The sequence below is a fragment of the Euphorbia lathyris genome, chromosome 8, assembly GCF_963576675.1.
Source record: "Euphorbia lathyris chromosome 8, ddEupLath1.1, whole genome shotgun sequence".
Taxonomy (NCBI): domain Eukaryota; kingdom Viridiplantae; phylum Streptophyta; class Magnoliopsida; order Malpighiales; family Euphorbiaceae; genus Euphorbia; species Euphorbia lathyris.
The window spans coordinates 84136975-84209063 of NC_088917.1; the positions used below are offsets into that span (position 1 = coordinate 84136975).

The 72089-nt window shown below is 39.0% G+C and overlaps 2 protein-coding genes and 1 long non-coding RNA gene across 10 annotated transcripts; all 3 read right to left on the reverse strand.

Annotated features, from left to right (window-relative positions):
- Positions 1-26584: 26584 nt before the first annotated feature.
- On the reverse strand, positions 26585-33245 carry LOC136202381 (mediator of RNA polymerase II transcription subunit 15a-like). 7 transcript variants are annotated; one of them, XM_065992955.1, is made up of 9 exons: positions 33060-33245; positions 32488-32608; positions 31363-31474; positions 31031-31154; positions 29883-30766; positions 29520-29792; positions 28997-29188; positions 28828-28916; positions 26585-27125 (listed from the first exon to the last, which is right to left on the reverse strand). In XM_065992955.1, the coding sequence occupies exons 2-9, from the start codon at positions 32583-32585 to the stop codon at positions 26918-26920; spliced, it is 1980 nt and encodes a 659-aa protein (XP_065849027.1). In that variant the 5' UTR covers positions 32586-32608; positions 33060-33245; the 3' UTR covers positions 26585-26917. The 7 variants fall into 7 exon arrangements, with proteins under 7 accessions (XP_065849027.1, XP_065849028.1, XP_065849026.1 ...); XM_065992956.1 differs by having other exon boundaries at positions 32488-32622; XM_065992954.1 differs by having other exon boundaries at positions 32488-32627.
- A 15532-nt stretch (positions 33246-48777) lies between these two features.
- On the reverse strand, positions 48778-50404 carry LOC136202383 (uncharacterized). 2 transcript variants are annotated; one of them, XM_065992966.1, is made up of 3 exons: positions 50285-50404; positions 49345-50166; positions 49143-49258 (listed from the first exon to the last, which is right to left on the reverse strand). In XM_065992966.1, exons 1-3 carry the CDS (start codon positions 50304-50306, stop codon positions 49236-49238), a joined length of 867 nt encoding a protein of 288 aa, XP_065849038.1. In that variant the 5' UTR covers positions 50307-50404; the 3' UTR covers positions 49143-49235. The 2 variants fall into 2 exon arrangements, with proteins under 2 accessions (XP_065849037.1, XP_065849038.1); XM_065992965.1 differs by having other exon boundaries at positions 48778-50166.
- A 169-nt stretch (positions 50405-50573) lies between these two features.
- On the reverse strand, positions 50574-52633 carry LOC136202385 (uncharacterized). Its single transcript, XR_010674428.1, has 4 exons — positions 52497-52633; positions 51787-51908; positions 50907-51018; positions 50574-50694 (listed from the first exon to the last, which is right to left on the reverse strand). It is a non-coding gene; the product is annotated as an uncharacterized lncRNA (long non-coding RNA).
- Positions 52634-72089: the final 19456 nt, after the last annotated feature.

A 72089-nucleotide genomic window follows, 5' to 3' on the forward strand; every position in this document is an offset into this window, starting at 1 on the left:
CACTGAACTTCAATTTCTCTCAATAACATCAACTAACTTTAGTTTTTATTTCAATAAAATCACTCCAGTGACTTCAAACGAAAAGGACTACCGAAATCGTAACGTGGCGTCCACGTTAGAAATATACCAACTAGATTAAAGCTTATAATATCAAAACAAATAATATAATTACACAAAATTTACCTGTGATGGAATTTCAGGGACACCAAAACCTTGTGTATTGCATCCATGATCAACATAAGTTTGCTGACTGGAATAAATTGTGAATGAAATTTGCAAAACAAACACAACGGTTAGCACCAAAACAAACATAGTAGTGAAATCTGAACACAAATAATCACACACATTAAAATACAATTACTCTAAGAGCGATTTCAGTAGTTCTTTTCGTCTGAGGTCACAAGAGTGTCTTTATTGAATATAAAAACCAAAGTTGGAAGACTTTACTGATACAAAATGAAGTTCAGTGACAATTTTGAGACAAACCTCGAAAATTCAGTAACCAACGGTGCATTTAACCCGTGTGAAAAACCAATAGAGATTGTAGTTTGAGAAAACTCAATAGTATATTATTAGAACAATAGGTAGTTATATACAAAGTGGTATAGATGCTAATAGGTCCCTGAACTAATATGCTAATAGCTCCCTAAACTAATATCTATATACAATTACATACATTACACTCCCCCTCAAGCTGGAGCATAGATATTTGACATGCCCAGCTTGTTAGGGATTAAAGCCAGTTAATCAACTGTAGCGCAGCGGAATTGCGGTTTAAAATTTATTTCTAATCCCTTTTAGTTTGATCTTTGTCCGTTAACCATTGATTGAATAAAACCTTTTGGATCCGTTTAGGGATAAAAACTTACCCGGACTGTCTCTTCTAGAGACGGCTGAAGAATCCACAAAGTAGTAAGATCTCCATAGTCAGGTGCACGAACAGCTATTGAGCTAGAACCGGTGCTAGCCGAAGAACGAAAGAAAAACTGAAGATATTTTGTAATTCGCCAAAAGCTTCCTCCACTTTTCTAAGTGGTGGCTGCGGAAATTTTAATTGTTTGCCTAAGCAAACATAGGTTGGCCGAATATTGTTGGTTAAATTAGGGTTTTAGTGTTTTAATTTATATATATAGTGTATTCCTAAACCTAATTGGTTTAGAGTTAATTGGTTAATTACAAAACTAATCCAATTCTAATCCAATTACATAAATAAATACCAATAATATTTATTCTATGCAATTAATTATGATTAGATTAAATTTAATTACCCAAATTAAACAAACGACACTAATTAATAAATTAACGTATTAGTTTAATTAATTATTCACTGAATGCAATTTCATTAATTTACAAATTAATTAATTACATCCCGTAAACTAATTAATCAATTAAACGCTCAACACTTAAGACCATTAATCAATTATCTTGATACAAAGTATCAATTAATTAACTACCAATTAATTACCTTGATATTTTACTATCAATCAATTAATTAATTTCATCTCTCCAATGTACCGTTCTATAAGTTCTAACTCAGATGTTCGATGTGCACGATCCTATGGGACTGTCCTTAGCTAGCAGTGGGCTCACGGCCCACAGACAGTAAGTGGGTTCTAGCAAACCATCACTGCCCCTAACCAAGACAGAGTTTCAGCAGTCTAAAGATGCAGAGACCCTGTAGTTATCTCTTAACTTCTTTCACCATTTGATATCGATATTATAAACTAGAGGCATGGCGGCTGTCATCCTCTCTGATGTTTATGATATTTCTTGATCTTAAGTAGATTGATGAAACAGATAAGTAAACTACTTATCAGGATGTGGCCACACACTTATCAATCTCACTTATCAAGTGGCCTGTGATATCATCTCACTATTACATGAGTGGTAATTCCATCACTTCAATATCAATACCAACGTGTTCACCTGTTCACCCAATCATACCCGTATTTAGCATCCTGTTACAGACCTGTTAGGTGTATGTCAAAGTGAACCGGATCCCATATTGATATTATAATGAAATCTGGTCTGAAGATAGTTAGAGACCTACTTAAGAAAACTAATGACACAACCACCATGTAGTTTTCTCGGGCGGATCGATCCAGTCACATGTATACAACATGTACCCATATTCACAACTGACTTATCAAGTGCTATGGCTAGTATCAATTACTACCATACAGTCATCGAATATACAAGTCTGTGGTCCTAATCATTCCCATGATAGAATAGACTTGGGATATGGTTTTACGATTATCAATCAATGGATTCTCTATTCATATTATAGCACAAGATATAAATGAACTAGATTAATGCCTTTATTAATGTGACACAAATACATTTTATAAGAACCAATGCATATGAACTAGGGCACACCAACAGTCTCCCACTTGAACTAGTTCCAAGCAGGTATTGCCCTAAACACTATAGATCTAGTACTACCAAGTTCCTTAGTAAACTGATCAGCAACATTGTTCTCAGTGTCAACCCTCCATAATGTAATATCACCGGGTAAGGTGTTACTATCTAAGTATGCATTTGGATCTCTTGTGTGACATGGGCTCCGGTGCTTGTGCTATGGCCCTATTATCGTCACAGGAAAACATCAACTGATCTTAGGAGAGGTTGACCTACTCCTAAATCAGTTATGAACTTCTTGATCCAAACTGCTTCCTCTGCAGTATCACATGCAACAATGTACTTAGCTTCCATCATAGAATCGGCAATGGTTGGCTACTTTAAGGATCTCTAACTAATGGCATCGCCATTCAGGAGAAATCCATAACCAGTATGTGACTGGTTATCATCCTTAAAACCTTGGTTAGTGTAACCTGATACTGCCATTACTCTTGCCCACCAAAAACTAAAAAGAAATCCTTGGTACGCTTAAGGTACTTTAGGATAGCCTTAACTGCCTTTCAGTGCTCCTCGCCGTGATCTGACTGGTACCGGCTAGTCATGCTAAGTGCAAATGCAACATCTGGCCTTGTACATAACATAGAGTACATGATAGATCCTATAGCTGACACATATGAGACCTTTTCCATGTTCTCTCTGTCCTGCTTTGTCTGAGGATAATCTTTCTTACCAAGTTTCAACCCATGACGCATAGGCATGAATCTTTTCTTAGCCTGGTCCATGCTGAATCTTCTAAGAACTTTGTCTATGTACGTTGCCTGACTCAAGCCTAGAAGTCTGTTGGATCTATCTCTGTAGATCCTGATCCCTAAGATCGTCTCAGCTTCTCCTAAATCTTTCATTGCGAAGCATTTACTCAACCACTGCTTCACTCCTTACAGTGTTGGTATATCACCTCCAATGAGCAGTATGTCATCGACATACAATATCAGGAAAGTGGATATGCTCCCACTGAATTTCATATACACACAAGGTTCATCAGGATTCTGCACGAAACCATATTCAGTTATGGCTTCATTGAATCTCTGATTCCAAGACCTAGATGCTTGCTTCAATCCATAAATGGATCTTTAAAGCTTACATACTCGGTTAGGATACTTCGGATCGATAAAACCCTCCGGTTGTGTCATTTAGACATCCTCTAGTAACTTCCCATTCAGGAAAGCGGTTTTAACATCCATCTTCCATATCTCATAGTTATACCATGCAGCTATGGCCAGTACTATCCTAATGGATTTGAACATAGCAACTGGTGAAAAGGTTTCATCATAGTCAATTCCTTGGATTTGTCTATAACCTTTTGCCACCAGTCGCCCCTTGAAGGTGTTATCGGCTTTTAATTTGAAACACCACTTGCAGCCAATTGTTTTAACACCCGGAGGTGGATCCACCAAGTTCCACACCTGGTTATCACGCATAGACTGCATTTCAGCCTCCATAGCTTTACGCCATTGATCTGATTGTGGGCTTTCAATAGCCTCTTGATAAGTCTTGGGCTCATCTTGGTCATCGACCATTATGTCCCCATCATCAGTCACGACAAAACCGTACTTTTCGGGTTGATGACGTGTCCTATCAGACCTTCTAGGTTCCTGTGTAACTGGTTCAGCCTCCTCAATTTCTTGAGGACCTAAATCAGTTACCTGAGCATCCTCAACATCTGCTGTAGGAGTCGGTGAGTCTTGAATCTCAGCGAGATCAATATTGCTCCCACTGTCTACTTTGGAAAGGAATTCCTTTTCCAAAAAAACTGCAAACCTGGCCACGAATGTTTTATTCTCGGCTGGGTTGTAGAAGTAATAACCCTTAGTTTCCTTAGGGTAACCCACGAACTGGCATTTGACAGATTTGGACTCTAGTTTGCCACTCATCAATTTCTTGACATGTGCATCACAACCCCAAATCTTCATGAAGGAAACATTGGGCTTTCGGCCTGTCCATAATTCATATGGTGTTCCTTCAACTGCCTTGCTCGGTGTATTGTTAATTATATGAGCAGCAGTTTCCAAAGCAAATCCCCAAAAGGAGATAGGGAGAGAAGCTTGACTCATCATTGAGCAGACCATGTCGAGCAGGGTCCTATTCCTCCTTTCTGACACTCCATTCCATTGGGGTGTACCAGGAGGAGTGAGTTGGGATACAATCCCACACTCTCTCAAGAATGAGACAAACTCTTGGCTCAAGTATTCGCCCCCTCTATCAGACCGGAGCGCTTTTACTTTCTTGCCAAGTTGATTTTCTACTTCATTTTTAAAATCTTTGAATCTCAGAAGAGTTTCAGATTTATGTTTCATCAGATACACATACCCATACCGGCTATAGTCATCTGTGAAGGTAACAAAGTACAGAAAACCAGATCTAGCACTAGTGCTCATTGGACCGCATACATCTGAGTGTATCAGTTCCAATAGCTCCGTGGCCCTTACACCAGTTTTGGTGAAAGGCGCCTTTGTCATCTTCCCTCTTAAACAAGATTCACACGTGTCATAAGATTGCATGTCGAATGACCCTAGCGCTCCACTAGAGTAAAGCCTAGTTATGCGTTTCTCATTTATGTGGCCAAGACGGCAGTGCCAGATATATGTAGGATTTAGTTCATTAGTCTTAATCCCTTTAGCATTTATGTTATAGATTGATTCACTACGTTTTAGATCAAGGATATATAAACCATTTTCTAGAAATGCGGTTCCATAAACAATATTGCCACGATGTATAGAAATCCTACCACGTCCAATATTAAAATTAAAACCGGAAATATCCAACATAGAAACTGAGATAATATTCCTGCGCATTGCAGGTACAAAACAACAATCTCTAAGTTCTAAAACTAAACCAGTAGGCATCTCTAAAGTGTAATCTTCGATCTCCAAGGCCTCTACACGAGCACCATTGCCGACTCGAAGATCCACTTCACCAGATCCTAACAACCTCCTATTTCTCAGTCCCTGCACATTTGAACAAATGTGAGTACCACATCCAGTGTTTAAAACCCAAGATGTAGAAATAGCCAGATTTATCTCAACAACATAAATGCCAGAACCAGAAGCTTTAGCCTTCTGTTTCTCCCTTAGCTTTGGACACGTGTTCTTCCAGTGTCCCTTCTCATTACACTCGTGACAGATATCATTTGCCAAGGCCAACCTACCTTTAGGAGCTGCCGCCTTCCTTGTCTTTGACTTGGCCTTTTGGGCGTTCGCCTTGGACTTGGACTTGGCCTTTCCCTTAGGTGTGTTCCCTTTGTTGGCTGGTAAGGTAGCAATCAGTACAGATTCCTTCCACTCGTGTCTACAAACCTTTTGTGAGTTTACAGGACAGTCAAGGAAATCAATCCCTGAAAGTCTTTCCTTTTCCAGGAGTGGTCTGAGTGAGTTGTTGCTTGTTGCATTCATTATTTCTTTTATGTAACTTGGTGATTTTTATCTATGTGGAAAAATTACATTAGAGTTAGAATAAAGGGCTTAAGCCAAAGATCAAATTAATAATCCATTTTAATTTGTTATTGGTGATATTTATTTGGCTGTCTTGACCAAGATCCACAATCCATCAACAATAGACCGAGCTAGGGCTCCGTCGTTGACCATTGACGATTTGGTAGGATAAACTATCCAATCCTCCACAAGGACTCTTGGTTTGATGGGCTTTATGACACTTAGCCCATCTGAGCTAATGCTACCCACGTTGAGTCCAACCACCATACACACGTTAGCCATACCGAAGTATCCTAACCCTCAACGGCCCACTAATTACTACAGCATACCTGCTAGGGCACGTCATACACTGTAGCACTACCTGGGAGAAAGAGGTGTGAATCTGGAAAGCACTTTTAAACGACTCAATATTTCATTATCCGGATTAATTAAGTGATACGGCTTTAACATATAATTATCACGGGTGATGATCTGGTGATCGTTGCTACTTATATTTCATGTTATACTAAGCAATTGTATCATCAAAATAAACGTAGAGACTCTATGGGCCTTATAATACATCCTAGTGAAACTAGATATACTATCTAATCTCCACGGGCTTGCTTCAAGTCTCCTTGGGCACCCACCATGGGCTTGGACCATCTGGGCTTCTTCACGACCAATTACAATTTTATGAATAGAACATATTCTAAAATTACATTAATGAAAAAATGGCACGCAGGCCATATTTCTCAAAATAAATTAAATTACAAACCGACTTTAATTTAGGGCCCATAGAACTCTATAACACATTGCTGCACGGTAAGACATATGAATATAATGCATGATCATGGCATTCCAAAATCATCTAATAAAGTTAAGCCGAGTTACTTAGGGTGAAATCGCCAATTTTACCATATGTGACTAAGACCCATAAAGGCCCAAACGGTTAACATCCATTTAAATACAAAATTACAATTTTGCTCCCACTAAATTTTTAGGGTCGTCACATATCTAAAATTTAGCTCTCCCAATTTAAACCGGTGTCACGGTCTATTGGGCCAATTTCACAAATTAACCATATTCAATTTTATACAAATTATCAATTCGATCAAAAATTAAATATGCATGCCAATCAAAAACGTTTTAATACCAATTAATTTTTATTCAAAACACGTTTAATAAATTAAACGGTATTAGGGCCCTGATTTTATTAAAATTACCCGTGAAAAATTTAAAGATTAAAATCAGCCCCGTTAAATCCAAAATTAGACTAATTCGGAATTTTTAACGGACCCGGGACAGTGACGGGGCTGCTGTCCGTGGACAGCAGCCCCGTGGCTGCTGTCTAGTGGACAGCAGTAGTGCTGCTGTCCGCCCAACAGCAGCCGCGGGGCTGCTGTTCGCGGACAGCAGTCCCGTGACTGTTGTTCCGTGTCCGAAACTTTTTTTTTCTTTTATTGTTTAAAAATGGCTGCTGTATTTTTTTTTAATCTTCAATTATTTTAAAATAATTTCAGAACCAAATAATACAAAATACAGACAGAAATAATAAATAGACAACTTCCTAGAACAATTTCTAGGAATTCTCAAAACTGATTTGGAAAAATAATAAAAACCAAATCTTATTAATTTTCAATCATTCAAAACGGACTAAACCATGGCTCTGATACCACTGTTAGGGATTAAAGCCAGTTAATCAACTGTAGCGCAGCGGAATTGCGGTTTAAAATTTATTTCTAATCCCTTTTAGTTTGATCTTTGTCCGTTAACCATTGATTGAATAAAACCTTTTGGATCCGTTTAGGGATAAAAACTTACCCGGACTGTCTCTTCTAGAGACGGCTGAAGAATCCACAAAGTAGTAAGATCTCCGTAGTCAGGTGCACGAACAGCTATTGAGCTAGAACCGGTGCTAGCCGAAGAACGAAAGAAGAACTGAAGATATTTTGTAATTCGCCAAAAGCTTCCTCCACTTTTCTAAGTGGTGGCTGCGGAAATTTTAATTGTTTGCCTAAGCAAACATAGGTTGGCCGAATATTGTTGGTTAAATTAGGGTTTGATAACCCGCAAAGCCCAAAACGGGTTATATTCATTTCGCAAGCCCAGCCCATATTAAAGCCCCATGGGCTAAGATTGGACGGGACCCGAATGAAGGAAGCGAAGGGGGAGGCATGTGATAACCCGCGAAGCCCAAAACGGGTTATATTCATTTCGCAAGCCCAGCCCATATTAAAGCCCCATGGGCTAAGATTGGACGGGACCCGAATGAAGGAAGCGGGCGCAGCGAGTAAACCGCCCCGAATTCCTAAACGGAGCGTCAAGACTCCCACTCAAAACCACGTTCGTTGCCATGAAAGCCACGAAAGGGACATGGCCTAAAAAGGGGTAACCGCCCTCAGAACGTGGCCCACTAAGGAGTAACCGCCCTCGGCGGTTACCCAAAAAACACCTATAAAAGGCCTTAAGAATAAGGGGGAGGTACGTTCACATTTTTCCCACAAAGCTATTGCTAAATCATAGACTCATTTTTACAAAAACTGACTTGATCGTCGGAGAGTTTTCCCGGAGATCCTGTCTCCGGTTTTGTTTTGCAGGTAACTCCGGCAAAGAATATCAAAGCGGATCCAGCAAGTTATCATTGGTGCGGTGAACGTGGACCTTTTTTACCAACATTTGGTTAAAGGTACACGAAGAACATGTTAGAACCATCACGAACGACCGGCGTTACCACTAGGTCAACCAGTATGAACTCCAGGGGACCACGGATTGTGAATTCGCAACCTGCAAGTACACAGCCTGTGGTGCCTAGCTCATCGGGTCCTTCGGGACAATTGAGTCCCTTATTGGAGGTCCAAGTGCAAACTGAGATGGAAATGTCCAATAGTGATTTCGTGCAGATGGCTGGACAAGTCTTGGCTTCGAACATGAGCCAGGCGGCTGGAGATCGAATGGTTAATTTACTAACGGCCCTCGCCGAACACAATACCGCCGTGGCGGCTGCTCCTCAAGAACCTGTGGTTATCTCAACACAATCACTGACTATCCCTGTCATATCGGCCCTCCCGCAGCCATCTCAGGCGCCAAATAACGTGGGCCAGAGTAGTCACACAAACCCACACAGCCACCCGAGCAACTACTCGCACCCAGATCTCATTACGACAATACATCCGACCTGGCAGCCATCCCAACCGTTGCCAGGAGTGCAAGGCACTCTTCCGCTACAGCAAGTGGAACCTTTTCCTCACAGACATTCGGAGTTGATGACTCCTGGGCGGGAGCATATATGGAACTTTGATCCTATAACGGGACAGCGGTTAGTCCCCCAACAGGCACACGTCTCAACACTGATGGGCGGGTGGATGCCACTCAGAATTCACCAGCAGCGGATGGAAGAAGTCCGGCGAATACCCGATATTGACTTAGAAGATCAATTACGAAGCATGATGGAGCGAATGGGGTACTCGCCTAGGCCGAGAGCAGAGGTCCAGAGCGATTCACCTTTTGCCCCTTCGTTGCGGGAATTCATTCCAGATCACAGAATCAAAGCACCTGCCATACCAAAATACTATGGGGATCCAAATTCTGACCCTGAGGCTCATGTCAGGAACTACAGAGAGTTAATGGATGTTGTAGGGGCAAGCGAAAGCATAATTTGCAGGTTATTCTCGACAACTTTGGGCGGTGCGGCATCTGATTGGTTTCGATCTTTACTGGCAGAATCTATTCACAATTGGCAACAATATAGTCGGGATTTCTGTGCGAAGTTCGTGGGCTGTAAAGCGGCAGATGTGACAGATAGGCAGCTGAAGGAGATCAAACAGAGAAACTATAATTCCCTAAGGGAATTTGTTGTCGCCTTTAACGATATCCTGGTGCGATTGCAGAACCCGGATATCGTGAGTATTCGCAACATCATGGCGGATGGAACCACAGATTGGAGCATGCGGGAAGAAATCATCCGTAACAAACCACGCACTGTAGCCGAGCTCATGAAGATAGCAAAGGAATTCATGGAAGTGGATGATGTCAACAGGGAACATAGGGCCCAAACTCGGCGAGAAAGAGATGCCGCTAGAACCACTTCGGACAGTCGGCGTCAGACCCAGTCCAAAAGTAATTTTGTTCGAAGAGGCGATCGTCCCTTTCAAGGTGGAGGACATCACACACCACTAAACACGACTCGCCAAGAGGTGTTAATTTGGATCGAAAAGAGCCCCTTGAAGAAGGATGTGCGGTTCCCCGAGGTGAAAGGCCGAACCAGTTTAGGGCGCTATCCCAGTAAGTATTGCAGGTTCCACAGGTTGAATGGCCATGACACAGATGATTGCTACGAACTGAAGAAGGAAATAGAAAAACTGATCGAGAGAGGCAAGCTGAGTCAATTTGTAAGAAAAAAAACAGCTGATGAGAAAACAACGCTCCCGCATGAGGGAGAAACACGGCCAGAAAAGAAGCAGAAGAAAGGGGTGATAAACGTGATAGCAGGCAGAATCTACGAGCCTCCAACAAAAAGAACTCATCGTGAACGGCGAAAGAGCAACACACATAGGGGGGATGCCCTCAATTACTCATTTGCGAGAATCACGGAGCCACATACGGATGCCCTGGTGATCACGATGGCCGTTGAAGGATGGGACGTCAAGCGGGTCCTTATCGACACGGGCAGTTCTTGCAACGTCATTACCCGGACAGCATTCAACAAGTTGGGAATCAACGACGAGCGGGTGGAACACACCTTCATGGATGTAACTGGTTTTGGGGGTCAATCCTCCCAAACAAGTGGGCAGGTGGTGTTGGAGGCAGAAATGGGCGATAAGAATCTAAAATGGCGAGGTGATTTAGAATTCGCAATTGTTGATCTCCCACTGGCCTACAACATAAATCTGGGATGGCCATTCCTGTCGGAGACGGAGTCGCTCATCTCAATGAAGCATTTAACGTTACATTTGCCAACGAGCCAAGGGCGAGTCATAGTTGAAGGTGATCAACTTGTATCTCAACAGGCCTATACATTATCACTTGAACCAAAACCGGAAGAGGAGGATAAAGTCGAAGAGAAGCTACCGGCGGAAGCATTGGGAGAAACGGAACTATTCGCCATCTCGAATGACAAGAACGTGCGAATAGCGGCTGGACTCTCAGAAGAAACAAAGAAAGCCATTACCGAGGTATTGATCCAATGTGAGTCGGCATTTGCCGCCCCAAATGAAGTGCTAAAAGGAATAAGCCCAGACATAGCAACCCATCGGTTGAATGTAGACAAAGGGGCAACCCCAGTGCGGCAAAAGAAGAGGGGACATGCTCCTGAGCGGCAAAAGGCGATTGAAAAAGCAGTGGCGGACTTGCTAAGGTCGGATGCGATTCGAGAAGTCACCTATCCGGAATGGCTAGCCAATGTGGTGCTAGTCAAAAAGCCGAATGGAACGTACAGAATGTGCGTCGACTTCAAAGATTTGAACAAGGCATGTCCGAAAGATATGTATCCACTTCCTAACATTGATATATTAGTAGATGGAACTGCAGGATATGAAGCTTTATCATTCACCGACGTGAAATCCAGTTACCATCAGATACCCATGGAGAAGGCGGATGAAATCAAAACATCATTCATAACTCACCAGGCGACTTATTGCTTCAAGGTGATGCCCTTTGGATTGAAAACCGCGGGAGCAACATACCAGAGGATGATGAACAAGATATTTTCAGACAAATCCGGCGAGAACTTCTCGATCTATGTTGATGACATGATCATCAAAAGCAAGAAAATGCAAGATCACCCGCGGGATATCAAAGAAATCCTAGAAGTGTTGATCAAATATGGCCTCAAATTGAACCTAGAGAAATGCACATTCGGAGTAAGAGCGGGAAAGTTCCTGGGTTTCATTGTTAGCGGCAAAGGGGTTGAGGCGAATCCTGAGAAGGTTAAAGCAGTAATGGAGATGAAGACGCCAAGGAACATAAGGGAAGTACAGAGATTGAACGGGCGGTTGGTGGCATTAGGGCGATTCATATCATGCTCAGCTAGGCGATGTCTACCTTTCTACAATGCCATCAAAAAATCCAAGTCCTTTGAATGGACGCCGGATTGTCAAGAAGCATTTGAGGGGATAAAACGATTACTATGTTATCCGCCCTTAATGAGCAGGCCGGAAGACGGAGAAGATTTTTTCCTTTATGTATCCGTCACCAGCATGGCAATATGCACTGTGATGGTGCGAGAAGAAGAAGGGCAACAATATCCAGTGTACTACGTGAGCAAAGTCCTGAAGGATGCAGAACTCCGATATTCGAAGTTGGACAAAATGGCCCTCGCAGTGATAACCACGGCGGCTAGATTGAAACCATACTTTCAGGCGCATACTATCATTGTGAGAACTGGCATCCCAATGCGAAAGGTACTGCAGAAACCTGACGCATCCGGCCGGTTGATGGAATGGTCAATTCGCCTGGGCGAATTCGATATCCGCTATGAAGGAAGACCAGCGCTAAAGAGCCAAGTGCTCGCCAACTTCGTGAACGAATTCACCTGGGATGATGATGAATGTCCAAAGGCACAAAAAGAAGAGTGGAGCATGTACATAGATGGGGCCTTATCTGCAGACGGAGCTAGGCTAGGAGTCGTCATCAAAGGTCCGGAGGTTATCCGCCTGTACTATGCAGCAAAATTAACTTTCAAAACTACCAATAATGCCGCGGAATACGAGGCTATGATATGTGGATTGAGGTTGCTCAATGAACTCACCCCAGAAAGAGTGGTAATCTACAGCGATTCCAAACTCATGATAAACCAGATCACAAAAAATTATCTGGTGAAATAGGAGGAGCTAGTAAAATACCATCAGGTGGTCAGCCGATTGACACAAGAGTTAACGCACAAGGGAGTCGTTTGGGAGATGGTGCATGTTCCACGAGGCCAAAATGCAAAAGCTGACGAATTGGCAAAAGCAGCGGCAAGTAGAGAACCATGGAGTCAAAAAGCATGCAGCTTGGAAATAAAATCGGCACCAGCATTCGAGGTTGATCAGATTATGATCATCGAGGAACTGGAAGACGATGAAGATTGTCGGATGCCAATCCGTCAATATCTGGAGCAGGGAGATTTGCCGGTTGATAAGAGCTTAGCCAGAAAAATAATTGGGCAGTCGGCACGATACTCAATGCAGGATGGAACTTTGTATCGGAAATCGTACACATGTCCATGGTTGAAATGCGTTAGTCGCAATGAAGGAGACTATGTGCTGCGAGAACTACACGAAGGAATTTGTGGCGCACACGAAGCTTCGGCGGCATTGGCAAGAAAGGTCAAACTGGTGGGATACTACTGGCCCAAGGTGGTGGAAGATTCCCAGAAGATGGTTGCGGAATGTCACAACTGTCAAATCCATGCGAATGAAAAGCATGTTCCCGGAGCTGAACAAATCACTATAATGACGGCGTGGCCATTCGCAACATGGGGAATTGATATAGTGGGTCCATTCCCAGAAACAACAAAGAAAAGGAAGTATTTGATAGTCGCAGTGGACCACTTCAGCAAATGGGTAGAAGCGGAGGCAGTAACCGCACAAACACCTGAGCGAATGATCGAGTTCTTACGAGAGAACATTATCATGCGATTTGGGATCCCGCAGAAGCTTATAACCGACAATGGCACCCAGTTCAACTGTGCCAAGTTCAAAACATACTGCGAAAGCATGGGAATCAAGAATCATTTTTCTTCTGTAAACCATCCCCAATCAAATGGTATGACGGAGGTTACCAACATGGCCATGGTTCAAGGCATCAAGAAGCGGCTAGGAGACAAAAAAAACAGGTTGGGCGGATGAGATACCCCATATGCTGTGGGCATACAGAACCTCTGTAAAGGCAGCAACAGGCGAAACACCTTTCTCGCTAGTTTATGGAGCCGAAGCAGTCCTACCTGTTGAAATCAAGTCGCCCACAGATCGGACAATTTATTATTGCGACACACAAAATCCTATCAACATCAGAGATGCTTTGGATTCTGAGGAGGAACGAAGAGAAAAAGCTTACATGCGAATGGCAATGTACCGCAACAAAATCAAGAAATACCATGACAGAAGAGTGCGAAAAGTAATGATCAACGAAAACGACTTGGTCTTGAAAAAAGCAGATAAAATACAGTCTAGAGATGGCAAAGGCAAGCTAGGCGTCAACTGGATCGGGCCATACAAAGTATCCAAGAAGATGGGACCGGCCACTTTCGAAATAGAAGAAATGAGTGGAAAGAAGCTCCCGCGCACCTGGAATCTAGAGAATCTACGCCTATATAGAAAGGCCGAGTAGTTCGAGGAAATGATGAGTACTCTTTTTCTTTTTATGAGTTTTTCCCACTGGGTTTTCTGATAAAAGGTTTTAATGAGGCTTCGATCCCGCACAATTGGTGTACATATGTAATAAACTTTTTCTCGTCATCAATAAAAGTTATTACATTCACTCAGTATGTTACAACAAAATGCGGATTCTTTCCAAAAACACACAAATGTGTTGCCTCTTAAAGAAAGGCGGATGCTTGATTACGCATCACTCGCAAAAAAAACCTTCGGGTTAAAATCAAAAACACATAAATGTGTTGCCTGTTAAAGAAAGGTGGATGCATGATTACGCATCACTCGCAAAAAACCTTAGGGTTAAAATCAAAAACACATAAATGTGTTGCCTGTTAAAGAAAGGAGGATGCATGATTACGCATCACTCGCAAAACCTTATGATCAAAACTTATGATTATTTTCGAAAGAAGAATTATAAGTTAAGGCATAAAATTAAGCGAATAAACGAGTACTCAAAATTGCAAAAAGGGTCTGGCCACCCTAGCTATGAAGAAACACAAATATGGAGTCAGCAAAAGGACAAAGGGCACATATAAAGGGCAAAAAAGTGACAATCACACACATATGAAAAGCAACAACTGAAAGAAAATATATATATCAGAGCGGTTTGTTACATGGTTTTTACATACAAAAGTCCAAATATAAGTTAAGCTATGCTACAGCTTCCTCTCCTTCGCCCCTAATGCCCTCCTGGACTTCGGCGACTCCCTCATCTCTTCCGGTAGGAGGATCTACTTCAAGCGAATCCTCAACCCTTGAATCGGTAACCGCTTCAGTAACCTCTTCGGCGAGAGGTACCTCTTGCACAGGTTGAGAAACGGCTTAGGGTGCCTCTCCTTCCGCGGGCTGAATAGGGATCTCGCAGCCAATCGGAGGATCCTGAAGACTCTTCCAATCTAAGAAGAGTGCCTCATCCATATCAGCATCCTCGACTTCCAGCTTATCCCACTCCCCAGTTAAATCCTTTTCAGGGATGGGAACTTTGGGGCGGTTAAGTACTAGACCCTGATGTCCATGCTCATAAGCGGCATGAATCCGCTCCCCATACCAGTAGATGCGGGCGCCATCTTCAGCCAAAATCTCCTCAACCCTCTTCTGTTGGGCCTCCTTGAAAGCAGCTAGGTCGTCGAGGGCTTTTTGCAGTTCATCGGACTTGGCCTGAAGGGATTTAAGGGCCTCCTCCTTCTCGCCCACGGCCTTCTGACAGGTGCCCTCTAGGACCTTCACCTTCCCTTGGACATCATCATAAAGCAACTTCTGAGTCGCCAATTCCGTACCAAGACTTTCCAACTCCTTGGCTCGCTCTGCATCCCTTCGGAGAATGCCCTCAGCGAAATTGATAATCTGCATATAACACGTCTCACAAATAAAAATGGGCGAATAGAAATATGCGGTTACAATGAACACAAGATATTTGAAAGCGAAGGACAAAACAATAATATACCTCTACAGAACGCTTCTCGATCCCTTCCACAGCAGTAGGGAGTGGTACATGCTCGCGCACACGGGAGGCGGAGGGAAGTCGCCCGAGGACATTGCATATGGAAGATACAATATCCTTGCAAGAGAAGTTCACGGCCAGGCCGAAAGTCCTAGTCCACCATCCGCTAATATCGGGGATTGGCTGCAAAAGCATAAAGAAAAATATCAAGGGAATGGCAGATAGCTCATGAGGAAAAAGTAGCAATACGAGAGGGAGTAGATCAAGATACCTCGTGAATGGGGGTACTGCTCTTTCCTTTAGACGAGGCGGATACAGGTGCGCCGCCAACAGTAAGGGACACCGAAGTGTTCTTCTTTTTAGAACGAGAAGACTCTGTATCCGCACTTATCTTCCGCTTCCTGGTTAAAGGAAGATCCTCGGAGGCAGAAGCGGGACCTTGTGAAGCAGAAGCCCTAACCGGGGAAGCCGCCCCAATAGAAGGAATCGTCCCGCCAGAAGGATCCGCCGCTACAACGGAAGCGGTCTCCGTCATCCGCTTCTTTCTTCTCGACAGGGCTTTAGCCTCCCGATCTGCAGCGATTTGAGATAAAGGATCACCCCTGCAAAGGGTTAAAAGAAACCATCAACTTGGAAATAAAAAGTACCTTGCACAAAAACGCGATAAGGAATATAGACAACGCGATCCCCCTCGCGGTACGCAATCGCTACTCGGCTCCTTAGCATATGAAAGGCCTGATCGTATGTCCATACAAAAGGAGGAGTGCTCTTCAAGAACTTGATAACGGCGGATTCTTCCTTGCTGGGATACCCGAAGTTCAAACTCTTTACGTTGGGTCGGCTCCAGCAACGAAGGAAGTTCAGGTTTTCCTCATTAAACTTGATAAAAAAGTAAGATCGATCCCACTCGCGGATCTTGTTCAGCTTCTCATCAAAACCATAGTATCCGCTCTGGCGGATGAAAGTGAAATACCTCGCCGAGCTTTCGAAATGGTGGAGCTTGGAGAAGATTTTGGGCGAAAAGGGAACCTCCAAACAATCCGCCAAGAATTTGTCCAGAGTCAAATCGGCCCAGCCGTTAGGATGCAATTGCCCGGGCGCGATTCCGTAACCGCCTAGGACGGAAGCAATCTCATCCGCCAGCGGATAAGTGAAGCCGCAGATAATCTGGGCCACGAAAATAGTGAAGTACCCCTTTGGGTAATCGCCCGGTCCCCTATCCTCCCCAGGAATGATAGTCTCGAGACCTCGGAGCCAGGGATAATGCTCCCGCAAATCATCGATTATCTCTTGACAAACCAGACTTCCCGACCTATCCTTCTTTGGTAACAAACGAGGGGTTGGGACAGGTGGCAGAATCAACTTTTTGGGGTCAAAACCTAAACCCTCGTCGGTTGTATTCGCCAGATGAAGGAAGTCGGCGGGATGAGAATTACACCCAGGAGAGCTGGTTGAAGCTTCCTCAACCATCTCTTCGACCTCGTTAGAGACCTCACGGACATAATCGTCGTCAAACGGCGCGAAGTCGAGGTCTGACATGATCGATAAAAGGAAAACAGAAGCAAAAAGCCGAACAAGGAACAAATGTGAAAAGAAAAACTTACATGAAAAAGACAACACAGTGAAGTGACGGGATTAAGAGGTCAACGCCGGAAAAGAAGTAACGGAATTAAAAGGTCGACGCCGGAGAAAACGAAAGAGGGGAAATGCACAAATTCAAAACTTTGAAATAATCGGACAAAGACGAAGCGTCCCCTATAAAAAGACCCTAAAAGGGCTCTTGCTAGACCAAGGGGGAGGCATGTGATAACCCGCGAAGCCCAAAAGGGGTTATATTCATTTCGCAAGCCCAGCCCATATTAAAGCCCCATGGGCTAAGATTGGATGGGACCCGAATGAAGGAAGCGGGCGCAGCGAGTAAACCGCCCCGAATTCCTAAACGGAGCGTCAAGACTCCCACTCAAAACCACGTTCGTTGCCATGAAAGCCACGAAAGGGACATGGCCTAAAAAGGGGTAACCGCCCTCAGAACGTGGCCCACTAAGGAGTAACCGCCCTCGGCGGTTACCAAAAAACACCTATAAAAGGCCTTAAGAATAAGGGGGAGGTACGTTCACATTTTTTCCCACAAAGCTATTGCTAAATCATAGACTCATTTTTACAAAAACTGACTTGATCGTCGGAGAGTTTTCCCGGAGATCCTGTCTCCGGTTTTGTTTTGCAGGTAACTCCGGCAAAGAATATCAAAGCGGATCCAGCAAGTTATCAGGGTTTTAGTGTTTTAATTTATATATATAGTGTATTCCTAAACCTAACTGGTTTAGGGTTAATTGATTAATTACAAAACTAATCCAATCCTAATCTAATTACATAAATAAATACCAATAATATTTATTCTATGCAATTAATTATGATTAGATTAAATTTAATTACCCAAATTAAATAAACGACACTAATTAATAAATTAACGTATTAGTTTAATTTTTTTTTTTTGATAAGAACGTATTAGTTTAATTAATTATTCACTGAATGCAATTTCATTAATTTACAAATTAATTAATTACATCCCGTAAACTAATTAATCAATTAAATACTCAACACTTAAGACCATTAATCAATTACCTTGATACAAAGTATCAATTAATCAATTAATTAACCACCAATTAATTACCTTGATATTTTACTATCAATCAATTAATTAATTTCATCTCTCCAATGTACCGTTCTATAAGTTCTAACTCAGATGTTCGATGTGCACGATCCTATGGGACTGTCCTTAGCTAGCAGTGGCCTCACGGCCCACAGACAGTAAGTGGGTTCTAGCAAACCATTACTGCCCCTAACCAAGACAGAGTTTCAGCAGTCTAAAGATGCAGAGACCCTATAGTTATCTCTTAACTTCTTTCACCATTTGATATCGATATTATAAACTAGAGGCATGGCGGCTGTCATCCTCTCTGATGTTTATGATATTTCTTGATCTTAAGTAGATTGATGAAACAGATAAGTAAACTACTTATCAGGGTGTGGCCACACACTTATCAATCTCACTTATCAAGTGGCCTGTGATATCATCTCACTATTACATGAGTGGTAATTCCATCACTTCAATATCAATACCAACGTGTTCACCTGTTCACCCAATCATACCCGTATTTAGCATCCTGTTACAGACCTGTTAGGTGTATGTCAAAGTGAACCGGATCCCATATTGATATTATAATGAAATCTGGTCTGAAGATAGTTAGAGACCTACTTAAGAAAACTAATGACACAACCACCATGTAGTTTTCTCGGGCGGATCGATCTAGTCACATGTATATAACATGTACCCATATTCACAACTGACTTATCAAGTGCTATGGCTAGTATCAATTACTACCATACAGTCGTCGAATATACAAGTCTGTGGTCCTAATCATTCCCATGATAGAATAGACTTGGGATATGGTTTTACGATTATCAATCAATGGATTCTCTATTCATATTATAGCACAAGATATAAATGAACTAGATTAATGCCTTTATTAATGTGACACAAATACATTTTATAAGAACCAATGCCTATGAACTAGGGCACACCAACAGTTCATTGGTGCCAATGTAGGCTGTAGCAATGATGTTTTCTTCTAGCTTTTCACAAACAAAGTGACAATCTATTTCAATGTGCTTAGTACGTTCATGGAACACTAGATTGGAAGCAATATGAAGAGCTGCTTGATTATCACACCATAATTTTGCCGGAGTGGTGACGTTGAACCCAAGTTCGGAGAGGAGATGACGAATCCACATAATCTCACACACTGATTGAGACATCGCTCGATATTCAGATTCTGCACTGGAGCGAGAAACAACATGTTGCTTCTTGCTCTTCCAAGAAATTAAATTACCTCCAACAAAAACACAATAACCGGTAGTGGATCTTCTATCATCTTTGTCTCCTGCCCAATCTGCATCAGAGAAACACTCAATCTGGGTATGACCATAATTCTTGTAAAGTAAGCCTCAGCCAGGAGTTCTCTTTAAGTAGCATAAGATCTGTTCCAGTGCAGTCCAGTGATCAACAGTGGGAGATGACATAAACTAGCTAACAACACTGACAGAATAGGTAATATTCGGTCTAGTCACTGTAAGATAGTTTAACTTTCCAACCAAACGCCTATATCTTCCAGGGTCTTCAAAGGGCTCTCTTTCTGATGTGAGATGCGCATTCGGTGTCATAGGTGCACTACATGGCTTAGCTCCAGATTTTCCAGTTTCGGACAACAAATCAAGAACATATTTTCTTTGAGACAGGAAAATTCCTTTCGTACTCCTTGACACCTCAATTCCTAAGAAGTACTTCAAAGCTCCTAGATCCTTGGTATGAAATTGACCATGGAGAAATGATTTCAAAGATGAGATTCCTGACATATCACTGCCTGTAATAACAATATCGTCTACATAGATGACCAAGAGAATGATAACTGAAGCAGAATGTTTATAAAAGATAGAGTGATCACACTTACACTTCTTCATCCCAAAAACCTCAATTGCTTGACTAAACTTTCCAAACCATGCTCGAGGACTTTGTTTCAACCCATATAGAGATTTGCGGAGACAAAAACTTTGCCATACTCCCCCTAAGCAACAAACCCTGGTGGTTGCTCCATGTAAACTTCTTCTTGAAGGTCCCCATGTAGGAAAGCATTTTTGATATCTAACTGATGCAAGGGCCAATTAGAGTGGGCAGCCAGGGAGATAAAGAGACGAATAGAGGCCATTTTAGCCACTGGGGATAAGGTGTCAGAATAATCAACCCCATAAGTCTGAGCAAAGACTTTTGCAACAAGACGAGCATTTAATCGAGCAACAGAACCATCAGAGTTAACTTTCACAGCGAATACCCAACGACATCCAACAGGTTTCTTACCAACAGGTAAATTTACCAAGTCCCAAGTACCATTAGCATCCAAAGCATTCATTTCATCAATCATGGCGTGGCGCCAGCCCGGATGGGATAATGCCTCAGATACAGATTTAGGAGTAATAGTGGAGTCAAGGGAAGCAACAAAAGACTGTGAATGAGAAGAAAAGCGCTCATAGGAAACAAAAGCAGAAATAGGATGGGAGCAAGATCTTTTACCTTTACGAAGGGTAATGGGAAGTTCATCAGTGGTTTGGATTGACTCAGGAGTAGGATCTGAAGGCGGAGCAGAAATTGGTACTGGATCAGAAGCAGGAGGTCTCTCAAGGGACAGCCATCCGAGACCTGGTGAACTTGATAGACCAGCTCATCTTCAACATCAGTATCACCTGTGAAGATATCAGACGACATGGAAAAGAATGGAAGATGTTCCATAAACGTGACATCAAAAGACACAAGATATTTATCAAGAGAAGGAGAAAAACAACCATACCCTTTTTGAAGACGAGAGTATCCAAGGAACACACATTTAAGGGCTTTGGGGTCAAGTTTAGTGACTTGTGGACGAACATCCCGAACAAAGCAAGTACACCCAAAAATACGAGGTGACATAGGAAACACAGGTTTATGAGGAAAGAGAGTACCATACGGAGTCTCACATTGTAACACGGAAGAAGGCATACGATTGATCAAAAAACATGCTGTAGAGACAGCATCAGCCCAAAAATGTTTAGGAACACGTGTTTGAAACAGAAAAGCTCTAGTAGTTTCAAGAAGATGACGATTCTTGCGTTCAGCAACACCATTTTGGAATGGTGTATCAACACAGGAAGATTGATGAAGAATACCATTCTAGATCATGAAAGACTGAAATTGTCCAGAAAAGTATTCTTTAGCATTGTCACTTCGGAGTATATGAACAGAAACATTAAATTATGTTTCAATCTCAGCACAAAAAGTAGTAAAATGAGTAAATAATTCAGAACGACTTTTCATTAAATATAACCAAGTAGTTCAAGAATAATCATTCACAAAAGTAACAAAATATCTGAAACCAGGTTTCGACACAACAGAACAAGGACCCCAAACATCAGAATGAACTAATTCAAATGGAAAACTTGACCTTTTATTGACTCGGGGAGAGGAAAACAAACGGTGATGTTTAGCAAACCGACACGACTCACAATCTAAACTAGACAAATCCTGAAACTGAGGACATAATTTCTTCAACACTGGTAGAGAAGGATGTCCCAACCGACAATGTTCATCAAAAGGTGTGGATACACTAGAGAGGGCAACCGATCTTCTAACAGTTGTATCCAAGATGTAGAGACCGTCAGATTCCCATCCACTACCAATAATCTTCTTCGTCATGAGATCCTGAAATAAGCAATGATCAGGAAAAAATGAGATAGAACAATTAAGTGAACGAGTAAGTTGACTCACAGAAATTAGATTGAATGTAAATCCAGGCACATTAAGAACAGAGGAGAGGGAAAGAGAAGAAGTTGGGTTAATAGTGCCAGAACCAATAACAGGGGAATGTGTACCATCAGCTATAGCAACATGTGAAGGAAAAGTTTTACTATGAGATGTGAACAATTCAGAATTACCTGTCACATGGTGTGTTGCACCAGAATCAATGACCCACTTTGAAGACGAAGAAATGAGGCACTTATTAGAATTACCTGAATCACTAATAGCAGTGATAGGTGAAGTAGAATGTTGAGGAGCTAATGATTCTTGATACTTAGCATATTCATCTGCAGTAAGGGTGTAGGTCGGACCAGAGGATGTAGCATCACTAGTGACAATGTGAGCAGACCGGTGCCTGTGCTGCCCCTTTGCCTTAAGTTTGGGACAAGTACGCGTGGTATGACCCGACTCATGACAGTAATAACACTCAAAGACTCTGTTCCCTTCAGTTGGATATCTGTTGTCTCGAAAGACTCTGTTCCCTTCAGTTGGATATCTGGTATCCCGAGTACCACCCTTAGTCGGACCCTTATAAGAGCGGTCAGATGAAGGCTTGTGGCTGACTAGAGCACTGGAAGCTGGAACAACAGGAGTGGGTGACATAACCAGCCCACTTCGCAAAACACGGCTAAGAGCTTCCTCAGCATCAGGAATGGTGGCACTAAAGAGAATCTGGGAAGTAACACCCTCAAAATCAGAACCAAGTCCACACAGATAGCGAAGAACAAACATTTGTTCCCGTTGAGCTTGCAACACTCTTATATCAGTACTCAAAGGCAGCAATTCATTCAACTGCTAAAAAAATTCCCTCAACTGCATATAGTAATCCTGAGCAGATTGACCCTGACGATCAGTAGTATAGAAAGACTTATACGTATCGTATAAGCGAGACAAATTATACTTCCCAGCATACATATTTTGCAAATAGTCCATAAGTTGTTTGACATACTCACAATGACGAACCAAACCAACAATAGACGCATCAATAGAGTTCTTGATACCCAAAAACAAACAGGCATCATCTGCCATCCAATCCTCATCATCTGTCTTAGGATCATCAGTTAAATGATGGGTCTTCCTGATGTTACGCAAATAAATCTTAATTGTTTTAGACCAATCTAAATAATTGGAACAAATCAATAATCTTAGGAGAAACTGTCATAATGCTACTAACCACATTTTTACTAGATTCAACCCTCTTATCCTTGTCCTGAGCCATTTTAGCAAAGAAGAAACACAACCCAACAAGTTTCAGCAAAAAAGAAACACAAACAGGGACCAACCTTCACAGGGTGCGAAAACAAAAGTCGCCGGAACACAAAATAAACTGGACAGGAAGGCCGATCCGAGGGAGACAGAGCCAACGGTGTTGGTCGGAGTCGAATCGACGGCCGGAGGTGGCCGTACGCGCCATCACGCACCGGCGCGTGGAGAGTGGTCGCCGGAATCAGGTGGCGCGTGCGGTGCACTTGCCGGTAATGTCACCGAACCGCCGCGAAAATGCCTATCTGAGGATGGGTAGACGGCTGGGCCGGGAGGTGAGACTAGGTGATGACCGGAAAAATGGAAATCGGAAGAAGGTGGAACCCTAAATCAGTTTGCACACTAGGGAAACACAAAAGAAAAACACTGCACACTAGGGCAGGCTCTGATACCATGTAGTTTGAGAAAACTCAATAGTGTATTATTGGAACAATAGGTATTTATATACAAAGTGGTATTGATGGTAATAGGTCCCTGAACTGATATGCTAATAGGTCCCTAAACTAATATCTATATACAATTACATACATTACAGAGATCAAACACGATTTCAAACAGTTCAAAAGTTCTCTGCAGGATAATGTTGAAAATTGCATTTCATCGAAGAACATTAGTACTGGAAAATATTCTATTACTATTACCAAAGTTCATATACAGTTAAACTAAAGTTCATAACTGTAATAGGTTTTTGCTTGTTTTGATTGGAGCAATTAGGCTTAAATTCAAGCCCTTGTTCTGTTTTTCTTGTATTTTGGTGTGTGTTTTTATCTAAGAAAGTGTCTGATTTTCATCAGAAATTATATGCACATACAAAAAAATTGATTATACAACACCTTGTGCTCCTTTAGAATGCTTGTCAATCTACAGAAAACTGCTTGGATAGGCCTCGTGCACATGCAGCACTTCAAAAGCTCACAACGAGACTCGCTAGAAACTCTTTAGCTTCAAAAAGAATCATGTTGCAGTCAAGAAGTTTTCCCAAGTCCGATATTTTGAGGTGAAGCTGCCTCCGCCACTCTGTTGCTCAGGGGGAGTCTGGGAAAGTTTGCAGGTTATGCAGGTCCTTGTATGGATTGAAGCGATCTCCTCGTGCCTGGTTTGCGCGATTCAGTGCTGCTGTATGTAAGTTCTCTATGTATTGTATTTCTCATATACTTTGTATTACATGGACATATATTTATATACACAACTAGCTGGTTATCCCAAAAGTCAAGCAAACATCTTTACCCTACAGCAGCCTTAGGCATGCTCTTATCGATATTGTCGTTTGGCACGGTTCAACATCGATTCAACTAGTACATGAGTTGGATTTAGAACGTTGCAGGATAGTTCAGTTCTTATCTACTACTGGGTTGGGCCAGTATAGTGTACCGCATGTTGCTAATAGCAGCACCAGGCAGCTAAGTTGGTATGGAAGAACTAATGCGCGGCGGGAATCCTTCTCTATACAAGTTCAAAGATGAGGTTTTTGAGCAGAACTTCAATAGGCGAGAGGTGTAAGCACCACAAAGTATGTTGAATAAAAGATGAACCATTGTGGACAATCAAAATATGAACGTAAATAAGGAAGATATCGATAACAGTAAAAGTGTGAAAAAGGGTTAAATGCACCCTTGGTCACTGAACTTCGGGTTTATCTCAAAATGGTCACTAAATTTCAATTACTCTTAATAAAGTCATCCAACTTTAGTTTTTGTTTCCATAAAGTCACTCCGATGACTTCAGACGAAAAGGACTACCGGAATCGTAACATTATGTCCAGATTAGAAATTTACCAACTAAACTAAAGCTTATAATATCAAAAGAAATAATATAATGGGTTAATTACAAAAAAGTATCATATGGTTTGGTCGATTTGCGATGTGGTCCCTGTGGTATTTTTTTTTTGCAAACACAACCCTATAGTTGCAAAATTTTACATGTTTTTTTTATTTTGCCAAATTTGGCCGATAACAACCTCAAAATGAAAATTTTCAAGAATTAAACTTGTTTGGTATCATATTTACTATGAAACCATATTCTTAATTTCTCAAAATCATCATTTTTGGAGTTTTCTCTCTCTAAACATTATCTTTCTCTCTCATAAAAAACAACACCTAAATGACCTCAAACCTAAAAAGTTGAAGAATTAAAGTTGTTTAAAATATCATTTAACTCCTGAAATTTTTTATTTCGAAGTCGTTATCGATTAAATTCTGACAAAGTGAACTTAAATGCAAAATTTTGCAAACCACAGAGTTGTGTTTACAAAAAAATATACCACAAGTACCACATCGCAAATCTGCCAAATGACATGGTACTTTTTTTTTTAATTAACCCTAATATAATTACACATAATTTACGTGTGATGGAATTTCAGAGACACCAAAACCTTCTTTGTCGCATCCATGATCAACATAATTTTGCTGATTGGAGTGAGTGAAATTTGCAAAACAAACAAAGTAGTTAATAGCAAAACTAACATAGTAGTAAAATCTGAACACAAATAATCACACACATTGAAATACAGTTAATCAGAGTTGGAATCAGAATGTTACGAAATCTGAATCTGAATGAGAATCTATTTCTTTTGTTTGGTTTAATCTGTAATCAAAATCCAATTAATTTTAAAGGTATTTGGTTCAATTTTTGAGCTATCGAATTATTAATGTAATTTTCCAGTAAAAAGCATTGAAAGAAGTCTCAAATAATAATAACAAAACTAAAGTTAACAAGCATTATAAATAATAATGTCGTAATGCCTTGAATCAGTATAACGGGGTCTGTCGTGGGGACTAGGTCATGGGTTCCAAGTCGGATTAGGTTAGATTGGGTAAATACTCCATTATGTAAACCTAATTTGCAATCTGTTTTTCGCCTCCTAATAATACTATTCTCCTTCTGCCCGTGGACTAGCCAACACAACGTTGGTGAACCACGTAAATCTGTGTTTTTCGATTCTTTATTTATTTATCTTTCGTTAATTCCGCACAACAAATAATAACAAAAATAAATTTAACAAGCATATTATACTATGAATGAGAATCAACCATTCTCATTCCCATTCCGTTTCCGGGTGAAAAATTTCCTTAACGAAACACCCCCTAAGAGCAATATCGTCTGAGGTCACCAGAGTGACTTTATTGAAATAAAAACCAAAGTTGGATGATTTTAGTGAGACAAAATGAAGTTCAATGACCACTTTGAGACAAACCTCAAAGTTCAATAACCAACAGTACCTTTAACCGTGTGAAAAACCAACAGAGATCAAACACAATTTCAAACAGTACAAAAGTTCTCTGCAGGATAATGTTGGAAATTGCATATCATTGAAGAAAAGTAATACTGGAACATATTCTATTACTAAAGTTCATATACAGTTAAACTAAAGGTCATCTACTGTAATAGGTTTTTGCTTGTTTTGATTGGAGCAATTAGGCTTAAATTCAAGCACTTGTTCTGTTTTTCTTGTATTTGATATGTGTGTTTACCTAATAAAGTGTCTGATTTTCATCAAAAATTATATATACATACAAAAAATTGATCATACAACACCTTGTGCTCCTTTAGAATGCTTGTCAATCTGCAGAAAACTTCATCGGCAGACCTCATGCACACCCAGAACTTCAAAATCTCACAACAAGACTCATTAGAAACTCTTTAGCTTCAAAAAGAATCATGTTGAAGTTAAGCAGTTTTCCCAAGTCCCATATTTTGAGCTGAAGCTGCCTCCGCCACTCTGTTGTGCAAGCTCCGAAATAACTGCACGAGCACAAACATCCCAGGTCCTTGCTATCTCCTCAAGTGACATGGGTTCGGAAAGGTTTCGGAGGGACCTGTCAAACCTTGACTTAGCCTTTACTGCAAGATCTTCACATTCCTTACTGTCCAAGTATGACCCAAGTTAGTTCACAGGAAAAATTTGCAGATATACAAAATGACAGATTTTTAATATCCTCATAGGCTCCTCAACTTGCTTAAAATGTCACAATAACCCGCTCAACTTGCTTAAAATTTAGTCTATTAAACCCTCGGTTACAAAGAAGTAAACTGCATCCGAAAGGTGTATTCACGCTTTGCAAAAGTCAAACAAATTGACAAGTAAGCGAGACGTTGGACTTAGACTGACACATAGAAATGGGGTTAATTAAAAAAAATTCCAGTTTGAAATCCAATATCTCCTGTTACTTGAGCAGAATTTTTGACAGTTCTTGCTCCGCCGGTAACAATTCTTTCTTCCGGTGTACGAGACTATTAAAACACCGCTAGAAGTGAACCATGTTATTACATAATTCACAAAGCTAGGCCTTTCATGATGAAAAAAATAATTAACCCCCTTTCTTTTGACCTAGATGTAACGTGTCAATTCTTTTCCAAAGAGCGTGCAGTACATCTTCCGCGTGCAGTTTATTTTTTTTGCAATCAAGGTGTTAATTGACTACAGTTAAGCAAGTGGAGGGGGCTACCGGGATATTTTAAACAAGTTGATGAGCTATTGAGACACTTTAAAAGTTCAGGCGTCAATCAAACTTTTTGGACAAGTTGAAGGAGCAGATGATGTATTAAGCCATTAATCAATTATGATTTTTTTTTCTTGAAAGATTTGGTATCAAGTCGAATGAAATGGTTTAAAATTCCCATATTCTTTGCTAATAATTTCATGTTATTAATTGTCCTTATCTTATAGCACAATTCTATACTCTACAACAACAACAACAACAAAGCCTTAGTCCCGAAATGATTCGGGGTCGGCTAACATGAATCATCATATGAAACCGTGCAATCAAGTCGTGTCAGCGACACAAATACTCTAACTTGGAAAAATAAAGACCGAAGGCTTATCAATACATACTCAATCCCCCCTCCAACTTGCACTCGAAAGATTTCATGTTATTAATTGTCCTTATCTTATAGCACAATTCTATACTCTAACTTGGAAAAATAAAGAACAAAGGCTTATCATACATACTCAATCCCCCCTCCAACTTGCACTCAAAAGCCTAATGACCTCCAAACTTTCAAAACGACCTTTTGTCACCTCAACTTGCTTGAAATGACTTTTTCGCCACCTCAACTTGCTCAAAACGACCTTTCGACCACCTTAACTTGCTTAAAGTGATCTTTTTGCCACCTCAAATTGCTTAAACTGTCAGTGGCTCATAGAGTGTGTGGTACCGCCACGTGGAAATAAGGGGTAAGCCATGACAGTTTAACTAAGATGAGGGAGCAAAAAGCTCATTTTAAAATTTCAGAGAATCATTATGCGGTTGAGTACAAAATAGAGGGACTGGATATGTATTGGCCAAAAAATCAAAAGATCATATGAGAAAAGCTCAAAAACCAGACACCCATTATTCCATTTGAATGTCTTAGCTTATGTACAATCTTTAAATGTTTTATCCTTACGAAACATCCACCAAAAAAAATCTTAACTTTTTTCAGAACATTTCTCTTCTCTCTCTCTAGCAAAAGAGACCCGAATGTTGCACGCCAAAAGAGAGAGAGAGAGCTCTTTGCTATATTAAAATACCAGCACATGAGAAAAAGAGCAGATACGAAAAGGGATTAAAAGCCTTGTTCCTTTACCTGGTTTCAACAGTCAACTTGTCTAATAGTACTGGAGAGCAACTAGGATAATTTGTGGGCACGAGTAACCTAAAGGGCTGAATTGGTGACTGCAAGGTAGCAAAGAACATATAAATACCAAATTAGGGTACATGTAGCATATCAATTCAAATTAGGTCTGAAAACCAACCATTTGAGCTGAAGCATTCTGTGATTTTAAGTCTGGACTTAGAGCTACGGCAATGAAAGAGCCCTTCACAATGATTCCATTGTCCTCTTCTTCAGCAGCAGTTGGACCAACATCTTCCTCACTAACCTCAACCGCTGTGTCTATGAGTCGAAGATTTATTTCACGTATCTCTTCCAATAGGGCATGATTAACCTGCAAAGAACCCATTCAAGTTAAAATGAAAAATCCAAGCAAATTTGAGTATAAATAATATGCCAATGGAACACAATGAAACCAGTTATATTTTCTCTTGTACCACATTTTTTTTGTTGTTTTTCTTTTCCTAGTAGAACATATTTTTTCTTAAATAATCCATCAAATGATGTAGCATCTTCCTCCAAAATTCAGTGATTTTAGGACATTTTTCGAACACCCAACATGTGGAAATAAAACTATAATATATATCATATGGAACTGAACCTCTTATCATGAGAATCCTAGATATTGAAAACAGTCCGGAGAATAAGAAGTACAAAATTTATACCTCAATTCGAGGCCTCTTGACACTTGATGTTGCTCTTGACTCCAAGGACATAGCACTTGTAGAGCGCTTCATTTTCCTTGTCCCAGTCATTCCATTTTGAGTAATAAAATTTCTAGCTTGAAGTCGACAATTTGTAATTGCTACCAAATCCTCACTTACTGCAGCTCTAGATCCATGACCTGGGGCTGATCCAGCAATTCTATCAATCATACTGAGAACAGAGCTGATATCACTGACAGAAGAAGTCAATGCTTCAAAGGACATAGACTTAACCTGGGAATCACAATCAGACTTATCAGCAAGAACAAATATGAAACTGGATTTCATGGTGAGTAACAAGAAGATGAAAGGGGAATGACTAACCGCTCTAATCAAGCGCTCAACAGGTTTCACTGTGACACTTGACTTGCCAGACTGCAATGGCGTTTCGGCTTTGATTAGAGAAGATTGTAGATTTTTTGGATCAACCTCTGGTGAAGAATGTTGAGACAAAAGCGGAGAGGCAGACTGAAGCAATTGAGATGAAGATATAGATGCTTCCGATTTCATCTGTTGATGGGTGTAAAGAGGGTGCTGACCTCTTGAGATATATTGCTGAAAGACATCTGGCTTAACCTCCATCCCTGGTCTGATCTTAGGCTCATCGACATCATCCCTCTGATGCACCTGTGGCATTTGATGTGCCTGCATCTGTGCAGGTAACTGCTGCTTTGCTTGCTGGTTGAACTGCTGTTTTTGTAACATCTGCTCCTTCATTAATTGTTGCTGCATCTGGTGCTGTTCTCGCTGTTGTTTCAGATGCTGGTGGCTGGAAGCTGGCTTAAGTAAATTCAACATGTTCTGCTGTGATGTCGAAAAACCAGAAAAAGAAAACAGATAAATATGCCGCATATTCGCCATATTGTTCTGAGCTATTAAATTCTGCTGATCCCGATGTTGCTGCACAAGGTTATTTTTCTGTCCCTCCGACCTCTGATGTTCTTGTTGCATTTCTCCGACATTGTTCTGTTGTCCAGATAACTGATTTTGCTGCATATTTGTAGCATTTGGTTGTTGGGCCATTAGCTGCTGCATCATTAGTGCTTTTTGTATACGAATGCTAGCAACCTGTTGCAGTTGTTGACGAACGAACTTCTGGTCTGAAAGTTGTTGATACAGATGTTGCAGAAAATTCTGTGCTTGTTGTTTCAGCTGTTGTAGAACAACCTGTTGCGTTCCTGGCATTTGTCTTCTAGTTCTATACCTTTCTGCTCAAGATTTAATCTTTCAAATTTCATCAGCGAGAGATAGCAAGACAGGAGATATGTAGTCATTTTAGATTCTCCAGTAACATAAAAGTTGCAGACTACAATTTTTTTTAATGTTTTGTAGTGGATTTTGACCATCAAGCTGAATTCAAAAAGCTGTACCAAACCAATACATAAATTTATCTCCCTAGCAGGGAAGAGAAGGAAAAATGAAGAAGTTAAAAGTTTGAATAGCATTTCATATAGTTTCAATCCAGGAATTACCTCGAGAATCAGGGGGCCTATTGTTGTTGCCAAATGGGTTGGTTGGCAAAGAATTAGGAAACGTATTTTTGGTCATAGAGTCCAAGATAATCATCATCAACATTATTTTCTCGGCATAATCAGACTGAAAGCATATAAAAAATAAAAATAAAAAGTTAGACGTCATAGTAATCTACTTCTGAATCTTAACAGCTTTTTCCTGTGTTTCTCTCCTAAAGTCCAATAGAACTTTTTTCTCTTGTTTTATTTTTATTTGTGAACTTAATCGCAGTCCAGGGAACATCTCCTATCCCTCTGAGTATCAGAGAATTAACAAAAATATTCGAACATACCCAGCTCATGGCAGCATTACGGATCTTTTCCTCATATTGCACAGCAATTTTCTTCAGCTCTTCTAGACCCTCTTGGCCAGAAAATGGAAAAAGTCTGTACAGACTCCTAATTCTATGCATGCAAAACGATTAACAATTAATAGCCTGCCACTGCAGAAAACCTCATTGGTAATATGCCAATAGCATAGTAAATGAAATCACCTTTAACAAAAATGAATCACCTTTAATTGCAACAAATTAAGACTTGAGAATATAATATTATCAATTAACTTGTACATAAGAGACTTGAGAATCATTCCATAATCTAATAAAAGGGCGGCCCGGTCGCATTACGCGTCGAGGGTCCGGGGAGGGGTCCCACCACAAGGGTGTATTGGGGGCAAGCCTTCCCTTGCCAATTTAATTGGCAAGAGGCCGCTCCTAAGACTCGAACCCGTGACCTCTGGTCACACGACAACAACGTTTTACCGTTGCGCCAAGGCTCGCCCTCTCATTCCATAATCTAATAAAAAAAAAAATTCTCCCAATTAAAAATTTATAATGCAGTCATCTCATACGAATTGAATCAAAAACCATAAGCTACTTTTCATCAAGACAAACCTCTACCAATCGTCATGTTAGGCAAAACATAAATTACAATTAGAATTGAAAAACTCAAATCCGTTTTGAATTGCAAATGTCATTTGCATGTATTTTTTGTTTCTTTCTCTTCTATTTTTCTCTGCTTCTTTCTCTTTCAGTAACTTAGCGACTTTGTCTCTTCCTCTTCCAATTCAAATGTGTATCTTCCTTTTTAATATTAATTTTTTTTGCTTATTTTGGACCCTTAGATGTGTCTAACCTAAGCTGAATGTTAAACCTACATTAAATACTTTAAAAAGGCCTAAAACTGTACACATGTCACATGGGCGCACCAGGTGAGTGCCAGGCTGACTGTGCCTGCAATTGAGTGTGTTAAGGCGCTAAGCACATCATCATAAATTCGTCAATAGAAATTAAAGATTCCAATGATGGAAACTTACTCATTTCTAATATAAACAAACTACATAAATTAGTTTAACAAGAATTGATGCAATAAAACAAGAATTGACAATTTGTTTATATTAAAGGAAATGAAATACTAACAAGTAAATGACAATTTCTCGGAGTGCTGGTAACTGAGTTCTCCAATCAGAAGGAACAACACTTTGGGCAGCAGTAGGTCTCCGATTATTGGTATCCATCAGAATTCCACAAAGCAAGACAACTGACTCAAAACAACTGTACTGAATCAATGCAAGGCACATCTCAAATTATCTTCACCAAAGCATAGAAAAAATTGATTTAATGTAGAAGAAAAACAATAAGCAAAACTATATACGACTTTAAACTTCTACATTGCACTAAATTATAATGAAATAAGGCGTCGATCTTGATTTTGATGAAATCGATTGCGATAATGGCAGATTTCTGAGTTTTCTCTCTATTCAGTTTCTACTCTTCCCCTCAATTAATTATCAGAGACTTTTTCTTCTTTTCCTCTATTTTGCTTCCTGCGTTCTCTTCTTCCCCTTTTCACTCTCGCTCTCTTTCCGAAAGATTTTCCAATCCATGGATATTCACATATTCAAAGACAGCAAAGGAATAGAAAAAAGAAATCCAAAATCCAAGAAATAGCCAATAGATTCATCTTGAGTATGCACAAAAAATCTCCATACCTGCATATATCTGATACCGCGATTGAATAAACTACGTTGCTTTCTTTCCGCTTATCAAAAGCAAATTGAATTGCAAAAGCCCAAATGTCTTCGCAAAAGTGAATATATTGCGAATAAGGTATATTGAAGAATTCGAATTCAACTGTTGAAGGAAACACAATCGCAGGCAATTTGCAAGGATTTCATATCATTTTTAAACAAAAACAAAAATATAAACGCAAAAATATTAAATAAGGGGATAATATACCTTTGGCTCCCTAAACTAAGTTTTCAAAATCAATTAGGACCTTAAACTATCAAAATCATTAATCAGGTTCCTAAACTAACAAAAAATCATCAATCAAGTCCTTATTCTAAACAAAAATCATCGATTGAGGTCTCATCGAAAATCATTCAATTGAGCAGTCTCAGACTCTCTTTCCCAAACTCATTTTGACCCAACGCAAAGATTATTACAACTATATCAAATATTCATCTTTCCTGATTTTAGGATAGGATGAAGACTCAATTGATTTTTACTTAGTTCAGGGACCTGATTGATGATTTTGATAACTTAAGGTCCTAATTGATTTTGAAATTTTAGTTCGGGACAAAATGAGTATAATGCCTTAAATAAGAAATATAACTTTTAGAGTAAATTACAAATAACATCCAGGGAGTAAATTAAGGACCTTATTTTGTATCATTACATAATATAGACATTCAGTTAGATATTCCGTCACTCAAAAGTCTACCCTAAAGTTTTTAATATAAGGTTATCACGTTCAATATTAGAAAAGGATGACATCAAGATATCAAGTTTCGTTTTTTGTAAAGAAACAGACAACGAAAACGAAATGAATTTGATTTACTTCTAATTAAGAGTCAATTTGGTTCTCGAAATTGACAAACTGGTTCAGTGTATTCTTGAAATTGACAAACAGGTTCAGTGTAACTCAAATTGAAAGTTAGAAATCAAAACATTCCTCAAGTTAGTAATGTTTGACAAATTAGTCCAAACAAAATTGTCAAATTGGATTTTATTCGTCAAATATTGTCACCTTGAGGGTTGAGTTGATACCTATCCTTCGTTATAACTAAACATGTATGCAATTATAAATTTAAGTTTCTATAAAAAAAATATGAAGTTTAAGTTTTTACAAAATAAATTGGTGTATATGAACAAAGGATCAGAGGCCAAATTGATCCTTAATTCTCAAAAAAAAAACAAAAAAAAAAGGGTTTTACAAATTAAACTCGGTGTATATGGACAAAGCATCAAAGAAGAGTTTGATGTATTAGCCTACACAATTTTGTCCATATCCTAAATTAAAAATCAATTAAATTTTTGGGAATAAGGTGTAATGTTGATAACCATCTCTCTAGTGTCATAATGGTAAAATTATACACATTCTTAATCTCGTTATCTCTGCTCTATTTGTGCGCCATATTAGCACTCATCAGTATCAAAGCTATGTGTATACACATGTGAAAAAAAATAAACTAAAACTATGTTTTTAATCTGGTTTAGCATTACAAAGTGGGAAAAACTCGTTTACAGGTTTCTCAGAATCTCCTGGCATGGGGGATGGAGGTAACGGAGTTGAAGGAGATGAGACAATGAAAGGAGAGTTGGCAGTTCCAGACTGCAATAGAGTTTCACCTTCGGTTAGAGATGATAGTAGATTTTGTTGATCAACCTCTTCAGAAGAGTGTTCAGACGAAGGATCTGAGACGATGAAAGGAGAGTTTGCAGTTCCAGACTGCAATGGAGTTCGGATTTGGTTGGAGACGATAGTAGATATTGTTGATAATCCTCTGGAGAAGAGTGCTGAGACGAATGTGGAGAGGCAGCCTGAAACAATTGAGGTGAAAATGTAGGAAAGTATGCTCCTGCTATCATCTGTTCACGGGTGTAAAAAGCGTGCTGAACTTTTGAGACATGTTGCTGAAACACATCTGGCTCATCGACGTCATCCCTCTGATGCAGCTGTGGGATTTGATGTGCCTGCATCTCTGCAGCTAACTTCTGTTGTTGCAACATCTGCTGCTTCATGAACTGTTGCTCTAACTCGTGCTGACTGAGCTGTTGAGAATGCACCATCTGTCGTTGCAACATCTGCTGCTTCATGAACTGTTGCTCCTTCTCGTGCTGACTGAGCTGTTGAGAATGCACCATCTCTTGTTGATGTTGTTGCAACATCTGCTGCTTCATGAACTGTTGCTCCTTCTCGTGCTGACTGAGCTGTTGAGAATGCACCATCTGTTGTTGCAACATCTGCTGCTTCATGAACTGTTGCTTTATCTCGTGCTGACTGAGCTGTTGAGAATGCACCATCTGTTGTTGCAACATCTGCTGCTTCATGAACTGTTGCTCCTTCTCGTGCTGACTGAGCTGTTGAGAATGCACCATCTCTTGTTGATGTTGTTGCAACATCTGCTGCTTCATGAACTGTTGCTCCTTCTCGTGCTGACTGAGCTGTTGAGAATGCACCATCTCTTGTTGCTGTTGTTGCAACATCTGCTGCTTCATGAACTGTTGCTTTATCTCGTGCTGACTGAGCTGTTGAGAATGCACCATCTGTTGTTGCTGTAGTTGCAACATCTGCTGCTTCATGAACTGTTGCTGCATCTCGTGCTCATTGAGCTGTTGAGAATGCACCATCTCTGCCTGCATCTGTGCCGGTAACTGCTGCTTTGCTTGCCGGTTGAACTGCTGTTGTTTCAACATCTCCTGCTGCATTAACTGTTGCTGCATCTGGTGCGGGTTGAGCTGTTGAGAATGCACCATGTGTTCTTGCTGTTGTTTCAGATGCTCGTGTTGTAGCATATTAGGATTTGACTGAAGAGGAGTATTTTGTTGCAACATATTCTCCCGACTCTGCGACAAGAAATTGGTTATGTTGGCTTGTAGAGGTCCTAGTGATGTTTGCTGCAAAGAAGATAGATAAGTATGTTGGTTCTGTTGCCCAGATACCTGATTTTGCCGCATATTTGTATCATTTTGTAATCGGGCCAATTGCTTCTGAATCACTAGTGCTTTCTTTTGAAGAAAGGCCGGTAGACGAAGCAAGCTCTTGTCTGGAAGTTGTTGATACAGATATAGCAGAAACCTTTGTGCTTCTTGTAGATTAACATGTTGTGTTCCTGGCATTTCTCTCTGAGGATTGTTTATATTGGAAGGCACCCCCCGTCCCATTGAATTCCCTTCTGAACTCTGTAGAACTTCAGAAATATTCTGCATACGATGAACCCCTGTGGAACCCATATTACTTGGGATATTCTCTGATAAAATTTGCTCACGTGCTTGAGACTGATTAGCTGACATTGGCATAGGATGAGGCTGCCCTTGATTGTGGACTTGAGGCTGCATATTATAAGATGCTGTTCAGGATAGACAAAAACAGTAACTATGTGAGAAAATTATAGACAGACAACGAATTCAAAAATCAAAAACTTTTGATCCCTCAAGAAGAAAAGAACTAAGTGTCTCTGTCTTCTAGTTATATTGTACCTTTCTGCTCAAGATTTAACATTCCAAATTCAGCGAGAGATAGCAAGATAGGAGATATGTAGTCACTTTAGATTCTCCAGCAACATAAAAGTTACAGACTACAATTGTTTTAATGTTTTGCAGTGGATTTTGACCATCAACCTGAATTCAAAAAACTGTACCAAACCAATACATAAATTTATCTCCCTAACAGAGGGATAGAACCATGCAGGGAAACGAATGAAAAATGAAGAAGTTAAAAGTTTGAATAGCATTTCATATAAATTTCATGCTCAATCCAGGAATTACCTCCAGAATCAGGGGGCCTATTGTTGCTGCCAGATGGGTTGGATGGCGAAGAATTGAGAAATGTATTTTCAAGCGTAGACTCCAAGAGAACCTCCATCAACAACATTTTCTCCATATAATCAAACTGAAAGCAGATGAAAAAAATAAAAATAAATAGTTAGACATAACAGTAATCTACTTCTAAATCTTCAGAGCTTGTTCCTGCGTTTCTCTCCTAAAGTCCAATCTTAACCTAGGAAGACGACGGTGCTAGAGAATCAGTTCCTGGGGGAATAATGATAGTCGAAGGGAGGTAGCGGTCTAAGCCTCTTAGGCTTGGCACAGGAACTCTTCTTTCACCCACAGGAAGCAAGTGAAGTGACCAGAGATAGGAAGAATAGATTAAAAAAACCTTCTGTTAAAGAATCCGCTGTTTGAAATCTTCAGTCAACACAGTCCTAGGCGAGCTAGAAGAAGGCTAAAAGGATAGCGATGGGGTATAGTGGTGGTTTTTGAGGTCGCATACCTTGATTTTATTATTATTTGTGAACCTACTCACAGTTGGGAACATCTCCTGTACCTCTGAGTACCAGAGAATTAACAAAATTATTCGACAATACCTTGCTCATTGCAGCAGTACATATCGTTCCCTCAAATTGCAGAGCCATTTTCTTCAGCTCTTCTAGACCCTCTTCGCCATAAAATGGAAAAAGGCTGTTCACATTCTTCATTCTATGCATGCAAAACGATCAACAATTAGGTTACAAGCATATAAAATTAGTTGCCTGCCAATAGCATAGGAATGGATTTACAGAGTCACATTCTGATATGACTCTTAAAATATCAGAATGTGACTCTGTAAATGAAATCACTTTTAACACTAACATAGTAAAATTCTTGCAGCCTTAATTGCAACAATGAAGATATTTGATTAAATATAATATTGAAGCAAAAGAGACTTGAGAATCAAAAGTGTCTTCCAATTTAGAACTTTATAATGCAGCCATCTTATACAAATTGAAGCAAAAACCATAAGCTACTTTTAATCAAAAGTGTCTTGGCGCACAATGGCATGCCTGGCAAGCGCCAGGGTGGCTGTGCCCGCAATTGAGTGCGTTAATGCACTAAGCATGAGGTACCTCATTAACAACTATGATAATTTATGAACTCTGTAGTTTTTCTTTCTCTATAAGTTACAGAATTTCAGCATGATATACCGGTAGTAACTGTATTATACATCATCATAGATTCATCATTAGAAACTAATGCTTAGGAAATGGAATTAAAGATTCCAACAACAGAAACTTAAACTCATTCAGGTAAATTGGAAAAATAAATTACTAAAGTTCAACAGAGTTACGACGTGGTAAAATAAGAATTGACAGTTTATTTATACTAACAAGTACATGACCATCATACGACGTGGTAACTGAGCTCTCCAATCATGATCAGCACTAGGTCTCCAATTTTTGGTATCCATCAAAGTAAGACTTAAAGCTGCTAAAGTGAAATTGTAATAAACCATTAGAATAACTCAAAACTACTGTACTGAATCAATGCAAGCCACATCTCAAATTATCTTTACCAAAGCATAGAAAAAAATGATTTAATGTAGAAGAAAAGACAAAGCAAAATTCATGACAATGATCTAATGAAATAAGGTGTCGATGTTGATTTTGATGAAATCGAATGCCATAATGGCACATCTCAAATGGATTTAATGTAGAAGAAAGACAATAAGCAAAATTCTATAGGACTTTAAACTTCAACATTGCACTAAATTATAATGACAGTGATGTAATGATGTAATGACAGTGATCTTGATTTTGATGAACTTCATATTCAACAGTTTATACGACTTTAAACTTCTACATTGCTTTCTTAACCATTAGATTGGTGCTAACGGAGTTTTGAGTTTTCTAATCCTCCCCTCAATCAATGCAAGGCACATCTCAAATTGATGTAATGTAGAAGAAAGACAATAAACAAAACTATATACGACTTTAAACTTCTACATTGCACTAAATTATAATGAAAATCGATTGCGATACTCTTCCCCTCAATTAATTATCTGAGACTTCTTCTTCTTTGCCTCTCTTTTCTTCCCCTTTCACTCTCCGCTCGCTCTCTTTCGGAAAGATATTTCCTTACCCAATCCATGGATATGCACATATTCAAAGAAAAATATCTTTTTCGTTTTTTCTTTTTAAGAAAAACAGCAAAAGAATAGAAGAAATAAATCCAAAATCCAAGAAATCAACCATTAGATTCAGGTTTGGTATGCACAAAAAAAATCTTCATACCTGCATCTATCTGATACCGCGATTGGATAAACTGCCTCGTTTTCTTTCCGCTTGACAAACTGAAATCAAAAGCAAATTGAATTTACGAAGTGAATCGTAATTTATTTAAGCATTCATATTCATCAGTTAAAAGGAAAGACAATTTGCAGATGATTTCATATCTCTCTCTTTTCTTTTTTGGAGGGAATTTTATATCATTTTTAAACAAAAATAAAAGGCATAATACCATTTGGCTCCCTAAACTATGACTTCAAAGTCAATTAATACCTTAAACTATTAAAATTATCAATTGAGTCCACATTCTAAACAAAAATCATCAATTGATTCCACATCCCTAAATTGATGTTTTGTGTAGTGCTATTTTGAATGTGGAGCCTAAATTGGTACTTCTCTAAAAACTTTGGACCTATTTTAGTACCTTATCCCTTAATTTAATGTGTTATGTTTGGTTAGAGTTAGTATTAATTGTATATTGATGATTTTCGAACTCATTTGAGATGAGTTTGCTTCGCAATTATCAAATTGTGAAGCAATAAATCCTAAATTCTCATCTAGAACTTCACATATAGGTAAATAAGAAGCCATTTACCTATTTGCGGAGCCTAATAATTTTTTAACACAAGGGCTTCACAAATAGGTAAATGTGAGTATTTCGGACAAATTATGAAGCTATTTTTCAACAAAGTGTTTCGCAAATAAATAAATGTGAATGCTTTTGACGAGTTGTGAGGCCATTGTTTAGTAAAAGGGCTTCACAAAATGGATATTGCGAATATTCAACTTGGACTGCGATTTGCAATTTTAAATCTGCTTTGCAATTGAATGTAAATGCGAATAGTTTTCTTCGCAAATAGGTAAATGTGAAGTCTTAAGGTTAACCGTGAAGTTGTTTTGTTTTATAAAACATAAATTGTTTTTAGTTAATACAAATTGTAAGTATGAAATGTATATTGTATTGTCTGAAATATATTACGTGAAATGCAAAATGTTTTCATTTTTATAGAGTCAAGTGGCAAACCTAAAAGCGGATAATGGTGTAAAATTCAAGAATATGTAGAGCTTGGGTTTAAAACACAAAATAATAGTAAGAGGTTGCTGGAATGGTTGAACTGTAAAAAAAAATTGAAGCCCTCATAAATATATGTTTAGAAAAGTAGATGTTTCGAACATCTTGTAGATTTGGATAATGTCTATTTCTCTGGTACCATTGTTCATACATTTTTAACTAGGGAGAGATGTGATTCTTTATTGGAGGAGTTGAAATGAGGTTTGGGGATTGGGAGTTCGGACTTCTCTTTAGCTTGTTGTTTGGTGGTTGGCTTGCGATTTGGTGGTATGGAGAAGATGACAAAGAGGATCAAAAAGCTAAATAAAAAGGAAATAATCAGCAAGTATTTCAAAGGGTTAGATCCTATAACTCACCATCACATACTTGAAGTGTTCGTAGATATTGATTGGAGAAAAAAGGATAACAGTGTCACACCCGACCCTAGACGGCCTCAATCGGCATCAGGCGTGAAATAGAAAGATCATAATCAATACCTATAAGTCTCAAAATTTATCCAAATACCATAATCATCACTTTTCTAGGCATTTCTCTTAAATATATATTCTAAATAAATTCATATCCTTACTACATTGTCATTCGAGAACCTCAACATATTTACCAACTCCATTATATTACAATTGAAATACTATAGTTCTAATGATAATTCTAACAATAAGCAATAACTTCCAATCTTCGCCTAATCGGTCCGTAATCTTCTCTATATCTTGTACTTTCTCACCTAAAAACATTAAAACATTTAAAAACGTGAGACTGAAATCTCAGTAAGTAATTATCAACTACATAAAGTACTTGTACTCAAAATAACTAAATCTATAGTTTAATTTCAAAAAATGCATCATATAAAATTCATATTCTTAAAAATGAACATTTTATGGATTAAACCATAATAAAATAGTCAAATGACACTTTTAACAAAATCTGCAACTTAAAATATCAAGCTTGCTATCATTTCTCAAAATATCAAGCATATTCAAAACATAAATCACTGTATTAAATTACTTAAGATAAAACTCATGTTCAAAATAGCTATATACATTTATTTGGTTAAAATCCCAACTATATAAAATAAATAGGTTTGCAATTAACAATTTACTCAAATCAACCGTAAATCAATAAACACTTCATAAACCGTATTTCGATAAATACTTCATAAATCTTATTTTGATAAATACTTCATAAATCGTATTTCGATAAATACTTCATAAACTGTATCTCGATAAATACTTCACAAACCGTATCCATCCGAAAGATAATCCCCGTATGTATCAATCCCCACAATATAATAAAATCGAGATATCTCATAATTTTGTCTAACCCGCATGGTCTTACTCAACACTTCTTTGCCATACCCGATAGGTCTTTCAACTGTGTACACATGCCATATTTCTCACTAAATACGTACTATAATAAAAACCACCTATCCGGATTATTACTCTTGATGGATACTAAAAATATTATAATTTCATAATATAATTTAAAATCAGAAATATATATATGTAAACATATATATATATATATATATATATATATAATTCATAAATCAACATCATAAAGTTTTTTCAATATATTTACTCAATCAATTTCCAAAATATTAAATCATACTTCATTCTTGAACTAAAATCACCAATAAATAATGCATGGATATACTTATCAATACTAATTTCAATTTTTTAAAACTAAAGACATAAATCATCACATATATATACTTTATTTCAATAAATCATAAATTCATCAAAATTTCTATTTTAATAATTTTTAATTAAAAGTAAAATTTACCTTGAGAAATAAATTTATAGAAAATCACTTAATATATATATACATATGTTGGTCCCGTGTAACGTGACAATATTAGTTCCAAGTGGGGGTTAGGAACTATTTAAAATTTTCACGTATGGCTGACTGTTAATTTCGAACTTAGACTTTCTCGAAGTCTTTTAGCACGGTGAGACTGAGTAAGTTTTAGATACAAACTTAGTCAACAAGTGATTAAGACTGAATCTATCCTTGAGTCAGGAGATAGCACTTGAGTCTATTCCTGAACTCAGCTTCTCAGTTCACTCAACTCAGCTTATGTTCTTTTTAGCGTTTAACTAGACAGTGTTATAGCAAGCAATAATTTAAGGAGATAAGGGTTAGAAAGATGTTACTCAGCAGATGTATCCTAGTTCGGCCTCTCCGCCTACGTCCAGTCCCCGGAATTCCTTCCGAGCTTTTTGGAATCCTCTACTGAGCTCTTTAAAGGTAGAGCACAAACCTTTTACAATAGAAGGTTGAGTATACAAGATTACCTTCCTCTATACCTCTACTCTCTCCTATTTCTACCGCTGAGTACTATAACCGAGTACTCAGCTTCTCCTTTCTATTCTTCTAGAAATGATAAGTGTTTGTTTGTCCTAAACAACAATTGCTAAGACACTTTAGATGATTTAGATCACTCTAGACTTTTACACAAAATTGGAATTGGTTTAAGATTTGCTTTGCTTTTCTCACAGAACTTCAAGTAACAATTTGGTCAGCGTTTCGACTTGATTGAAGATCTGCATCGAGTGAAGCGTTTGAGTGGCCTATTTATAGTGACACTTGATGCACTGGTTATTTCGAATTTCGAAATAACCGTTGGAGGGAAACGGCTTCCTATCACTTTCACTCAGTACGTGCTCAGCGTCTTCGGCTAATCAAAACCTTGTATCTTCTGTCTTCGGCAGTGCTCAGCAGCTTTTCGTCAGACAGAACAGAATGTTTTCACATTTATGGTAAAGTCTTCTAGATAGCTTTCTGCGTCTTCTGAACTTTACCCGAAGTAGAAATACTTTGTCTCCAAGTTTATTCAGGCCAGCTGCTGACCTGACTATCTTGTCGCTCAACTCAGCAGCTTCGTCTTGAAGCTTTTGGTCGAAGGTTTCTCGATCCTTCTCAATGCTGGGCTTGCGTTTTACTTAGTGCGACATGCGTTTTGATCTGCTTGGGCCGTGAGGCATTGACACGTTGACTTGGGCTTGACTTTCTCTTGTGGGCCTTTGGGCCATACAACTTGATGTCTTATAGATTTAAATAACTCAACATTGAACAAACACATTAGTACAAATAAATCAAATCATTTAAATTTAATGTGTTGGAATATTTTTATCATGGAGATTTAATTCTTGTTAAATAATTTTGTCAAATCAAAATCATGTGGAAAGGTGTTTCAACAATATATACATTTGTTCATAAACCAACTATCAATCAAGTTTCTCAATACACTTTTCTTTAAATTCTACTCTTCAAAATATCAAATCTTACATAAATATTAATCAAATATACTAAGTTCATCAAAACAAAACTCAAATCATGTATACATAAATATATATTATAGGTTGAAATTGACATGCAAATAAATATATAATTACTTGAACTTAACTTTAAGCTCATGTGGAGGGCCCTTGCGATCCATTTTGACTGCACTTTACCTCGTCATTCCCAATTCATCCACTTCTTCAGCACTCTTCGTAGCATTCATTTTGGCTCACAAGTGTCGATGATCTGGCGTATTGCCGCGGTATCTTGCATCTGGTTAATCTGGCATTGCAGGAATGAAGCAACCTTTAAGGAGGTTTTTCCTTCTATTCAACACTCAAAGATCACCCTATTTCGAATGATTCGAGAGTCATTTGCCTCTTCTAAAGGTTTTTTCTCTTCGAGGAAAGATGTTGATATCTTATCCCATCTTCTGGCTTCTCCAAGGCCGCCTCCGGCTCCCAACATTATTCCGGTCCATTGGCTTAAACCTCCTCCGGGTTAGGTTAAAGTCAATGTGGACGGCTCTGCTTTTGGTAATCCTGGTGAGGCGGGAGCGGGTGGTATCTTTCGTAACTATCGCGGCTTTCCCAAAGGTTGTTTTGCTTTTTCTACCCCTCCTTGTTTTGCTTATCTGGCTGAATTGAGAGACGCTAATTTCGCAATTGAACTTGCTTGGGAGAAAAATTGGCATCATCTTTGGGTTGAGTCAGACTCCATGTACGTAGTTAATCTGCTTCGACTTCATTCCATGGATGTTCCTTGGAGTATTCGACAAGAGTGGTTGCACTGTCTCGACATTTGCTCTAGGATGAACATTATTTTTACTCACATCTTTAGGAAAGGAAATCGCGTTGCTGATGCTTTGACAAAGTTTGGGGTCTCTTCCTCAGTGATCAATTGGTGGCCTTCAGCTCCTGCTTTTTGTCAGAGGTTTATCAATGTTGACATCTGTAATATTTTTCATTTGCGTTTTTCTTAACCTTTCCTATACTTTTCTCTTTTCCCCTTTTTCTTGTTTCTTCTCCTTCCTCTTCTCTTGTTCACACACTCACATTTTCTTTTATTAGTATATGGCGGGTTTGACAGTTCTTGAGCCATGGGTGCTCTCCCCGCTCAAGGTCTGTCTCGTCCCAATTTCTATAAAAAAAATGTTAAAAACTAAATTATAAAAACTCAAATTAATCAAATGCATGACAAAAATCACCACAAAAATTTAATTTTCTGGAAAATATAGAGTTATATATACATATATATACATAAAAACTAAAAAGGACAGTTGACAGTTACTTAAATTAGCAATAATTGAGAAAATAAACACTTTAAGCCTCAAATCTTCCCCTCTAATCTGCTTAGGACAGATCCATTCTAAAAATTTCCAAATAAAAATCACACCGCACACATTATGTATTAGGATGTCTAGAACCTACTGTAAAAAAATCGAATCAATCGGACCACGTAAACTCTGGATAACAAATGATCACTGAAGCTATGTAATTCTAAGATGAATGAAGAAGAAGAAGAGTGGGAATGGAGGAGTTGAAGCTTTGAGAACATCCAAACATTGGTAAATTCATTCATGTCTAGAATTGTGGAATTTATGTTCCCAATAATAGATAATACCCATTTTGGTCCTTTTAAAATCCAACTTCTTTTAAAACTTACTCCAAATTTTTAATTTTACACTTAAGGCATGAAATTAGCCTCCAAACTATATCCATAATACCCAATTAACTCTCTACTCAATAAATAAATATAAGGCAACCTAACATTAGAGTATAATAACTAAAATTAGGGACACAGATGTGACAAACAGTAAAGCGGTTAGTATTGAGATGTTGTATTTCATACTTCGTTGTTTGATCACCACTAAGAAAATTCGATTGGTGAATACTGATTGGCTAGTGTTTGCTGGTTATCCAACATTGTATGATGCGTTCCTATGGAGAGAGGTGCCTTGGTATGAGACTTACAAGACCATGATGAGAGCTATCTCTAAAATAGACTTACAAGAATGTGACGAGAGGTATCTCCAAAAGACGGAAAGCAATTGAGTGTAGAGAAAAAAACCTAAATATCAACTAGGAGGGTTAGCACACGTAGTCGAGGTATGAATTGTATATATAATGGTTATGCAGGAATTGTAAAAGATATAGTTTACTTACTTGTTTGTCTCCTTTGTACAGAACTTTTGAGCTTTGGAAGCCGACGAAGACATACTAGGTGAAGAAACCAAATTGTCTTCAGCCACACGTCCTTAGATGGAAAACAACTAAAGTCCCTACATTTCCTCAAGTGCACGATATGATTAAAGTGAGAAAATATACATTTAAATTGTCATAATTGATTTTGAAATCATATTACTTATTATTTATCCATTTGTGATTTGTAGGATGTTAGTCCTCCACAACCTAAACTTGTTGTGGAAGATGCCGAGACGAATTGGTATAAGTTGCTCCTTAACCATACCGAGGGTCGGGAGTTTAATTATGACAAGTTATTTGAAGGATTTGTTATTGTCCGAGATGATGAGGCTAAAGAGCATGCAAGTGGGGATCATGAGAGAAAGAAGCAAGATGGCGGGGATAATGTCCCCGATGATTATGATGATACTCCTCGGGCATCTCGAGCATCTTAGACATCTCTTGATGCAATTTCTGAGATCAGGTGTTTGTTACTTGATACAAGACCGGAAAGATGTGGCTCAGTATGAGACTTACAAGACTCACAAATAACACTCATGTAGGTAAATTTTTTATGGAATTTCTATTTATGATTTTTCGTTGCAAAATAAGGACTATATTTTGCATCATTACCTCATTACATAATATAGAATTTGGGTTTGATATCCCGTCACTCGAAACTCTACCCTAAAGTTTTTAATATAAATTTATCACGTTCGATATTAAAAAACAAATCACATCAAGATATCAAGTTTCATTTTTATAAAGAAACCGACAACGAAAACGAAATGAATTTGATTTACTCCTAATTAAGAGACAATTTGGTTCTCGAAATTGACAAACAAATTCAATGTAACCCAAATCGAAAGTTAGAAATCAACGTAGTCCTCAAGTTAGTAATGTTTGATAAATTAGCCCAAGAAAATTTGTCAAATTCGATTTTATTTGTCAAATATTGTCAATTTAAGAGCTAAGTTGATATCTATCATTCGAAGTAGGCTAAACTAAACATGTATGCAGTTTTAAAGGCCAAATTGACTCTTAATTCTAAAAAAAAAGATACGTTTTTACAAAAAAAAAAAAAAATTAAGTTTAAGTTTTTACAAAATAAACTTAGTGTATATTGACAAAGCATCCAAGGCCAAATTTACTCTTAATTCTAAACAAAAATGGTTTAATACATCATTTGCTCCCTAGATTTGTCCAAAAAAGCTTGATTGGTCCACTGAACTTTCAAAGTGTCCCAATAGCCCCTGAACTTGCGTAAAATGTAATCAATTAATCACTCGGTGGTAAAGAAGTAAGTTAAAATGTGAAAGATATGTTCTACGTGCCTTAGAATGTTATTACATAATTCACAAAATAAATTAAAACATATTAAAAAAGTTCTTACTTGTTCAACTATAAAAAATTTCTTCTCTAATATCAAAATCGAATACACTGACCTTGGTCAATTTACTTTTTTAAGATGCGTGCAACATATTTTCTGTATTTAACTTACTTTTTTCAACCGAATGATTAATTGATTACATTTTATGTAAATTCAAGGGACTAACTGAATATTTTATACAATTCAATGGGCTATCAGAATACTTTGAAAGTTCAAGGAGTCAGTCAAGTTTTTTGGACAAATTCAGAGGACACATTATGTATTTAAGCCAAAATAAATTTAAGTTTTACAAAATAAACTGGGTGCATATGGACAAAGCATTGATAGGGGTCAAAAACCCCTATCTTTGGGTACGGTTTTAGGACGGTTTTAATTTAAGCAATTCTCGCATTTATATGCATTTGTGTGTGTTAGTTAGAATTTGTATATGTTTTATTTACTTTTGTGGTTTAAACTCGTTTTCTGATCGTTTTTGGGAAAATGTGGCCAAACTAACATGCACGTTAACTTTCAATTATCTTTTATAGCTAATTGATCCACCAAAAGTCGCACCAAACGGAGTATTTACTCAAAACAAGCGATTGGTGTGTCAATTTAGTCTCAGAACTAATGTCGTTTGGAGTTTGCGTGCATGTGCAGGTCAAAACAGGAACGAGTTCGGATGGAAATCGCGTCGCGGGGATACCCGACAGTCACGCAGGGCATATGGGCATGTTTGCTCGTCGGAACTGGCTTTTTAGGCCAGCACGGCGAGCTGGGGGCCAGCTCGGGCGAGCTGACCTGCGGATTGATTCCCGGCCCCACGATGCCACGATCAAGTCCCACTTCTCCCACCTGCAAAAGGAAACGAATTAGGTAAGATACGGGGCCCGAACCACAACTATAAATAGGACTTTCAGCTTGTAAATTATATATCCTTTATTATTTGTAAAAACCCTAGCCTTCCTCTTGAAGAATTCTCTCCACCTCCTCCATCTCCTTCAACCTCCATTAAAGAACCTCTGAAACTCTGTTCACCAAGGATTGTTCAAGCTCCATCCTTAAGTCCTAGGGAGACGCCTGCATTGGTAGACAGGTTCCTGAAAGAGATTTTTCTTCTCTTTTATATTATGTTTGCCTCTGATACATGTTATGAATCCTAGGCTAATTGTATTTCCGTGACAATACTTTCCATCTTTAATATTATAGTTATGTTTTCTTCAATTGGTTTATTGCTTTTATGATTGACGACCCTATAGATGATTAAGCCCAAATTGTTGAGCCTTAGAGCTAGTTTCGACCTTACGAGAACTAGGAACCTCAGAAGCATAAGTAGGGTTAATCGCCTCGGACACAAGTGATTTAAATTAGGTTTTAAATCAGTTATCTAAACAAGCTATCTTCATTATTATCGTATCATTCCATGTCCCTTCGGGCAATTACATTAGTAAAGGATCACCTAGGAGTAGAATAACTTAGGTAGAATAACTTTTGCAGGAATAAATCATGTGGATTCGATACCTGGACTTGTCCAGATTTTATTACTTGATAACGACGGGATACACTTATCCCTTAGTGAGTCTCTCGGAGACGCATCAAGCAGCAAAGAAGAGTCTACACAATTGTATCCATATCCTAAATCAAAATTCCATTAAATTTTTTGGACTAAGGTGTAAAAACACTATATATCAACGTTGACAACCAAAATCAATTATATCTCTAACAATTACAAGATGAACCAATTTCACCCTCAACTTCAATATACTACACATTCTCAATTATATACTACACAGTCTTAATCTTGTTATCTCTATGCTCTATTTGTGTGCCATATTAGCACTCATCAGTATCAAAGCTATGTGTATACACATGTGAAAAAAAATAAACTAAAACTATGTTTTTAATCTGGTTTAGCATTACAAAATGGGAAAAACTCGTTTACAGGTTTCTCAGAATCTCCTGGCATGGGGGATGGAGGCAACGGAGTTGAAGGAGATGAGACAATGAAAGGAGAGTTGGCAGTTCCAGACTGCAACAGAGTTTCACCTTCGGTTAGAGACGGTAGTAGATTTTGTTGATCAACCCCTGGAGAAGAGTGTCCAGACGAAGGAGATGAGACAATGAAAGGACAGTGTGCAGTTCCAGACTGCAATGGAGTTTCGTCTTTGGTTGGAGGCGATAGTAGATATTGTAGATAATCCTCTGAAGAAGAGTGTTCAGACAAATGTGGAGAGGCAGCCTGAAGCAATTGAGGTGATTGAGGTGAAAATGTAGGAAAGTATGCTCCTGATATCATCTGTTCACGGGTGTAAAAAGTGTGCTGACCTCTTGAGATATGTTGCTGAAAGACATCTGGCTCATCGACATCATCCCTCTGATGCATCTGTGCAGGTAACCCCTGCTGTTGCTGGATCTCATGCTGATTGAGCTGTTGAGAATGCACCATATGTGCCTGCTGTTGTTGCAACATCTGCTGCTCCATGAACTGTTGCTGCATCTCGTGCTGATTGTGCAGTGCAGGTAACTGCTGCTTGGCTTGCTGGTTGAACTGCTGTTGTTGCAACATCTCCTGCTTCGTTAACTGTTGCAGCTTCTCGTCCTGATTGAGGTGTTGAGAATGCACCATCTGTTCTTGCAGTTGTTTCAGATTCTCGTGTTGAAGCATATTAGGATATGACTGGAGAGGAATATCTTGTTGCAACAAATTCTCCCAACTCTGCGACAAGAAGTTGGTTATGTTGGCTTGTAGAGGTCCTACTGATGTTTGCTGCAAAGATGACAGGTAAGTATGTTGGTTTTGTTGCCCAGATAACTGATTTTGCTGCATATTTGTAGCATTTGGTAATTGGGCCATTAGCTGCTGCATCATTAATGCTTTCTTTTGATGGATGGCCGGTTGAATGAAGTTCTGGTCTGAAAGTTGTTGATACAGATATGGCAGAAAATTTTGTGCTTGTTGTACAGAAGGCTGTGCAGATGTCAAACTGGAAGAACTTTGAACCCCTGTGAAACCCACATTACTTGGGATATTCTCTGATAAAATTTGCTCACATGCTTGAGACTCGCGTACTTGAGACTGATTAGGTGACATTGGCATAGGACGAGGCTGCCCTTGATTGTAAACTTGAGGCTGGATATTATAAGATGCTGTTCAGGATAGACAAAAACAGAAACTATGTGAGAAAATTATAGACAGACAACGAATTCAAAAATAAAAAACTTTAGATTCCAAATTCAGCGTCTCTCTCCTCTGTTTATATTGTACCTTTCTGCTCAAGATTTAACATTCCAAATTCAGCGAGAGATAGCAAGATAGGAGATATGTAGTCACTTTAGATTCTCCAGTAACATAGAAGTTACAAACTACAATTGTTTTAATGTTTTGTGGTGGGTTTTGACCATCAACCTGAATTCAAAAAGCTGTACCAATACATAAATTTATCTCCCTAACAGAGAGATAGAACCATGCAGGGAAAAGAAGGTAAAAATTGAAGTTGTTACAAGTTTTGTGGTGCGTTTCATATAATTCTTATGCTCAATCCAGGAATTACCTCCAGAATCAGGGGGCCTATTGTGGTTACTAGATGGGTTGGGTGGCAAAGAATTGGGAAATGTATTTTGAAGCGTAGACTCCATGATAATCTTCATCAACACTACTGTCTCCAGATAATCAAACTGAAAGGAGATGAAAAAAATTAAAAAGTTAGACATAACAGTAATCTACTTCTAAATCTTCACAGCTTTTTCCTGTGTTTCTCATTCTCTCTTAAAGTCCAATAGAACATTTTTCTCTTGTGTTTATTATTATTTGTGAAATTACTGGCAGTTCAGGGAACATCGCCTATCCCTCTGACTACCAGAGAATTAACAAAAATATTCGCACATACCGAGCTCGTGGCAACAGTACAAAGCTTTTCCTCAAATTGCATAGCGATTTTCTTCAGCTCTTCTTGACCCTCTTGGCCAGAAAATGGAAAGAGTCCGTTCATACACTTCATTCTATGCATGCAAAACGATTAACAATCAGGTTACAAGCATAGAAAATTAGTAGCATAGGAATGGATTTACAGAGTCACATTCTGATATGACTCTAACATATCAGAATGTGACTCTATAAATGAAATCACTTTTAACACTAACATAACAAAATTCCTGCAGCCTTAATTGCAACAATGATTAAATATAATATTATGAATTAACTCGTACTTAAGAGACTTCAGAACCATTCCATAATGTAAACAAAAAGATTGTCTTCCAATTAGAACTTTATAATGCAGCCATCTCATACAAATCGAACCAAAAACTATAAGCTGCTTTTAATCAAGACAAACCTCTTCTAATTCAAACGTGTATCTTCCTTTTTTGCTTATTTTGGACACTTAGATGTGTCTAATCCTACATTAAATACTTTAAAAAGGCCTAAAACTGTACATATGTCACAGAGGCACGCCATGAACACTGTTTCTTGGTGGACAATGGCGTGCCTGGCGAGCGCCAAGGTGACTGCGCGTGCAATTGAGGGCGCTAAGCATATAGCCTTGTGTGACATGCACCTTAGGCGCGTCATTAACAACTATAGTAATTTATGAACTTTGTAGTTTTCCTTTCTCTAAAAGTTAAAAATTTCAGCGCCATATTCCTGCAATTATATTTTATACATCATCATAAATTCATCATTAGAAACTAATGCTTAGGAAACTCAATTAAAGATTCCAATAACAGAAACTTAAACTCATCTATTTATAATAAAGGAAATGAAATACTAACAAGTAATTGACAATTCCTGGCCGTGAATGAGGTGGTAACTGAGTTCTCCAATCATCTCCTGTCTCCGAAGAAGGATCGACACTTTGGGTATCCATCATAATCCCACAAAGCAATACTTAAAGCTGCTAAAGAGAAATTGTAATGAATCGTTAGAATAACTCAAAACAACTCAATTATCTTTACTAAATCATAGAAAAAATTGATTTAATCTAGAAGAAAAAGACACTAAGAAAAATTCATGAGAATGATCTTGATTTTTATGAAAACCATTGCGATAATGGCAGATTTCTGTTTTCTTTCCCTCAATGAAAGGCACATCTCAAATTGATTTAATGTAGAATAAAGACAGTAATCAAAATTCTATACAACTTTAAACTTCTATACGATCTTGATTTTATTGCGATTATGAATTGATTTTGATGAAATTCATATTCAACAGTTTCTACTCTTCCCCTCAATTAATTATCTGAGACTTCTTCTTCTTTGCCTCTCTTTTGCTTCCCGCGTTCTCTTCTTCCCCTTTCACTCTCGCTCTCTTTCGGAGAGATATTTCCTTACCCAATCCATGGATATGCACATATTCAAAGAAAAATATCTTTTTCGTTTTTTCTTTTTATGAAAAAACAGCAAAATAATAGAAGAAATAAATCCAAAATCCAAGAAACCAACCATTAGATTCATGTTTGGTATGCACAAAAAAATGTTCATACCTGCATCTATCTGATACCGCGATTGGATAAACTGCCTCGTTTTCTTTCCGCTTGACAAACTGGAATCAAAAGCAAATTGAATTGCCCAAATGCCTTTAAGAAGTGAATCGTAATTTATTTAAGCACTTCAGTTAAAAGGAAAGACAATCCGAGGCAATTTGCAGATGATTTCATATATCTCTCTCTCTCTCTTTTTTGGAGGGAATTTTATATCATTTTTAAACAAAAATAAAAGGCATAATACCAATTTCGCTCCTTAAACTAAGGTTTCAAAATCAATTAGTACTTTAAACTATCAAAATCATCAATCAAATTCCTGAACTAACTAAAAATCATCAATTGAGTCCACATTATAAACAAAAATCATCAATTGAGCCCTCATCGAAAATAATTAGGTTGAACAGTTTCAGATCCCCCTTCCCGAACTCATTTTGAACCAACACATAAATTATTAGACCCTATAAATAGTCACAGTTTCTTATTTTAGAATAAGATAGGGACTCAATTGATGATTTTTGTTAGTTCAGGAACCTGATTGATGTTTTTGATAGTTTAGGATCCTAGTTAATTTTGAAGCTTTAGTTTAGAGACTAAATAAAAAACGAAATTTTCAGGTAAATTACAAATAAAAGTGCTATTTACAAAACTGCCTTATTAGGAAGACTTATTTACACGTATATAGACCTGTCTATGGGTCGCTAGGCTTGGGCCGAAACTAGCGCCGAGCCGAACTGAGCCGGGGTTGGGCGGGATTTATATAAAAATGCTCAGTCTAATCCTAGTCCAGTCCGCTATTAATTTAGCCGAGCTCGAGTTCAAAAATCAAATCACAAGCCCAACTCATATAAACCCACCTAAAAATATATAAATAATTTTTAATTATAAAAAATAAAATTTATATTTATAAGTAAATATTTAATATATAAATTTATTAAGGGTTAATACACATATTTGCCCCTGTGTTTTCGCGGAAAAACAGATTTACCCTTAAATCAAATAAACTCACAAAACTATCCCTGAATTTTCCATAAACCTGCAATTATACCATAATCTGACGGAGCTGCTAAACAGCGATGACATCAAACCTTCTTGTCTCCAAAAAAATTGGATGACGACAATCAAAATTCATTTGGTTTCTTTTTGTTTTCTATTGCTATTGCTTTTGGATTAATTAGGAGGTTTAGACGCCATTTTATTAGGTTGATTGAGCTTTTATGAAAATGAATTTTGACCAATCTGTTCTTCTAACTTGCTTTTAATCGAAATTGAATGTGCATATTTTTTCTGTTTGTGATTGGTTGTTCTTTTATGAAGTTTTTCTGCAGATAAGAAGGTTTGATGTCATCGCCGTTTAGAAGCTCCGTCAGATTAGGGTATAACTGCAGGTTTATGGAAAATTCAGGGATAGTTTTGTGGATTTATTTGATTTAAGGGCAAATCTGTTTTTCCGAGAAAATACAAGGGCAAATATGTGTATTAACCCATTTATTAATTAATATTAATAGGCGGACCGGACTAGACCAGTCCATCCTATTTTGATCAATCACAAGCCAACCAAAAAAATAGGTGGGTTTTAGCGGACCTTGACCAGGTTGGGTCTAAGATCAATTTTCATTGTCCAACCCGGCCAAAGGAACAGACCTGGGCGAGTACATGTGTCCATGAACAGATCTAGACATATGTTACCAAATTAGGCTATTCCAATGACTTTTTACCCCAAAACATCCCCCAAATGATGCTAATTCTCAAAACCCTTGTCGATTTGCAAGACAAAACTTAGATGGAATCATGGCGAAATGTGAAAAGGATGGGCAAAAGCTTGATAACACCAAATCAAATGTAAGTTTCCTCCATCTATTTTGGTTTTTCATTATATATATCAGATAGGTTTTAGGATTTTGATTTTGTTAAGATTGAGCATTAATTTAACGTGTTATGTTTGGTTAAGTTAGTATTAATGGTATAATGATGATTTTCAAACTCATTTACGAGGTATTTGTTTGATTTATTGGTTTGGAAGTTGAAATCACATTTTATGAGTTTGGTTCACAATTATCAAATTGTGAAGCAATAAACCCTAAATTCTCATCTAGAACTTTTTTTTAATGAGAAACTGGGACATGGATGTATGCTCGAGCGTGACATCCCAACTAGGTCGGCACCCCAGACCCCAACTACAGCCAACCCCTTATATTATTAAAAAAAAAGAATAAAGAATTACAGAGAGGTTAGGAGAAACGAATATGAAAAATGTCGCAACAATCATCAAAAATAAAAGAGGGGCAAAAGGGAGGTGCTGATGGCCACCATGTGATGCCGGTGGAGGAGGATCTGTAACAGGCTAAGCAGTCCGCCGCCTTGTTCCCTTCTCAAAAAGTGTGAGAGATCACAATGTTCATGTTCATGCAGTGCGATAGGCATATGAGCCAATCTTGGCGGACCGACCATGGCATAACAGTAGAGCGTAATCGCAATAAGTTAACCACAAACGTAGAATCATATTCAAGCCAGAGATTCTGCCACTCTTTACCTATTTGCGGAGGCTTCACAAATAGGTAAATGTAAGTATTTCTAACGAATTGTAAAACCATTTTTCAGCAAAGGGTTTCGCAAATAGATAAATATGTGAAGGCTTTTGATGAATTGCGAAGCCATTTTTTAGCAAAAGGGATTCACAAAATGGATATTGCGAATGTTCAACTTGCGATTCACAATTTTAAATCTGTTTTGAAATTGAATGAAAATGTGAATAGTTTTGCTTCGCAAATAGGTAAATGTGAAACCTTAAGGTGAATTGTGAAATTGTTCTGTTTTATAAAAAATAAATTGTTTTTAATTAAATGCAATTGTAAGTATGAAATGCATATTGTATTGTCTAAAATGCAAATATATTATCTGAAATGCAATGTCTAAAAGTCCGGTAAGTCTAAAAGTCGGTCAAACGTAATGAGTCGAATGTCAATTCTCCGACTGGAGGCTAGTTAGGAACATCGAATATACGAGATAAGTAGTATTCAATATTAGCGTTCCAACACAATTAACTAGTCTACATTCGGGTCTGTATAAAGCAAGTTGCGATCTTTGGAAGTTAGGGAAAATTTGAGCTTTTATTGATACGTTGATTAGTGTTAGAGTTAAATTTTACCTCAGAGTCATCGAATGTCTTGATATGAACCTAATAGTACTGGACCGGGCCTAAATCGGAGTTCCTGTTGAGATACGATATGTACAAGTTTGTTTATCTTAAAGGCATGTTCCAAGTTGCATGTGGCCCTCAAGAGCGCGTATATGCTCCCAATCGCCTATAAGATCGACTATGTAGAACGGATTGATTTAACCCCATAAGTGGGACCACCACCCTATAGCATGTTGCCGCCAAAAACAGAACCTTGCATTTCTTCTCGAAAATCTCCTAATTGCTCGAGAGCAACTAGAAAGAGATTCTTTAACCACAATGACCAATCGAGAACACTTATAGGCGGTCCCGTAGTCCCGACTTGAGAGATGATCGAGATCGGGTATGCATGGTCTCGTAAACTCAAGAGGACGAACCAATCGAGAGCATTTGTACACAGTCCAAGTCCATTGTGGTTTTGTGTTGATTTGGCTCTCTACTCAGAACGAACTTAGAGTTTTTGGTTTGATTACGTATTTAGGGTTATTTTTTACCTCATGTCACTTTTGACCTATTAAGTAAATAAATGGACTTGATCAAATGGGATTAGGGATGCTTTTGTTTTTAACCATTTTTTTTAAAGAAAAACAACAATTAGAGAGGTTTATTTATGTTTTCTTTTAGGTAAATAATTGATTACTCGTCACCTATTTACATAACACACTATCTCTTATTTTGAAAAACATAACTGTTAATATTTTGCTCATTCTGTTATTTTTTATTTATTTATTTTAGATTTTTAACTGTTATATTCAGCTTAAATAGTCATACAAAAAATAACAAAGTAACAGGTCATTTTCGCATTATAACTGTCTTGAAAGTTAAGATATGTTTGGTTAAAAATATAAAAAAAATACACAAAAGGACCAAATGGTTAATTAACCGTTATATTCAGTATAAACAGACAGACAGAAAATAACAAAGTAACAGGATCATTTTGTATCGCATTATAGCTGTCCTGAAAGCTAAGATATGTGTGGTTAAAAATCTAAATAAATGCACAAAATATGCCCAAAGGGTTAATAGTGACAAAATATAAAGACTTTATAATTTGTTTTTAATATAAATGGACTAAACAGTATATAATATAAAAAGGTGTGGACTAATAAATTATTTACCATTTTTAGTATTTCTATGAATTCTTAGTTTATGTTATTAGTCCTTGTTTAATTTTAGGATCAAATTAGGCTAAGTTAATCAATTTAGGTCCACTTAATTTGTTAATTACAAATCTGGTTCATTTTGAACATATTAAGCCTAGTTGTTCAATACCTTCCAAATCTAGAATCTTTCACTACATTTGGACAAAATATCCACATCTTCCTCACCTTCAACCTCATTCCTTTTTTTGCTTTTCATATTTGTGTAAGATGTGATAGGGGTATTTTACCCCTATCTTTCGGCGTGATTTACGGGATGATTTCGGGTAAAATAAATAAGTTTAGTTACAAAAATAGAGTGTTTTTGATAAAATAAAGAAATAAAAATAAATCTTGTACTTTTAGTTTATTTTCCTCGTTTTTGATTAGTTTAGGAAATGAAAACGTCAAGCTAACTCGGCTCTCAAGTTTTGTATTTCAGGTACGAGAAAGAAGCGAAAATCCACTCCATACGCAGGGCGTATAATCCCCTACGCGGGGCGTGAAACATGGTGCCAGAAATAATTTCCTTATCCGCAGGCACCATGTGGAACTGACTCAGCATACGCGAGGCGTATGACACACTACGCGGGGCGTATGACACACTACGCGGGGCGTATGACACATGTCGGCAATAATTGGCCTAATCCTGAAAGTCAGACTGCATTGTTTCCCAGAGTCAACTATACCTACGCAGGGCGTACCACTATATACGCGGGGCGTAAAAGGCAGTTCTTCAACATAAAAAGATCAGAGACTCTTTTACGCGGGGCGTACTTCAGCTACGCACGGCGTAAAGGCACCAATTCAGGCAATAAAACTCCAGAGACTCAAACACGCGGGGCGTATAATCCTCTACGCATGGAGTACTTGAGTCAACAAGACAACGAATTGGTCCACATGCAGAAGATTTCTGACGGAATGGGCATGTACGCGGGGCGTAAACCAATTTACGCGGGGCGTATCATGGGATTTCTGCACCAAATAATGTTGCTCCATACTTGTGCCTAGTGAAATTACAAACCTGCCCTTGCTTGATGTCTATAAATAAGAAGCTCTTGAACTTCATTTGATACCAATTACATACTAGAGAGCTAGACTATACTCTTTGCTTTCCTTGTAATTTAGATACAATTTTGTAAGTTGAACTCTCCCCCTCGAGAGCTTGTTCGTTGTTCCGGTGTTCCATTGACGTTCCGTTCCACCATTCGTCACCAAGCTCGAGAGTTCCACCTCCACGACCTAGGAGACGGCTTTGAGTCCGGTTAGCTAGTTCCAAGGGCGGATTCTCCCTTTTTACTCGCTAATTAGCTTGTACTCTTCCTATGTACTAGTCTTGGTTGTATTTCATCTAATCACTTTACATATTTATAATTTATGATTTATAATCTCTATTTCCCTTTACGTGTTAATGTTTATTGCTTGTTTTGACATTGATAATTGATTATTGTGTAGGAGAACGCGATTACCGCCGCCATTCGGGCTATCTTTAGGGAGTTATATAGGTGTTGCCTTACCGGAAGTGACAAACCGGAAACCGTAGGAATTGACAAGCCACGGAACTTATGGGCCCTAGTTTCTAATTCCCCCGCATTAGACACGCCTTGACTAGGAATCACGTAGTCTAAGTGCTTCACGGGTCGGTTCTACTACACTTGGTCGTCTTTGCAAGAATAAACTATTATCCGTATACATTTAGGGTCATTATTTATCATTGTTATAACTTATCACATTCACCCCACTTCATAGAGTTTTAGCTACATAAATCTGTGTCGCCAATAGTAAGGAATAGTGTGTAGTTGTGTCTTACTTAACCCCAGACTAATTACCACTTAAATAACATACGAAACCGAGTCGTCTAATACTTGTAATTGTAAATCCCGTGGATTCGATACCCGGTCTTAACCGGATTATTACTTGATACGACGGGGTACACTTGCCCCTAAGTAGTCGTAGCGTCTAAGTAGAGTCAAGAGCAATTTATAGAGACCACATCCATAGGCATAGCACATTCACCGCAATACACATTTCAATCGTCATTAGAAAGCTCTACCACTAGGCGCCGCGCCCATCAAGTTTTTGGCGCCGTTGCCGGAGATTTATAATTTCTTACAATATTAGACAAAAACGTTTCATTGTTAGTTTAAGCATTCTTTGTTGGTCCCTTGTAGGGTTGCAAGTATAGTTCCAAGGGGGGGTTAGGAACTATTTAAACTTTTTTGCAATTAGGGCAGACTTCTTTTTCTAAGGAAAAAGGTTTTAACAGCGGCGCTGAGTAAACAGCAAGATACTGGCTTAGTCAACTGGTGACTAGGTCAGTTTCTTAGCTTGAGTCAGGAGATAGCACTTAGAGTCTATTCCTGAGCTCAGACGTTTAACGCGCACAACTCAACTTGACCTCTTTACTTGGTCAGTTTTTGGTTATTTTAAGCAAGCAATATATATAAGGAGTTAAAGGTAAGAAATACTTTACTCAGCAGATTTATCCAGGTTCGGCTTCTTCTAAGCCTACGTCCTGTCCTCGGAACACGTTCCGAGATTTCGAATCCTCTACTAAGCTCTTTAAAGGTAGAGCCTCAAACCTTTTACAATCTTAGCAACTGAGTATAACAAGAGTACCTTCCTCTATACCTCTACTCAATCCTAATCTCTTGCTGAGTACTATAACCGAGTACTCAGCCTCTCCTTTCTATCTTCTAGAAATGATAAGTGTTTTGTCCTATACAATGATTTGCTAAGACACTTTAGACGATTGAAAGAATCACTCTAGACTTTTACGCAAATGTATGAATTGTAGTGTAAGATTTGCTTTGCTTCTTTTCTTGCAGAACTTGTGTAGAAATTTGGTCAGCGTAATGGCTTGATCAAGTTCTGTGTTGAGTGAAGCTTCTGATGGCCCTATTTATAGAGACGTCTGGGCATCGGTCATTTCGAATTTCGAAATAACCGTTGGAGGGAAACGGCTTCCTGTCGTTGTCATCCTGACTTGCTCAGAGCTCTCGGCCAATCAGATTTGTGTATCTTCTATCCTCGGTCAGCTCAGCAGACTGTCTCTCCTTTTATGGTAAAGTCAACTGGACAGCATACTGTGTCGTCTGAACTTTACCCAAAGTAGAAATACTTTGTTTGGAAGTTTTCATTTGCCAGCTGATGTCTTGTACGCTTTGTCGAGACTACTCAGCAGCTTCATCTTGAAGTTGTTCCCGAAGGTCTTCTAGATCCTTCTCTTGCTGAGTTGCGTTTTGTCCAAAGCGACAACGTTTTAACAAAACGCGGGCTGAGTTGTACTGAGTTGTTTGACTTGGTCTTTAACACTTGTATTGGGCTTGGGCCTTTTAATTCTTGTGTCTTATAAACAGTTTTAACTCAACATTGAACAAACACATTAGTAGAATAAATCAAAGCATTTAAACTTAGTGTGTTTAGAATATTTTACTTAAACAATTTTGTCAAATCAAAATTATGTGGAAAGGTGTTTCAACAAACTCCCCCATTTTGATGTTGGCAAAACTATTCAGCGAAGAACTCAGTATTGAGCTCCCCCATGATAGTTGACCTATTTCAACTTAGCAAACTCCCCCGTAAGAGTTGAGCTACTGACTTAGTTTTACTCTAAACATTTAAAGGTTTAATTCGAGTAAGTCTAAGGTCAGTTTTCAGATATAGGTCAGCTTATTAAACATATTCTATTTACTCAGTATTAAGTGGAAGGTTTAATCATATAGAGTGCGCTGAGTAATTTATTGTTCAATGGGTTCTCAACAGACAATGTTTTATAAGCACATAAGTCAATGTCAAACATGTTATCAGCATTTGATTTAGTCAATAAGTTTTATAAGTATTAACCATAGCTGATTTAATTGAAGATACATAATGACTCAGTACGCAGTAACATATATCATAACTCAGGAATAGAATTAAAGATGCAGATATGATATATTGATAGTAGTCAGTGTTTACACAACAAAACTTATAGATAAGGCATATAGATTACGTCTGACTTAGTCTATACTGAGCTAGCCTATCTATTTATTTTTCTTGTGTTGAGACTGACTTCGCTCATGCTGAGCTCTAGCTGCTTGTTCTTTCTCCCCCGTTTTGTCAACATCATGAGGAGGAAGTCTGAAAGCATCAGTTAAGACAGCTCGAGTCAGTTCTTTAGACAGCTCCTTAAGTTTCTCAGCGCTTTCGTTGACGCCGTCAAAAATTGCAACTCCATCAGCTGATACCTCTTTGGGTACGTTGAGTTCAGCAGCACTGAGCATGTTTACGCTAAACGCTTGAGCTTTGCCTTGCCAGATGAGAGCTTCAGTAGGACCAGCAAAGATTTGGTGAAAGGTCTTTAAAAGGGCTATGTCATAATACTGACGTTGAATATTGTTATGACGAATGTGGTTGAAGTTTTGTTGTATGATAGACTGCATCTCATTCTGTTTCATTGCGTCAGTATCCATCTCTTGCTTATTCAGATTCAGCAAGCGAATGGCCTCACCAATTTGCTCTACTGAGCACTGATTGTAAGAAACCATTTGCTCGTTGGTCTTGAGTTGCTCAGTGTGAAGCTGAGCAAAGAGCATCTTGATTTCAGATGACGTGGCATAGTTGGTGTTCACAGCTGACAATTTCTGAACTTATTGGTGTAAAGAGTTCAAGTGTTGCACAGTTGTCAGCTGGATCTCAGCCAGCTTGGCGATTGAATCCTGCTTTGCTTGCTGTGCTTGAAAGGTAATAATTACATTCAGCAAGTCCTTGAGTCCCTTAACTTCGTTGAGAAGTTGAGTGACCTGGGAAAGCTGAGTATTTTCAAAAGTTGAAGACCCAGCAGCAGGAGGAGTGGACTGTTGAAGGTCTCTGATCAACGCTTGCACTGAGTCAATAATCTTTTTGCCGGACTCAGTGGCATTCAGATAGCTTTGTGAGCCTTCAGGGACATCAGTGTGACCGGAAGGAAGAGGAGTGAAAGGAGTGACCTGGTCAGTGACTGGAATAGTATTTTCAATCTGCACTTGAGTTTTAGGTATAGTTGATGGATCGGCAGAGAGTTGAGTTGGAGAAGTGGTAATCCGAATACTGTCTGTGCTGACGGCAGAAGTGTGTGGAGTCAGCACCATGCTTGAAGAAATAGCATTCACAGTAATCGGCTCAACTTGACTGGTTGAGGTGGCGGAAGCATTTTGGTCGGCATGTTCCTATTGAGAAGAAACAGAGGCTTGCTTTTCTAATGACGCCGATGCAGTAGAGGTTGGTTGGCGTTTGAAAAATTTGAGCTTTACTGAGGAGGGGTCCTTGGTTGTTTTTGAAATGACAAAGTCAGGAAGAGTTAGTGGTGGCACAAAATCTTCACTGACAGGCTTCTCACTGGCCTTAACCAACTTTCTTCTTCTACGAGGTGGAGTGACAGTTTGACTAGGATCTCCTGAGTGAGAGGGGGAATATTCGTGTTGCTCATCATGAGGCTGGTCAGCTTGTTCTTAGACTGGATCAACATTGTGTTGATCAAGTACTTGCTCATCTCCAGCAACAAACCCAGCATTGGCCTGCTCAGTCTCATGTTCACTGGTAGTCTCCTCAGAGTCCTCAGCGTCATCCTGACCGCTGGCCTCTTCTTCTTCTTCTGTACTGTCACCATCGAGCTCTTCCTCTATTTGAGAGATGAAATGATCATCCAGTTGTACCTTATGTTCTTCGGACTCAGCTATTGTACCTTGACACTGGGTGAAGTGAGAGTCACCCGGTACAACAAATTCTATAGGCATGGCGTTGAGGGGAGTCAGTGTAGAAGGCTTTTGCTTTTTCTGAGGTTGCTCAGCAGTTTCCTCAGTTCCAGGCTCACCTTGCCTGCTTCATTTCTCAGCTGACTTACCAGCTGACTTCTGTCTTTTTGTTGGAGACTCAACATTTTTAGAAGGAGTCTCAGCAGTTTTTCTTTTGCGGGAAGCTGGGGCCTTAGTCCTTCTCCCTTTCTTTGGCTCAACAGTTCCCTCAGCTTGTCCAGCAGCAGCAACAGCTTTACCTTTATTCAAAGGCTGTCCAAATTTTAATGCTCTCAGCGAGGCAGCTGTTATCTCAGATCCTCGAGTCTTCTCCTCACCTTCGAGATCAATTTTATGGTCAATGAGGATTCTGGTGATGATCGATCCTAGCCTCAGCGTACCAGAGCTGCATAGGAAGCCAGCGACAAGAAAGACTGGCATATTGATTGGTGTGTATGTCAGCATATGCCATATAAAGCATTGCTCGAAGTTTGTTGCTGATGTAGTGTAGTTGATCTTCGGGTAGATGAAGTAGGTCAGCAAGTAATGAGCCATCTTCTGGTGCTGACCCATAGATGAAGCTGAGACTTCTCCTGAGTGACCCTCAGGTTTACAGAAGTTGGTTGCATACCCAGTTCCATCCTGATCTCCAGATCTCCTCAGCCTTGCTCCCTCAGTTTTTAATTTGAGCAGATTTCCTAAGTAGAGAGGGTTGATGAAGATGGTTTTCTGTTTCACCACTGTACACAGATAGTCAGTGTTGTCATTTGCAACTCGGAGGTTGTGGTAAAACTCCCTTACCAGGTCAGGGTAGGTGTCATCCCTAACCGAAAACAGCTCCGTCCAGCCATTTTGTGAAATCCACTCGCAGAAGGGTTGTTCGTTTTGTACGAAGTTTTCTGATACCCATCTTGAGGTCTCAACTTTCCATTCGCGGACGTTCTCAAAGACCTTGGAGTAGGTCCTGACTTTTATAGGCTTTCCCTGACCAGAGGTTTGGCCAGCTTTTCCTTTGCTCGGCGAGGTGACTTTGGTAGGTTCCGGCACAGAGGTTTGCCTGGAAGTGTCATCGGAGCTGGGCTTAGAGTGGCCAGCACGGAGATGTTGTAGGAAACCTTAGTCATTGTTGAGGATGGGAAAGCTTAGAGGGATTTTTAGAGAGAAAGAATTTCTTAGCCAGAGTATTCGATAAGCGTAAAGAATAAAAATGGGGAATTACCCATTATTTATAGAGGTGAGAAATGGATCTTATCGAATCCATGTGTCAGTTTTGCCTCGGGATTGTGAACCGACAATAATCCTGGCATTTATGACACATTCGGCGCGTACGTCATCTTAGGTGGCTATACGCGTGCTTTTGCAATGATTCTAACGGATATAACACTCAGCGTTTTAGAATAATAATCGTTTGATATTCTGAGTGGTCAGTATGCATAATGGGATGATTTCTAAGTTTAAGTTTAAACTAACTTACTTAGTGTGCAAGTTTACTCAGTATTTGCTGTTTAATTAATTTCAATGAGTACACAGCAAAAGCAATCATTCAGCATAGTAATTCACTCAGCATGCATATTCTTTTAGTTCAGGAATTTACTGAAGAGGATTAAACATACCAATAGCTTCTCTCAGTATGCTGAACTGCTCATGAGCCAGTGGCTTCGTGAAGATATCCGCAAGCTGTTCGTCCGTTGGGACAAAGGTCAGCTTGATCTCACCCTTGAGTAGATGGTCTCTAATGAAGTGATGTCTGATGCTGACATGCTTCATTCTGCTGTGTTGAATTAGGTTCTTTGAAAGATCAATTGCACTTTTGTTGTCATATTTGACTTCAATTGTCTTCGTTTGAACACCATAATCTTCAAGTTGTTGCTTAATCCATAGGACTTGAGCAACACAGTGACCAGCAGCAATCTACTCAGCTTCAGTGGTAGACAAGGCTACTGACGCCTGCTTTTTTCTAAACCAGGATACAACACAGCTTCTTAAGAAGTGACATCCTCCAGAGGTGCTTTTACGTTCCAGCTTATCCCGTCCATAGTCAGCGTCAGTGTATCCGATGAGTGTGAAATCATGAGTATTGGGATACCATAAACCTGCGTTCACTGAGCTTTGCAAATATCTAAGGATTCTTTTTACAGTAATGTAATGAGATTCCTTAGGGTTAGATTGATATCTAGCACAGTAGCATACTGAAAACTGAATGTCCGGTCTACTGGCTGTTAAGTAAAGTAGAGAGCCTATCATACCTCGATATAATTTGTTGTCTACTGACTTACCATTCTCGTCAGCGCAGAGGACAGTGTCAGTGCCCATAGGAGTGGATATTGGCTTGCAATTTTCCAAGTCATATTTCTTTAATATCTCCTTGGCATATTTGGCTTGACTGATGAAGATGCCATTCTTTCCTTGTTTAATTTGAAGACCGAGGAAGAAGTTGAGTTCTCCCATCATGGACATTTCAAACTCAGTCTGCATTTGTTTGCTAAACTCCTTGCACATTGATTTGTTAGTTGCACCAAATATTATATCATCAACATAAATTTGGGCCAGCAGGGTATCTTTACCCTTTCTCTTAATGAATAAGGTTGTATCAGCTTTACCCCTGACGTAATTTCTAGTCAGCAGGAAACTGGTCAGCCTCTCATACCAGGCACGTGGTGCTTGCTTGAGGTCGTACAGAGCCTTTTTGAGTTTATAAACGTGGTTAGGGAATTTATGATCCTCAAAACCTGGAGGTTGATTAACATAAACCTCCTCGTTTATAACTCCATTAAGAAATGCACTTTTGACATCCATTTGGAATAATTTAAAGTTCATGTAAGTTGCATATGCACATAGAATTCTAATTGCCTCTAGCCTTGCCACTGGGGCAAAGGTCTCACCGTAGTCAATACCTTCTTGCTGACTGTAGCCCTGAGCTACAAGCCTTGCTTTGTTCCTGACTACATTCCCTTGTTCATCCATCTTGTTTCTGAAGACCCATCTTGTTCCAATATTCTTTTGACTCTTTGGATGAGGCACTAGCTCCCATACATCGTTTCTTCTGAATTGATCGAGCTCCTCTTGCATTGCGTTCATCCAGAATTCATCGTACTCAGCTTCAGCGAAATTCTTCGGTTCTTGAACTGAGACGAAAGCAACATTGCTGAGGTACTTCTTGAGTTGATTTCTCGTCATCAGGGTATTCCCAGCAGAATCAAGGATTGCACTTTCTGTGTGCCCTCTTGGGATCCTTATCTCTTTAGGTAGATTCATGTCTTGTGCTGTCTGTGTTTCAACAATCTCTGCAGAAGTAGATGGGTCAGTAAAAGTAATCTTAGGTTCACTCTTACTCTTGGTCAGCCTTTTCGTGAATGACTCAGTAGCTGGTTCTTGGTCAGCGGTGGTTACTGAGTGTGGATCATCTTCGGTCAGCGGCTGGTATCTACCTGCAGGGTTAGTTTTGTCGAACTCTACATGTACTGACTCTTCTAAAACTTGAGTTCGCTTATTAAAAACTCTGTATGCTTTGCTGTTTGTTGAGTAGCCCAAAAAGATAGCCTCATCAGCTTTTGAATCAAACTTTGCTAAGCTATCTTTGGTATTTAAAATAAAACATCTACAGCCAAAGGCACGAAAGTATCCAATATTGGGCTTTCGTCCTTTCCAAAGTTCATAGGGGGTTTTCTTTAATATAGGTCTAACTAGAGCCCTATTAAGAATATAGCATGCTGTGTTAACAGCCTCTCCCCAAAAATACTTTGGAAGCCTATGCTCATCCAGCATTGTCCTGGCTATTTCAACCAGAGTTCTGTTCTTCCTTTCTACAACCCCATTTTGCTGAGGTGTTCTAGGAGTAGAAAAATTGTGGTCAATGCCACTGGCTTCACAGAATTCAACAAACTTTTGGTTTTTGAATTCTCCACCATTATCACTACGGATGTGAGCTAATTTTAGGTCTTTTTCATTTTCAATTTTTCTAACCAAATTTGAAAATGTCTCAAAGGTTTCATCCTTGCTGGTCAGAAAGATGACCCATGTATACCGAGAGAAGTCATCTACAATGACCAAGGAAAATCTTCTTCCACCCAGACTCAGCGGCTGGACTGGACCAAAGAGATCCAAGTGTAGTAACTCTAACGGACGCTTAGTTGAGACAATATTTTTGCTGTGAAAAGATTGTTTGGTTTGTTTTCCAGCTTGGCAAGTGTGGCATAATTGATCTTTTTCAAATTTAAGTTCGGGCAGTCCCTCAACCAATTGCTTTCTTGCTAATTTGGCTAGGAGGTCCATGCTTACATGACCAAGTCTCATGTGCCATAGCCAGGAATTCTCTTCCTTTGATACTAAGCACACAGTTTTTGAAAACTTTTTCTCTAAGTCTATCATAAAGACATTATCTATGCGAGGGGCAGTTAAAATTAACTCATTTGTATTACCCTCGTATATTTTACATCCAGTAGCATCAAATATAACTTTTCTCCCATTGTCACATAGCTGAGCTACGCTGAGTAAGTTATATTTGAGTCCGCTGACTAGGGAGACAGATTCAATAGTAGGATTACCTCCGATGGTTCCTGACCCTACTATCTTACCCTTCTTGTTGTCTCCAAAACTTACGCTCCCTCCTCGTTTACGCTCAAACGTGATGAACTGAGTTTCATCACCCGTCATATGCCTTGAGCATGCGCTGTCAATTTACCACATCTTTGACTTCTCATCACATCTCAGGCTTACCTGCATTGTAACTAGTTACTTTTAGGTACCCAATTCTTTTTGGGTCCTTGCTTGTTAGGTGCAACAGGTAAAGCATCATATTTTATTTTATGGCGGCATACATGGACAGTATGGCCATTCTTTCCACAGAAGTCACAACTGATCTTCTGTTTAGGATGTTTCACTGACTTGTCAGCACCCCAGTGCTGAGCGTGCCAGCACACCTTAGTGGTGTGTCCTTTCTTCCCACAAAAGTCACACTGGACTTTTCGCTAGGGATTCCATCTCTGCTTAGTACCTTGGTACTGAGTTCTCAGAGGAATGTTTCTTTTATTTGGAACCTTTAGTTGGTTCTGGATAGTTGTGACGTCCTTTCTCAGTTTCAATGAAACTGATTGGACTTCAGAGACAGACTCATGTATGATCTTCATGTTATCATGTAGAGTTAAATTGTCCTGAAGAAGGAATCTGAGGTCACTCAGTTTGACCTCTTCCACTTCGTCACAGCGCCTGCTGAGTGCTCTAACTTTCTTATTACACTTCTTGACAAGTGTGTAGAGATCACTCAGGGCATTAACCATATCGTTTCTGAGCAGGGGAAGAGTAATTACCTCATTTGATTGTTCTTCGTCATCTGATGCGACGGATAGGTCAACATGCTCAGAGACGCACGGCTCAGCAAGTTCGTCAGCCATGAAGCATATCTTCGCTGACTCGGTGGCCTCAGTTTCTATAGATGAAGACTCATCACTGTCGCTCCATGTAGCCACCATTGCCTTTTTGCTTCTCTTCTTGTCTTTCCTCAGTGTGGGGCAGCTTGACTTAATATGGCCAGTTTGATGGCACTCAAAGCATGTAATGGGCTTTAAGCTGTCCTTTTTGTATTTGCTGTCGCTTGAGTCAGCTTTATACTTATCAAACTTTCTGTAAGGCTTCTTAGAGTATTTGTCATTTTTCCTGAATAGCCTTTTCATCTTCCTTGTGAACATGGCCATCTCCTCATCATCAGTTGAGCTCCCGTCAGTGGAGTCAGCTTTCATGACAAGGGATTTCTGCTTCTTGTCTTCAGATTTTTCCTTCACCTCAAAGTTTTTCATAGATATCTCATGGGTCAGTAATGAACCGATGAGTTCGTCATATTTGTAGGTGGTTAAATCCTGAGCTTCCTCAACAGCTGTCTTTTTTGCTTGCCAGTCTTTAGGAAGACTCTTGAGTATCTTTCTGACTTGTTCTTCCTCAGTGAAGATTTTCCCAAGTCTCTTGAGCTCATTAATGATGTTGGTAAACCTTGCATTCATGTCCGAAATGCCCTCATCATTGTTCATCTTGAACAGCTCGTACAGTCTCATCTGCTGATTCACCTTGGACTCCTTTACTTTATTAGTTCCCTCGTAGGTGACTTCCAGCTTTTTCCAAATCTCTTGTGCCGACTCACAACCTGAGATTTTGTTATATTCTGCAGCATCGAGCGCACAGTGAAGCATATTGATAGCCGAAGCATGATTTTAGAGCTTCTTAAGATCATCCTCTGTCCATTTGGCCTCAGCTTTTACAACTGTTTGGCCAGCCACAACTTCGACAGGTACAAATGGGCATTGGACTATAGATAGCCAGGCACTCATGTTTGTAGCCTGAATGAAATTTTTCATCCTATTCTTCCAGAAGGTATAGTTTGACCCGAAGAATGGGGGAGGCCTAGTAATGGACAGCCCCTCAGGCAATATCTGAGTTGTTTGGTTTCCAGGGAGAAACCGAGTGCTGTTTTCGCCCATGGTAGGGATCAGCTCAAGGTTGTTAGACCTTTTACAGTGAGCTTTTAAGCTCTGATACCACTTGTTGGTCCCTTGTAGGGTTGCAAGTATAGTTCCAAGGGGGGTTAGGAACTATTTAAACTTTTTTGCAATTAGGGCAGACTTCTTTTTCTAAGGAAAAAGGTTTTAACAGCGGCGCTGAGTAAACAGCAAGATACTGGCTTAGTCAACTGGTGACTAGGTCAGTTTCTTAGCTTGAGACAGGAGATAGCACTTAGAGTCTATTCCTGAGCTCAGATGTTTAACGCGCACAACTCAACTTGACCTCTTTACTTGGTCAGTTTTTGGTTATTTTAAGCAAGCAATATATATAAGGAGTTATAGGTAAGAAATACTTTACTCAGCAGATTTATCCAGGTTCGGCTTCTTCTAAGCCTACGTCCTGTCATCGGAACACGTTCCGAGATTTCGAATCCTCTACTGAGCTCTTTAAAGGTAGAGCCTCAAACCTTTTACAATCTTAGCAACTGAGTATAACAAGAGTACCTTCCTCTATACCTCTACTCAATCCTAATCTCTTGCTGAGTACTATAACCGAGTACTCAGCCTCTCCTTTCTATCTTCTAGAAATGATAAGTGTTTTGTCCTATACAATGATTTGCTAAGACACTTTAGACGATTGAAAGAATCACTCTAGACTTTTACACAAATGTATGAATTGTAGTGTAAGATTTGCTTTGCTTCTTTTCTTGCAGAACTTGTGTAGAAATTTGGTCAGCGTAATGGCTTGATCAAGTTCTGTGTTGAGTGAAGCTTCTGATGGCCCTATTTATAGAGACGTCTGGGCATCGGTCATTTCGAATTTCGAAATAACCGTTGGAGGGAAACGGCTTCCTGTCGTTGTCATCCTGACTTGCTCAGAGCTCTCGGCCAATCAGATTTGTGTATCTTCTGTCCTCGGTCAGCTCAGCAGACTGTCTCTCCTTTTATGGTAAAGTCAACTGGACAGCATACTGTGTCGTCTGAACTTTACCCAAAGTAGAAATACTTTGTTTGGAAGTTTTCATTTGCCAGCTGCTGTCTTGTACGCTTTGTCGAGACTACTCAGCAGCTTCATCTTGAAGTTGTTCCCGAAGGTCTTCTAGATCCTTCTCTTGCTGAGTTGCGTTTTGTCCAAAGCGACAACGTTTTAACAAAACGCGGGCCGAGTTGTACTGAGTTGTTTTACTTGGGCTTTAACACTTGTATTGGGCTTGGGCCTTTTAATTCTTGTGTCTTATAAACAGTTTTAACTCAACATTGAACAAACACATTAGTAGAATAAATCAAAGCATTTAAACTTAGTGTGTTTAGAATATTTTACTTAAACAATTTTGTCAAATCAAAATTATGTGGAAAGGTGTTTCAACAAACTCCCCCATTTTGATGTTGGCAAAACTATTCAGCGAAGAACTCAGTATTGAGCTCCCCCATGATAGTTGACCTATTTCAACTTAGCAAACTCCCCCGTAAGGGTTGAGCTACTGACTTAGTTTTACTCTAAACATTTAAAGGTTTAATTCGAGTAAGTCTAAGGTCAGTTTTCAGATATAGGTCAGCTTATTAAACATATTCTATTTACTCAGTATTAAGCGGAAGGTTTAATCATATAGAGTGCGCTGAGTAATTTATTGTTCAATGGGTTCTCAACAGACAATGTTTTATAAGCACATAAGTCAATGGCAAACATGTTATCAGCATTTGATTTAGTCAATAAGTTTTATAAGTATTAACCATAGCTGATTTAATTGAAGATACATAATGACTCAGTACGCAGTAACATATATCATAACTCAGGAATATAATTAAAGATGCAGATATGATATATTGATAGTAGTCAGTGTTTACACAACAAAACTTATAGATAAGGCATATAGATTACGTCTGACTTAGTCTATACTGAGCTAGCCTATCTATTTCTTTTTTTTGTGTTGAGACTGACTTCGCTCATGCTGAGCTCTAGCTGCTTGTTCTTTCTCCCCCGTTTTGTCAGCATCAGAAGGAGGAAGTCTGAAAGCATCAGTTAAGACAGCTCGAGTCAGTTCTTTAGACAGCTCCTTAAGTTTCTCAGCGCTTTCGTTGACGCCGTCAAAAATTGCAACTCCATCAGCTGATACCTCTTCGGGTACGTTGAGTTCAGCAGCACTGAGCATGTTTACGCTAAACGCTTGAGCTTTGCCTTGCCAGATGAGAGCTTTAGTAAGACCAGCAAAGATTTGGTGAAAGGTCTTTAAAAGGGCTATGTCATAATACTGACGTTGAATATTGTTATGACGAATGTGGTTGAAGGTTTGTTGTATGATAGACTGCATCTCATTCTGTTTCATTGCGTCAGTATCCATCTCTTGCTTATTCAGATTCAGCAAGCGAATGGCCTCACCAATTTGCTCTACTGAGCACTGATTGTAAGAAACCATTTGCTCGTTGGTCTTGAGTTGCTCAGTGTGAAGCTGAGCAAAGAGCATCTTGATTTCAAATGACGTGGCATAGTCGGTGTTCACAGCTGACAATTTCTGAACTTGTTGGTGTAAAGAGTTCAAGTGTTGCACAGTTGTCAGCTGGATCTCAGCCAGCTTGGCGATTGAATCCTGCTTTGCTTGCTGTGCTTGAAAGGTAATAATTACATTCAGCAAGTCCTTGAGTCCCTTAACTTCGTTGAGAAGTTGAGTGACCTGGGAAAGCTGAGTATTTTCAAAAGTTGAAGACCCAGCAGCAGGAGGAGTGGACTGTTGAAGGTCTCTGATCAACGCTTGCACTGAGTCAATAATCTTTTTGCCGGACTCAGTGGCATTCAGATAGCTTTGTGAGCCTTCAGGGACATCAGTGTGACCGGAAGGAAGAGGAGTGAAAGGAGTGACCTGGTCAGTGACTGGAATAGTATTTTCAATCTGCACTTGAGTTTTAGGTATAGTTGATGGATCGGCAGAGAGTTGAGTTGGAGAAGTGGTAATCCGAATACTGTCTGTGCTGACGGCAGAAGTGTGTGGAGTCAGCACCATGCTTGAAGAAATAGCATTCACAGTAATCGGCTCAACTTGACT

Bases quoted from the DNA above. Each gene is read 5' to 3' on its own strand.
- LOC136202381 (XM_065992954.1), bottom strand. The intron at 31,155-31,362 runs GTATGTTCGAAT...ATATGCTTTCAG, and splicing joins GTAATGCTGCCATGAGCTGG to TCTGATTATGCCGAGAAAAT. The intron at 29,189-29,519 runs GTATAAATTTTG...GGTTCTTTGCAG, and splicing joins TCAAGAGGCCTCGAATTGAG to GTTAATCATGCCCTATTGGA.
- LOC136202383 (XM_065992965.1), bottom strand. From the start codon at position 50,306: ATGTTAAATCTTGAGCAGAAAG. The intron at 50,167-50,284 runs GTACAATATAAA...TATCCTGAACAG, and splicing joins GTTAAATCTTGAGCAGAAAG to CATCTTATAATATCCAGCCT.